The 60,948-nt window shown below is 29.4% G+C and overlaps 6 protein-coding genes across 9 annotated transcripts; 5 read left to right on the top strand and 1 right to left on the bottom strand.

Annotated features, from left to right (window-relative positions):
• Window positions 1-591: 591 nt before the first annotated feature.
• LOC114406814 (gibberellin receptor GID1B-like) lies at window positions 592-3,201 on the bottom strand. The gene is made up of 2 exons (XM_028369647.1): window positions 2,749-3,201; window positions 592-2,298 (listed from the first exon to the last, which is right to left on the bottom strand). Exons 1-2 carry the CDS (start codon window positions 2,785-2,787, stop codon window positions 1,297-1,299), a joined length of 1,041 nt encoding a protein of 346 aa, XP_028225448.1. The 5' UTR covers window positions 2,788-3,201; the 3' UTR covers window positions 592-1,296.
• Window positions 3,202-23,635: 20,434 nt separating this feature from the next.
• LOC114406812 (coiled-coil domain-containing protein 115-like) lies at window positions 23,636-27,049 on the top strand. 4 transcript variants are annotated; one of them, XM_028369646.1, is made up of 8 exons: window positions 23,636-23,795; window positions 24,376-24,634; window positions 24,801-24,918; window positions 25,106-25,216; window positions 25,452-25,462; window positions 25,590-25,677; window positions 25,801-25,912; window positions 26,608-27,049. In XM_028369646.1, the coding sequence occupies exons 2-7, from the start codon at window positions 24,446-24,448 to the stop codon at window positions 25,890-25,892; spliced, it is 609 nt and encodes a 202-aa protein (XP_028225447.1). In that variant the 5' UTR covers window positions 23,636-23,795; window positions 24,376-24,445; the 3' UTR covers window positions 25,893-25,912; window positions 26,608-27,049. The 4 variants fall into 4 exon arrangements, with proteins under 4 accessions (XP_028225447.1, XP_028225446.1, XP_028225444.1 ...); XM_028369645.1 differs by having other exon boundaries at window positions 23,640-23,795; window positions 24,429-24,634; window positions 25,443-25,462; XM_028369643.1 differs by having other exon boundaries at window positions 23,642-23,795; window positions 25,443-25,462.
• Window positions 27,050-28,653: 1,604 nt separating this feature from the next.
• On the top strand, window positions 28,654-29,521 carry LOC114406811 (histone H2AX-like). The gene is made up of 2 exons (XM_028369642.1): window positions 28,654-28,954; window positions 29,031-29,521. The coding sequence occupies exons 1-2, from the start codon at window positions 28,745-28,747 to the stop codon at window positions 29,253-29,255; spliced, it is 435 nt and encodes a 144-aa protein (XP_028225443.1). The 5' UTR covers window positions 28,654-28,744; the 3' UTR covers window positions 29,256-29,521.
• A 644-nt stretch (window positions 29,522-30,165) lies between these two features.
• On the top strand, window positions 30,166-33,311 carry LOC114406810 (pentatricopeptide repeat-containing protein At2g22410, mitochondrial-like). The gene is made up of 2 exons (XM_028369641.1): window positions 30,166-32,869; window positions 33,076-33,311. The coding sequence occupies exon 1, from the start codon at window positions 30,305-30,307 to the stop codon at window positions 32,312-32,314; it is 2,010 nt and encodes a 669-aa protein (XP_028225442.1). The 5' UTR covers window positions 30,166-30,304; the 3' UTR covers window positions 32,315-32,869; window positions 33,076-33,311.
• Window positions 33,312-43,438: 10,127 nt separating this feature from the next.
• On the top strand, window positions 43,439-44,637 carry LOC114406809 (dirigent protein 22-like). The gene has a single exon (XM_028369640.1). The coding sequence runs from the start codon at window positions 43,505-43,507 to the stop codon at window positions 44,150-44,152; it is 648 nt and encodes a 215-aa protein (XP_028225441.1). The 5' UTR covers window positions 43,439-43,504; the 3' UTR covers window positions 44,153-44,637.
• Window positions 44,638-59,047: 14,410 nt separating this feature from the next.
• Window positions 59,048-59,822, top strand: LOC114406808 (dirigent protein 22-like). The gene has a single exon (XM_028369639.1). The coding sequence runs from the start codon at window positions 59,081-59,083 to the stop codon at window positions 59,687-59,689; it is 609 nt and encodes a 202-aa protein (XP_028225440.1). The 5' UTR covers window positions 59,048-59,080; the 3' UTR covers window positions 59,690-59,822.
• The last annotated feature ends 1,126 nt before the right edge of the window (window positions 59,823-60,948 follow it).

The following is a 60,948-nucleotide window of genomic DNA, read 5'->3' as shown; positions in this document are numbered from 1 at the left end:
AAATAAAGGAACAATAAAATGATACGTGATTAGTATTTTTAAACTCTATTTTAATTTAAAATTTTCATCCTAATTTAATTTTTTTTTCACAACATCGAAAGGACCCAAAAGAACAAAACAACATTCCTGAGATCTCACTCACCTCACTCCTCCCCTCCAGTTCAATTACATTCTTCTTGTCACAGGCACATGATTGATTGAGCAAACTCAAAACTCTCTTTTCCACCCTGACGTTTTAACTAGAATGCACTGCCTTTTACTTCTATTATACTGTTGCTTATGATTCAGAGATGCTAAAGATGATCAAATCACTTTTATATTTTGGAAGGTCCGAACGGCAAGAATTAAAACAGTGGCCTTTTTATAACAGACAAAACTTAAAAGGCTTAACTTTACTTTCCTAGTCAAATGGACACGACATCCTCGAATTAATTTGTGTCGCATTAGCATAGGCTTATTCCCCTTCTTTTTCCATTCATTCATTCCATTTTCCTCCTCTCGATTCTTTTTTCTTTTAATAGTTTGCCTTCAATTAAGAAAAGGAAAACCAACCCCCTCACCACACAGAAGTTTTTGCACATGCATCTAATGAAACATCTTCAACAACTCAATAAATTGAAACTGCTTAATTGGAACCATAGCAGGATTCACGAGAGACAGACAAGCACAACATATTGGAGGAGGAGAATCCAACTAAAAAGCAAAACCAAACATCCAAGACATTTATACAACATAGGTATACATATAACATACAGATTCATATAACAACAGGTTGGGATATTCTCCGGTTCACATTCAGTAATTAGTGCTACAAGAGGAAACCATTCACTTAATCAAACAAAGTGATGAACCAATCCTCATCTTCTATCTCCCCTCCTGCCATTGACCTCAAAACGTTAAAAGGGGGGCTGAAGCGTTGTATACGGTGGTTCGACCAAACCCCCCAAATGAACCGAGTTCTGGTACTGCCAAAGCCGGTGATAGGTGCTACCTTCCAAAAGACACAAACAGAGAGGAACAGGAAGCAGTAGTCCCCAGGTCACAGAACTCTCAAATTGACCACCATAGATGTTATGACAATAACAAGTAATGCTACACAATCTTATAACTACACACCTTACTACAAACTAGAAAAAGAGAAAAGACGGGATACAAAAGTGGGGGAGAGAAAGAAAAAAAAAAGAGAACCCAAGTAAAATGTCAAGCTTTAGTTATGTATGCCTCCTGTAGGTAAGGTAAGGTTAAGTAGTAGCAGTAGTAGTAGTAGTCGTCTGTCGTCTTAGTACTAATAGTATATTAACAGTCAGAATCAGAATTGACAAAGTTGTTGATTTCTTTCATGAGGCAATAGAAATGGTCATTGTTTGGCAAGAAGTAGAAGCCAATAGTGGCTTCCTTGAGAAAAAGAAGCTTGACCTGTTGTCCACAATCCTCAAGACCTTTAGCATATGCCAATTGCCAATCTTGCAGAAGATCCAAACCAGCCACACAAACAAGACTTTTAGGGAATTTGAGTCCTTCAATGCTTCTCCCCCTTGGTCCAAAAGGGTTGCAAGCAGGGTGGTCTCTATTCTCTCCTTCAGGTAGAAAAGCTCTCCAATACCAATCACGATCCTTAAGCCTCACAAAGTATTTCCCATCCAATCTCAATTCTGATTCCGTTCTCTTCTCCCCACCAAACAAAGGGTGGAGAAGAATATTCCCCAGGACCTCAATTTCCTCCTCTGCAGCCCTCACTGCCACATGATGAACAATGTTCCCTCCAGAACTGTCCCCTGCCAAGTAGACATGAACCTTGGCCTCCCTCCCACTTTGCAGCCATGCTCTCGACTTCACCCACCGCAATGCCGCCCAGCCGTCGTCGTATGCACAAGGATACCGATGCTCCGGTGACCGCCGGTAGTTCACAGACACCACAGCAGCCTTGCAAATCCTCACAAGGCGGCGGCAGAAGGTGTCGTAGATGTGACTGTTGGCCGAGGAATGCGAGAAGCTTCCCCCGTGAAAGAATACGATTACAGGAACAATTTCTGTAGTACTTAACGGCTTCTCAAGGTCTCTGATACCCCATTGAGCCTCGTTTCCTGAGGTTGGTAAGTACACACGGTAGAATAAACCCGCGTTTCTATCAACGTGATCGATTGAAAACACACCTTCAACGGGAATTGCGTTTGCGGGGACCTTCCTATCGAGATACTCCGCCAACTCACGATTGAACGTTCCATCGTCACGTCTGAGAAGCTTGTAAGACAACTTGAAATTGGAGATAAGCACCCATGTATTTAAAGGAACAACACTCTACAAAAACCAAAAACAACCAAAGACTGAATAAGCTAGAATCGTTCACACAAGAGGGGAAAAAGCATAAGCAGAGAATCAGAATGAAAGTAAATGGGCAAAGTATACTAATCCAACTAAAGTTTTCAAGTTACCAGAACAAGAAAAACAAGGCTTACATGAAAGAAATAGAAAAAAAGTACAAAAATGAAAAAAAGAACTAAACAAAAACAAACCCGAAAATTTAGATGATCCATGAGAGGTGTCTTTAAGTCTGTTCACTATTAACCAAAACCAAAACCAAGACCCCCTTTTTGTTGGCAACCCAACATGAGCAATAAAGCAAGAAGCAAAACCGAAGTTCCAGAAAAAAAAAAAAAAAAAAAAAGTGGATAATAATTTGGGAACTGAAGGGAAGTAAGGGAAGGTACGAATAGCAGAAGTAGAAGAGAGAAAGGAAGAGGGGGTTACCCTAGATTCATTGAGATTGACTTGGTTGCTGCCAGCCATGTCTGGTTGTCTCTCTAAAGTGCAGAATATCGAAAGAGGGGGAACCCACAGAAGAAAAGAAAAGGCTTAAGAAGCAGAAGCAGTAGCAACAGTGATCCCCACGATAACACCCATCTTGTGCGCCCTCATGATCAGAACAGAGTGCAAAACGGTGTGTTGGTGTGTTGTGTACTACCGCGTACGTACCCTTCCTACGTACGCACGCACGTATGTATCTATCTATGTTGGTGCCTCTTGCACTAGCAACACAACACTCTGGCTCGATGGATTCCTAGTTGAAGGTTTTCGTGAGAACGAGGTACAGTGGTATGTGTATGTATGAGACAGAGAGAGATGACTGATATGATATGAAAGAGAGAGAGAGAGAGAGAGAGAGTCAAACACAAAAGAACGACGGGAATGGACGGAGACGAGAGAGACGACAAAGCGAGCGGCCGAATTAAATTGTTAATATGGGACCCACCATTTTCGTATTTTACTTTCCCATTTCTTTTTCAACATCGTTTTTTTATTATTGCGGATTTTCTTTTTCCTATTTTGTCTTTTTCTTCCCCTTTCTGTATTCGCCACTATTGACAACTCTGTTTCGGCCTCGTTTACAATATGGGCCTTATAAAATCTAATTTCAACAACTTTTGGGGTGGGAAAACCAAAATCATAGAACTGCGGACTGTGGTAACTTTTATTATTATTTGTGAAAAAGTTATTATATTTCCCAAATTGATTAATGTTTAGACTTTAAATGGTGTCAGAACAAAAAAAAAAAATCACATATTTTAAACTCATGGTCTACGTTTTCTCCTTCCTTCTCAACTGCTTTGCATTATTTTTTGTTTAATAACACCATCTTTTTTTTTCGTCCATTTTAAAAATAATACGTAAAATATCACATATACTAATATTATTATTATCATTTAAATTACTTTTAAAATTTCAATATGACTTTTTTATTTTCACATATTAAATGGTTAAATTAATTTTGTAGTTCTCTAATTAATTTTTTAGATTTAATTTGTTTCTTTAGTTTTTTTCAATTTCAATTTAGTTTTTTAATTTTGTTCTTTAGTTTAAATTAATATTTTGTTGGATTCAAAATTTTCACATAAGTGAAAATTCACCACACAATATATATTTTATAAAACAAAAAAACTAAATTAAATCAATTTTAAAAATTAGAAAACTAAATTAAATCTAAATAATTAATTAGAGGAAAAAATTAATTTAACCTATTTACATTTTGAATTATAATTAGGTGGAACTTAAGTTAATTTACAGTACATGTTATGATTAATTTTTTCATTCAGAAATAGGTCGTCAATTTATGTAAAAAAACTATAATCAGTCTTTTGTATTACTTGGAATAATAATCCAAATACTACATGATTGTATGTTTATTATTCGTCGCTTAATTCTTTACGACTAAATTTTATAAATGCTCATACATCTAATAAGGTGGCTAGTGGCTTGGACCATTTTCACTTTCAATGAAAATTTAATTCGGAATCACAAAATACAAAACCTTGTTAACAAATAACAATAACATACAGCTCAAAATTTTCATTGGATCGTATCTGATAATAAGTTGCACGCTTGATTATTTTCTCATAAAAACAGACAAACTAAAAGAAATTAAAGTGATTATTGACCTTAACTCAACCTTAGTCGCAATTATCCAATAAAAACATTAGCAATACATTTTTCATATCTTTAAATATTTTGTTTCATAAATCATTTAGTTCCTATATTTTGTCAGTCTATCATTAAAAACTTTATGGTTTAATATTCATTTAAAAACTTTATTTTATGTCTTTTAATTAGTTTTTTAAAAGACATTTATTAATATTTTGGAAAAATAGACTATGCTCTTACAACATAAAACAATTTTTACTGATATCTAATCAATATATATAAAATGTTTCGAGAAAAAAAATATACATTAACACAATAAAAAAATTTACATCATTCAATTACACTTCATCATATATTAACTTTAAAGATAAATATTTAAAAAATCTTATTAACAATGGACTGAAGTTGAATTATCACATAAATTTATTTTATACTAGAAATACATCATCATTAAACTCATAAGTTTTTTCAAGTATAATTTTTTATTAACTGATAATATACAAATTTTAAAGAGATTGATAAAGAGTCTGTATGATTTAAGGCAAATTTTAAAGAGGGATAATAATTTTGTTGTAACGAATTAAAGAGATTGGCCTCCACTTTTGCTACGCCAAAAAGTACATTTTCCATAGAGACAGTAGATCGGGAAGAGACTGGAAATAGTCAAAAACAGGGTCTGGCAATAGCTGTACCTAATGAAAAATATCGGTAGCAAAGAGAAGCCACACACAACACAACCCCAACCCAGACGTGAAACGGAACAAGGAGACAAAACAGTTTCCCTGCCAAACACACCCTTCCAACCAAATTCCCCATTCTACCCTCCCCGTTCCCTCTTAACCCCCCACTCTGCCATTGACCATGACACGTCTTTTGTCCAGTAGTAGGTCGCGCATGACGCCATGTTTTTTGTCAGACTCTCAAAGGGACCTTCATTTTCGTCCTTTCCACGTTTCTTTTTTCCAAACACTCTCTCAAATTAAACCAAAAATTATAAAATAATACACTCAATTTCATCTTCTAAAAATACATAACAGTATTAAGCTGGTCTTTAAAAAAATTTATGTATTTTTTAAAATTTACTCTCTCTAATCTCAAATATAAAAAAAAATTAAATATAAATAAATTTTAACTTATCTTTATTTATGTATTTTTTAAAATTTACTCTCTCTAATATCTTATTTAATATTCTTATCTTTAAAATATTTTTATTTTATTGAGATTAGTTTTAATGATTTTTTTTCTTAACTTTGATATCTAATTTTAATTAAGGATAAATTGGGAAAGATATTTAAATATGATTAATTAATTTTTTTTAGTTAATATGTTACGTATTTTTTCTTATATTTGAGATAAAGAGAAATATTTAATTAATTTAAAATATAAAATGAAAGTAATAACATTTGTTTATTGAAAGAAATAGTATAAAGTTAGGAGGGTTTTGGATTTTTGTCGTATTGAGTGAAACCGAGGCGGTTCCGTTCGTTTCTATCTCTCATCGTGCACTACGAACAAGTGGCGTACTGACGTTGCTCTTGGTTGCGGGGTGGGACCCGCTGGCGAAGTCTTTATTCTCAATACGAGTTTGATACGATGATCAAATTGCCCTTTCGATGTGGGACACGCTTCGAGGAGACGTTCTGAATTCTGATCCGATGGAGCAACTTTCCTTGCTTCACACGTGTCCAACATCTTGCTTTCTAGTTCTTCCGATTCAATCAGATTGACCCTACGGTGGATCACTGCCGTTTGTTTTCTTCTATTCGATCATGATAGAATCACTCTATATGTTTGATTGAAGTTTAAAATATTATATATTTAAATGTAAGTTTAATAGATAAAAAATAAAATAAAAGTATTCTTACCAAATTCTATAATACTCTTTAAGTCGATCTTTATCTTTATTTCTCCTGCTTGTTATATCGAATTCTTTCAAAAATTATACTTAAATTAATAAGTAAATAATCAAAATTAATGTTTAAGTGGAAGATGTATTTACCTACCGTGTGCTCATCTATTTATTTATAGTTGAAAACGGTTACTAAGTTGAGTTGAATAGTTGGTCAGTAAAAAAAGTAAGGATCTTAATTATTATTTTTCTCTCAAAAAATATTTTTCACCTAAAAATTCAAAGACGCACTTATTTATTAAAGTTTGAAAGCATAAAGAATGAGTATTGGCATGGAGGGTGTGTGAGGTGAGAATGGGATTCAATTCAAGTTTGAGAAATCACATTGGGTACCTATAATGTAGAGAGGCGTGGAGTGTGGACTTAGGACCATTAGGTAATTGAAGGTCATGGTGGTGGTGGAAGAGGGGGTTGATTTTTTCTCTTTTAAAGATTTTCTTATTTGTTTTTGCTATTGTTCATTAAATCATGGCTTGCTTAAATTTGGAAGCCCCACTTCTTTTTCCGACTCGGTCACTAAAATTAAGGGAGTTGTCCTTTTTTTATTATTTTTTTTCGTCTTTTGCAATTTTTTCATTGTTTGGTTCTATTGTTTCTCGTTCTTTATTTTAGGCAACGTTTTTTTGTTCTTATACTATACATAACATTTATTTTGATTCAATTTTATATAACAAAATTAATTTAGTTTTTACACATGATTATTTTCAGGAACGGATCTAGAAAACTTACTTAGTGGGAAAAAAATAATTTGTAATATTTTTATAAAATAAAAATATCATAACTTTTTACAATAAAATTACTTAAACTTTTAAAAAAAATATGATTTCTCATTCTAAATATTATAAAAATTAAGATAAAGTGATAAAATTAAAAAACTCAATTTAATTTCTCTTTTATCTCTTATAATTTTTTACATTAATTCATTTAAAAAAGTTGTCTTATGGGGATAATATTTTTAAAATTATTAAATATATTAAGTATAAAAATTTATCTAGTGAAAGCAATTGTCCCCACAATCTTATAAGTGGATTCTTCCTTAATTATCATTTTTTTTATCATTATACTCCTGTGAAACATAAAAATTAATATTAAAATGAGCACAATTTTAAAATTTTATTATATAATATTTCAAAATTTTATTATATTTTAACTATAACTCTTTTATAATTAAAACAAATTTAAAATAAGTATCCTACTGTAAATATATAAAAATATATATTTTAATCATATTTATCATGGTGACCTACTGCATCCGCCAGAGCCTAGAAGGCTTATCATTTTCCACGTTGCTTTATTCTTTCCCCAGTGGAGAAAATAAACCACCACTCCAGAATCTATGGCGGCAGCACCTTTTGCATTTACTTTTCACGATTTATCTCATTATATTTCTGTTTTTATAAAATTGTGCCATAAAACATAATGCTCATAAATAGTTCAATCATGCATATTTTAGAAAATCTACACTTTTTAAGGATTCGTTAATAATATAAGATGTATAAAAATAAACTGTATAACACGTTGAGGGTGTGCATAATATTATTATCAGAGGTAACCAAGAATAAAATTAAATTAATATTTTAATCTATTTGTGATTTATTGTATATGTATATAATATTACACTTTAATTATTTATTAATAATTAAATTAATTATTTTATTATGAAAATTAGATTCAAAATTTTATTACTTCAAGCGATGAACATAATCGCAAATAATTCAAATTTTGTTATTTGGATATTAAAACATACAACTTTTAATTAAAAAAAAAAACTTATATAGTTAATAGTTATATATGATAGCTAGCCCACAGAAAGAAAAAGGAAAAATTTAAACCATTTACTCCTAAAAAAAGAAGATATTTCTGGATAAACGACTTTAAAAGGAATGATGTTTTTACACGGTTATTCGTATTGAATAGTAGTATCATATAAAATCTATTTTGCTGACGTCACCAAGCATTTACGATATTGCAAAGTAGTGAATCTGATCTTCAACAAGCATACCCACAACATACATGAACCCTAACCAGTTTGGTCGACTGTAACAAGATAAAGCTTTGTATCTGATTGATAGAAGGTTTGAATTTCCTTTTGGTAGTGTTCCTTTTGACATTAAAAACTTTCAACTAGAAACATCATTCCTTTTTTTAAAAATTTTACAAACTATCAATTTACAATATATTTGAAAATAAAAGAAGAAACTATAATTTAAACTTCCCCTTGATAAACAGAGTGTAATTTACTAATTTTACTCGCATATTACCCTCCTACACTACCTACTTCTTCCTCGAGCACAATATTGCTTCACTGGATATCTTTAAGCTTCATATATAATTAAGGAGGTTACTATTAGGATTGAAAGTGAGTCAGACACCTTTATAAATTTGTTCACATGTAAATTTATTAACAACTTAATTAGCTAAAAAATTTATGTTAGTACTTATAAAAACATCGACTTTGTATATTTCACGTGTTCGACTTATTAATTTATGAACTTGCTCAATATACAAATATTTTTCAACAGCAATAATAATTTTTTCAATCGATATATACTAACATCCAATTTTATAAAATTGTATAAATTCCATTAATTGAGACTACTAAAACCTTTACTTAGTTTAAAGTTTAATATTGTATGATTTAAAGTACTAACTAGTAAATTTAAATTAAATTGAGCTTAAATTAAAAATGCAGCCAATATTTTATTGAGTAAGGTTAAAAATTCTAGTACGACTCTCTCATTCATTTTTAACCATAGTTGGTGTCGTGGCTTATCTATGTATCTCTCTATAGTCCAATAATTGTTGTTCAACTCCAAAACTTTGGGTGATCACCGACCTTACAAGCATCCATGTCTGAGTACAACTCCAAAACTTGTTTGATACTTCTGATAGCAAATTGTCGAGCATTTATTAAGACCCTTCGAGAATTTAAGACAATACTCAGCTTGGAACTATTATCACCTTTAGTGTAACAACAACAAACTCTCTTCAACACCCACACACCATATAATATAGCTTATTATCGAGTGCCTGAATGATTTAATGTAGGATTATTTTAGATTATAAATTAATAATCTTAAATTTAAATCTTAGATATATAATTCTGTTAAATGTTTAAAAAGTATGAGTTAATTTCATTCGATTTGAGCAAAATTATCTCTTTGCAGTTACTCGTGATTTAGAAGAAAAAAATAATGTGGCGTTTAACATGCCGGAGATAGATAGACAATGCTTCATGAGGCATGCATGCATAAGCCAGACTTAAGAATCTCACCCTTTTAGGGGCTAAAGTTTTCATACACTGCACCAAAATGAAAGCGTCCTAAACGTTCTGTGATTGGTCAAGTGCATTAGGCGACAGGTGAATATGTTCGCGAAGAATCTAAACTACCATAAATTATTGTAGAGTTTAAAATTATGTGATTTCAACTAATTTTCACATAACATATATAATTTTTTTTAATTTATAAAAAATATTAATAGGGTGTTACATAAAAAAATTATCCAAATTACATAAGCTTATATCATATAATAATTTCTCTTAAATTACTTGCCATGCCATCATCATAACCTACACGTACTGGGGACAAATGGAGCTGAAATTATCTTAGCTTCCACTTGATCACCAATACAAGATGGTTTAAGTCATAGTATCTTGATTTTCTTTTAAATAAAATTTAAGTTAGAATCCGGAATTAAAAAAAAAAACATTTTAAGAATTATATTTTAAATGTCTTATTTAACTTCTCCCAAATAAATTAAAACATGATATAATTTTTAAATATGGACCGATTGAAGAAAAGAAAGAAAAAAAAATACTTGATGAAGATAAGAATAAATTAAAGGTTGTTCGGTAACCACTAAGAATTTTCCGCTCCAGATCTTGAATTTTCAGTCTAGTATATATCTGAGATATGGCTATAATGACCAATCTTCCAACCATGAAACGTACAAGAAAGAGAATTCAGCATTTCCAAGCCTTATTTTGAATATTTTAACTTTTCAATTTTACGAAATATATATTTGTAATCTTTTAACTTAAAATATTCTCCCTTATATCCAAGCATTTCCTATTTTCTTTATGCATAATAGTATTAGTAATATGTGCATTTTTTATTTAAACTAAAAAATGATGTGATTTGATTAAAAAAAATGTGATATGGTCCTTCCTAATTAATATGTCAGCTGTAAATATCACTGTAAGTTTTCGTCCAGTTTAATGACATTCTAATGCATTAGTCCTTAATTAATATTTCCTTCATTTCAAATTATCTATCATTTAAGATATTGTAGTTATGAGAAAATTATTAATTGTACTAATAATTATAATAAATTAAAATTTAAGTAAGATATCAATAAATAATATGATTTTTCAAGAATATTTTTTAAAATAATGAATATTCCAAAATAAAGTAAAACTGTTAGTTAGATGTAATTTAAAATAGAATGTCAGAGCATGCGATGCATGCCATCTCCAAACTTTTATCAAGATTTATGATATTTCCTAGTTATAGAATTCAATGTCTTTTCTTCCCCTAAACTACTATCAAAATTCAGAAGAAGAAAACTTTTCATGCCATTTCTTGCAGATGGCCGCTCGGAAACTTCTGAGTTTTTTGAACCTTTTTCCACAGCACCTGTCAGCTGTTCAACAGCACTAAGTTCACTTCATTTTATATAATTTTCAGATAAAGACGAAACAAATGGGAATTTGCCTCCTTAGTGCATGGTTAAGCAGTTATGTTCATAATAATTGTGTCACTTATCTTTAGAGGGAAAAATAGTAAGCAAAAAAATAGTATTAAATATCAAAACTATAATAGACAAGGATGCTAGTGAGGGAAGGAAAAAGTACTTTTGTTCCACCTAAACAAGAAAAGTAAGCATTTTTCTTATTTTACCGCAGAGAAATTCATTCTATTTTAGTAACCGATTTTATTTCCTTTACGGGGAAGAGTCTCTAGCATGTATCCCTAAAGAGGTAAAAATAAAATCATATTATAATATTTATTTATTTATTCATATTTTGTGTTTTTGTTTGTGTTGACGGGTTTGGTTGAATTCAATGGTAGGAAGATAAGACCAAATAAAGAACAGCGCAGTCAAATAAAATAAAATAAAATAATGTTGTGTAGCTAGCGTGCATTTAAGTATTTGGCTGTATCTGCTATGCTAACATAGAAGCGGTGGATAAGCATGTGCCCCACACACACACATTATTCCAAACATATTTGTCGTGTTGTTTACTACTTCCTTGTTTCTTCCTCAGCTTCCTTTTCCTTTTCCTTTTTCCTCTCTTTCTCACTCTGGATTCAATAGGGCCATTTGCTCATTTGTTTCTTTTTTTGATCTCTCTCTCCATCTCTTTTGTTTTTGTCTTCTTTTTTTAATTTTAATATAAAAAAAATAAAAGTAGTTTTTTTCTGCATCGATAACGTGCGGGCCACCTTCAAGTTTGGCCTTTTGTGCGTTAGGTCAACAACTAGAAAAAGCTTTCGGCCTCTTGTGCCAATTGGCTCAATCCCACAAAATGGAAAAAGAAAAGAACTCGTTTGTGTGCCCCTGTTCGATCGTCATATCAACTACAAGACAGACACAGATTGGAACTGTAATTGTAATTAGTACAATGCTTAACACAAGATCAAGTGACCAATCAGCATTAGGATTTGGATTATCTTCCAAATGGGTTAATCAATCGATGATGCTTCTTGAATTGCATTTGTTATACATGCGCTGCGTCCATCTTATCCCTCCCACCTGTCGCACTATTTTGTCCATTCATCAATCTATTTCCGTTTAATTATCCCTAACTTTGTGTCTCTGTTCATATCATGTTTTGTGCATTTTTATTTATTTTTCTATTACAACAACGACAACAATTTTTTTCCCACTTACATAATGTTATTCCATAGGGTTAAAAACTAAAGTTTCAAAAAATTATTAAATTAAAGATTTTTCTTGATGATGTTATCTAACGTTTTTCGGTTTTCTTATTCTCCTTTTTATTTGGTTAAAAAGCATATAATCTATTCTTTTAATTAATGTCTCTTATGCATTCTTTGACATGCCCAAATCACATTAACCTATTTCCTATCATCTTTTCTTTATTATGGATTATACATCAATTTTCTGATCTTCTCTCATATACCTTTATTTTATATTCTACTTTTTTTTATGATCATACATTCATATTATTCATATTAACATTTTAGTTTGACTTTTATTATATGTTATCCCTTTAAAATGTGGCATTCATTATCATATAATATATCTGGATATATAATTGTATGATAAAACTTAAATTTGGGTTTGGTAAGTACTTTATAATCACAAATAATTCTCATATTTTTTTCCATTTAAGTCATTTTGTTTTATGTTATATTTTCATTAAACTTTATCATCATCTTGTATGATTAATTTTAGATATTTAAATTTAAAATTTTGTTATTAATTTATTTCTCTATTAGTCTTAGATATTTTGAGAATTTTTTTACGTAACGATTGTTATGATTATTATGAGACGGAAGGAGTAATTGTTAAGAAAAATCTAGGTACTACTTTCTTAGTATATTGTCTTTTGAAAAATCTAAACCCACTCTTGTAAGCAAATGATGAGGGTCCCCTTGAGATAGCCACTTTGTTGTGAGTAGTATACATTTTCCTGTAATTTAAGATTAGATAATGTTAAGAATAGGACACGGCCATTTAGATATTATACTTAAGAATCCTACACCATTGGTTTTTGTTTAATTTGTTGAAATACCCTTTTCGTGATAACTGCTATTCAACATTTAGCATCTCTTTCAATTTATCTTTTTAATCTTTAGTTTTTTATTTTGTTTTAACATTTTAAAATTAAATATTGATGATTAAAAATAAACTTGTATAGCAATATAAAATATTTATCATAAATCTAAATATAATTTTTATGTTTGAAAATATTTATTTATTATAAGTTTTAGTTATATAAAATAAGCATCTATTTTATGATATTGTTTTATGTTAACCAATAATGTTTTCTTAAAATATAAAAAAATATCAATTCTAAAATTATATATTTATAAATCTCTAATTTATCAAAAAAAATTATATACGATTACTAACATAATACCAAATGATTTAACAATTAGATTTATTAAATTTATATTCAGCATGAAATTAATAAAATGTGTAAGTATCAATATTTATTGATGAGTAAATAGATATGTGCCGCTTGTTTAAATTAAAAAAAAGTCGTAATCATACAGTCATTTGTTTACTAAGGTAAGAAATAGTTTTTTTATTCGTAAAACAAAATTAAAAAACATGATTATGAATATTTCATAAACACGCTTTTCAATTAAAAATTATTCATTTAAAAAAAAAGTAAAACATACAAGCGATAGCTAGAGATAGTCAGGGACGAATTTGTAGCCTATTAACAATAATCTCCTCGGCCTTTTTAACTCCATATATATTCTCTTTTTTCTTTTTCTTTTTCTTTTTGTGTATACTCCTTCATATTCTTAACAATGTCTTCATGAATGATTAAGGGATATTTTAACAAGTATTATAATGAATCCTTCCCTTTTTCATGGATAATATTGGAAGGAACAGGGATGAATATACAAAGAAACAGCGTGGGTTTCCACTCTTCCATTCTCATTTTTTTAAAATAATATATTGACACTCTAAATTTATATGAAAATTATAATTTTATAATTTATTTATTATAAAATTAATTATGAATGTAAAATTTTATTCACCTTTATTCCTCACCCTAAACTTTTCTAAATCCGTCACTAGAAGTAAGCTAGCGTAAGTAGTGTCCTTCTATGTGTTAACATATTAATTACTTCTATTAAGTAAGATCAGCATGAAAGAATGGGATTAAATAAATTTATACGAGGTTCTAAATTTAAATCTCATCATCATTAATATTATAATTTGTAAAAAAATAACGCTATGTTGTAATTCAGTTAACTAGTTAAGAGTTAGTTAATGATTCATTTTAAAGTTAGTTTGACAACTATTAAATTTATTATAACTACATGTGCACTGTATATAAAAATAATAGTGATCATCAATGAAAAGTACGAGAGTGTAAAAAATTTTATCAGAATTTTAAGTCCTCTCTATTTTCTCTCAATCATCTTCTTTCTTCATCTTCTCTTATTCTCTAACATAAAGTGACAGTAGGTGCATAGTGTGAATGCGTGTGAGAACTTTATTGTTCCAACACTGTGGATAATTTAACATACTCAAATACTTAATACTTAATTAATCTACATAAATGATCATTGTCAATACTTTTTTTACTACAACACATATAGTGAGTGGGGATTCAGTGCTATAACTATCAGAAATGAGAATATTTTGCAGATGAATGCAAAAATAAAAGAATTCCAAGAAATACAGATGAAGCTCAATTGGCACAAGATGAAGATTCTGACTCTGATAAAGTGTTACTAATGGCAACTACAAACTCAAAAGAAGACAGTGTTAATTTGTGGTATCTTGACACAGGCTATTCCAATCACATGACTAGACATAGAGAGTGGTTTGTAAACATTGATGATAAGGTGAAGAGCAAGATCAAGTTTGCAGATAACAATTTTGTAACTGCAGAAGGCATTGGAAAGGTGATGATTTAGAGGAAGGATGGACAACACTCATTTATCAATGATGTGCTATATGTTCCCAATATGAAGAATAATTTATTGAGTTTGGGACAGTTGCTAGAAAAGGGTTATTCAATGCAGATGGTTGATTCTAAAGGCTCCTTTGTCAAGAAACAGAACATTCAAGATTAGAATTCAGATTACAGAATTTTAATGCTTGGCTGCTTCTATAAGTGATGAAAGTTGGATGTCGCATCAACGATTTGATCATCTAAATTTCAGGAGTTTAAGTGAATTGAAAAGTAAGAAAATGATTTGTGGTCTCCCTCAAATTGAGATACCAAAACAGTTATGTGTTGAGCGTTGTGTGTCAAAGCAACCAAAGAATTCTTTCAAGTAAAAAATTCCAATCAGATCCAAAAGAAAGCTTGAAGTGATCTATTCTGATGTGTGTGATCCTTTTGAAGTGAAATCCCTAGAAGGTAACAGTTACTTTATGTCATTCATTGATGAATTTACTAGAAAAATGTGGATCTATCTCATTAAGCAGAAAAGTGAAGTGTTTAACATCTTTAAGAAGTTTAAGCTATTGAGTGAAAAACAGAGTGATAAGGTAATCAAAGTGCTTAGAACAGATGGAGGTGGTGAGTATAACTCACATGAATTTCAAGTATTTTGTAATGAAAACGAAATAATTCATGAAATGACATCTCTCTATATACCTCAGCATAATGGTGTTGCTGAGAGAAAAAATAGAACCATTATGAACATGGTCAGGAGCATGATGAAAGGGAAGGGAATGCCTCATTACTTATAGGGAGAGACAACTTCTACTGCTGTGTATATTCTGAACAGATGTCCCACTAAGTGATTGTAGGGATACACACCTGAAGAAGCATGGTCAGAATAAAAGCCTAGTTTGAGTCATTTCAGAATATTTGGTTCACTGTGTTTTAAGCATGTGTCTGAGCAGATCAGAAAGAAATTTGATGACAAGGCTAAACCAATGATACTCATTGGATATCATCCAATCGGTGCCTACAAGTTGTATGATCCTAGAAGGAGGAAGGATGTGATTAACAGAGATGTCTTGATAGATGAAACCAAGGGCTGGAATTGGGAAATAAATGTTGCTGAAAATGGTGAAAGAAAGGTGATTGTGAACCTTGAAGACAAACAAAGTGAAGATGATGTACCATCAGGTGGAGAGCAACTCACAAGGTCACAAAGAGGGAGACAAGTACCACAAACACTCAGAGAGTATGAATTGTATTCTGATACAACAATCATTGCAAAAAGGGATTTTGTGCACTTTGCTCTACTTGCTGAATCAGAACCAATGAGTCATGATGAAGCCTCACAAAGTTCACATTGGAGAACAACTATGGAAGAAGAATTGAGATCAATTGAGAAGAACCAAATTTGGGAGTTAGTCAACTTACCTCAATTAAAAAGACCAATTGATGTGAAGTGGGTCTATAAGACTAAAGTAAAGCCTAATGGAGATGTATCCAAGTATAAGACAAGATTAGTAGTAAGAGATTTTTGCAGAAACATGGCTTGGACTACAATGAAGTTTTCGCTCCAGTTGCAAGACTTGAAACTGTTAGGCTCATTGTGGCAGCTGTTAGCAACAAAAACTGATCTCTATATCAACTTGATGTGAAGTTAACATTTTTGAATCGGCCACTTGAAGAAAAAGTCTACATAACACAACCACCTGGTTATGTAGTGGCAAGTCAAGAGGATAAACTTTACAAGTTGAATAAGGCATTATATGGCCTCAAGCAGGCTCCTAGAGCGTGGAATATGAGAATTGATAGCTTCCTAGTCCAGCAGAATTTCACCAAGTGCACTACTGAGCATGGAGTTTATGTCAGAAACATAGATTCTAGTGAGTTTTTGATATATGTCTTTATCTAGATGATTTGCTAGTGACTGACAGTAGTAAAGAAGATATGAGAGTGTTCAAAGGAAGAATAATGGAAGAATTTGAGATGTCTGATCTTGGTGAACTATCATACTTCCTGGGTATTGAATTTGTTTCTACTAGTAAGGGATTTTCACATATCAAAAGAAGTATACAGAAGATATTCTGAAGAGGTTCAATATGATGGAGTGCAATTATGTGATCACACCAACTGAAACTGGAATTAAGCTGCAAATAGATGGGGATGAGAAACAAGTTGATCCTACTTTGAACAAACAAATTGTAGCCTCATTGATGTACCTATGTAACACCAGATCTGACATTGCCTATTGTGTTGGGTTGATAAGCAAGTTTATGGAGAAACCAAAGACACCTAATTTCCTGGCAGCAAAGAGTATTTTGAGGTATGTGAAAGGAACATTGGATCTTGACATTTTATATCCTTATGGTCAAAATAATATAGAAGGAGAAGTGTTTGGTTATAGTGATTCAGATTGGTGTGGTGATAAGGATGATAGGAAAAGCACTGTTGGTATGTTTTCAAATTTAGAACAACACCAATCTCTTAGTGCTCAAAGAAGCAGAGTGTAGTTGCTTTGTCAACATGTGAAGCAGAATATATTGTTGCTGCTATGGCAACTTGTCAAGCTCTATGGCTGAAAGCTTTAATGGAAGAACTGAACATGAGAGATTGCAGCCCTATGAGGTTGTTGATTGATAACAAATCAGCAATTGATTTAGCCAAGCATCCTATGGCACAAGAGTAAACATATTGAAACCAGGTTTCATTTCTTGCGTGATAAAGTGAGTAAGGAAAAGCTTGAATTGGAGTTTTGTAATTCTGAAGATCAAGTTGTAGACATACTAACTAAGCCATTAAGTTTATCAAGTTCAAGGAATTGAGAGACAAGTTAGGAGTGACATCCTTGACAAATTTGAATTAAGGTGGAATGTTAATGTATGTTGTAATTCAGTTAATTAGTTATGAGTTAGTTAGTGATTCATTTTGAAGTTAGTTTGACAACTATGAAGTTTGTTATAGCTATATGTGCAGTGTATATAAAAATAATAGTGATCATCAATCAAAAGTATGAAAGTACAAAAGTTTTTTTCAGAATTCTAAGTCTTATTTATTTTCTTTCAATCATCTTCTTTTATCATGTTCTCTTATCCTCTCACATAGAGTGATAGTGGACATGAGAACTTTATTATTTCAACAAACTGGATAGAGTATTTAACATACTCAAATACTTAATACTTAATTAATGTACATAAATGATCATCGTCAATACTTTTTTTACTACATCATATATGTGCGGAGAAGCAGTTTAATAATGTCACAATATGATTGTACAAAGCGTTGCCTTTAGTTGGGGATCACTTTAAGTCCACTAGGGTTACTTTTTCTTCGTCGAGACGAAGGATGTGTTACATGCAATGAATGCATGGTTTTCGGCGAATTAATTGCCTCCTGGAATCTTTTATTATATATGGAAATTGCTAGGTAATATTCTTAATTTATATATAAAAAAACTAATCTTAAGATACTTGTTAAAAAATTAAAAGATATTTTAAAAAATGTTATTTACGTATATTTATTATTTAGCGTAAATTATAGTATATACTTTTGTCAATATTTTGAAGACACTCGTTAACAATAATCTTAGTTATAAAACAAAGACCCACCGAATTTGGTGCAATGCATTTGTGTCAATATTCGCCTATTAATTTCAAAGATTCTTCCTTGACCAAAAGTAAAATTAATCTTCTTTACCCAGAAAAGTTCGGGGAATGAACCAATGTTATTCATTTAAAAAATACAACATGTGTCTAATAGGAGTTTGTACATGCATAGAAATAAAAAGAGTTTTAACATTATTTATCAATAGAGAAACATCACCAAATTTTGAACCAATTTTTTTTATTAATGATGTTTAATTATACTATTTGGGTAAAAATTCCTTTAAAAAGTAGTTTTGCTGTTAAGATTTAAGACAGATTTTGGTCTATGCAAATTTAAAAAGTAGTTTTACTGTTAAGATTTATGACAGATTTTATTGATGATGTTTAATAATACTATTTGGGTAAATATTAATTTAAAAAGTAGTTTTACTCTTAATATTTTGGTCTTTTTTAATCTATAGAAATCGAGACAATACCAAAAAATTTATGGGTACTGAGGTTTTATAACACTAATGTATTATGCTCATATTCAACCAACTGAAGATCAGATATTTTGGTACACGGATTTTGGTCTATGCAATTTTCAGTCATATTTCTTTATCTTTACCGTTTTAGTTATAATTTTTTTGTCCCTAATATTCTAATTAGTTAGTAGTGTTTGAAAAAACTTCGAGTTTTCCTTGATAGGCGGAAAACAACTTCGAGTTCAAGATGTTCTGGAATAAGCTGGGCCGAATGACGATGACATTATGGACTCGTTTGTGTCAAATCGAAGAAAATAAGGCTCCTGCTAAATACACCCTTATTTGCTAAGCCCCCTTTCTTTTAATTAAAATTGTTATTACCCATTATATCCTTTTTTTCCTCCCCCACGATTTTTTTATGAAATACACCCCCACAATTGTGTTATTCTTTAAACCTCTTTTACACCCTATATTTATATTATATTTAAACCCTAATTTTCACTCATCTTTATTATTCTTTAAACCTTCATAATGTAACACTATGTTTCACATCAAATAAAAATCATATTTGACTAAAACTCGAATCTAATAGAACAATTGGTAATGGTGGTGGTTCGGTTTGACAGATTCTAGTGAGAGTTATGGCTTCTGCAATGTTATATCGAAGGAAAAGAGCGTAGAAGGAAGGCTAAACCCTGAATGGTCTAACAAGGCTCTAGGAATAACACAACAGTTGGCGGTTCCGAAATAGGTTATAATGAGTAATAATGATTTGAATAGAATAAAGGGGGGCTTACCTAGAACAAGAGGTGTATTTAGCAAGAGCCGTAAATAATGGGCTTGAACAGACAACGATTTTGGACTTCATAAAAGCCTCCCCCGCTCCCTGTTTTTTTTTTTAATTTTGTTAAATAGCTAAACTAACTTCTTTTTATTTTCAAGGGTTTATTATTTTTATAGTCTTTAAACTTAATCAGATTTTTACTTTTAGTCCTAATCTAAATTTGAAAAATAAAAGTCTTTGAACTTTTTCTTGGTTATTATTTTTAGTCTCTAAAGTAAACCCTATTTTTAATCTTTTATTTATTTAAAACATTTGATGACGTTGAACTGATTGACTAGAGATTTACAATATAATTTAAAAAAAACTCTTTTTTAAGATCCAATAAAACAGTTCCTTCTAATTGACATGAAATGAAAAAAAAAGAATAAATTTTCTCCAAAACATGTCTTAAATCTTTTTGAGGTGGAACAAGAAAGTCTCATGAAGAATGAAGTCAAATTCTCAAGGAGATTATATCCATAACCTACTTACATAAAATGTTTAAAATCTCATAGAAAATTGCTAAATCTATTCCATTCTACCTTCACAGTACAATTTTGGCAATGTAGATAATTGGTCCTTTTAGCTTCTGATCAAACAAATGATAAAAAAAATTGAAACAACAAAAATATATTATTAATGATCAAAAATAGGTCAACCCAACACAAGTAGTGAAATATTTGGTTTCAAGTAGCGTTTGAATGAAAGATATGGGTGTAATAAGTGTATTACCAAATAAGCTAACAAACAATCTATCCTCCACCAAAGCATATGATCAATTAGAGATCTTGTCTAAGTGTTCAACCTCGTACAAGGTGACATCTACGGTGGGAAAGTAAGATAAGTTTCACACCATGCATAAGCAACTTTGACCTTTTGAATCTAGGTGTTTTTGATATATACCATAAACAGACATAGAATGGAATATTTTTTTATTAACATTTTATTTTCAATGCAATAACCTTCTTCATGACCATCACTATCGGCCTTCATTTGCTGTCGTTGGAGACGACCTCCATCTGCCGTAGCCAGAGATATTTTCGACGACATCTTTTTTTTTCTACTTTTCTTTTTTTCATCTCCTCTTTTTTCTACCATTCTCTTTCTTTAACCACTACCTCTAGATCTGAAGTGAAATCTAAAATGGGAAGCAAGTCTCAAATAATCATCCAAAGTAACGAAGATTCAAACCAAAAGCTAAATCGTACCAAAAATACTTTCATCCACGAACCCCCCCCCCCCCCCCTCCCTCCCTTGATCTAAAGTGAAAACTAAAACTCTTTCATCAACAAGCCAACCACAGATCTGCGCAACCATCAAGAAACGTACAATTGTTGGTTCTTACTCATTTTTCTTCACGCTATAAATTGAGTACTTATTCCCATAAGCTTCCATGAATGATAACACCTTCACAAAAGTTCCAAGTAGCGTATTAGAGTATGATATCGGTGGTGGTGCTGGTGGCATTGTTGACGATGAATTGATGAGGTCCTCAAATGAGGTTTGAGATTAAAGGAAAATCATTCTAGTGTGTGTGAGCCTACAGTAATCCCACACATATATCGAGATATATATAGATCTAACGGATAGTAGTTCTTTACATGGTGGAATACCTATTTAGATCTCCCACCTTAGACGTTTGTTGATGGATTGACAAGTGTACCAATTTGTCTCAAGTAATAAAGTTCAAATGGAAGTCCGAGTGTTCAATCCAGAGGGACTTTGTTTGTACTTAGGCAGATAAATATTTTATTAATAAAAGAGGTTAAAGAAAATTGATTTGAAAAAGTTATGAGAAAACAATAATTTAAATTGGTAGAAAATTAAATCAAACAAAAGGAGAAATTAAACAAGAATTTAAATTAATTAATTAAAAACATAAAGGAAAAGAAAAGGCAATTATTATAGAAGTTAAATTCAGAAGAAGAGAATGTTGGAAACTTAGTCTACCTCTGATGTAATGTTAATGATTTTTCTCTATTTATAGTTATTTCAATTTACGCCTGCATCTACTAATATATTATAACTTTGGTCCCCCACATGAAAGAGCATAATTTATCTATTTTTTCTTTCAAAATCCTTTGTAGAACTAAAATAGTAATTTGCACTAAGAATAAAAATGTATAACAGACTAAACAAATATTAACTTATCCTTAGTGATGACTTTATTTCGATATCATTTCTTAGTTTTGTTAGTAAATAACGTTTCCCAACGCTACCTCTAAAACTTATCATGCAAATGAGTGATCAAGCCACAAACAATAATATTAATCATAAGAAAAAATTATGCAAATGTAATATTCATAAATAGATAGGAAGATAAATTACATTAAGAATAATTGGTTGCCAAGTTTCCAACAAAGAGGGTTTAACCTCTCATTGTCATAAAGGTTTTATAATTACTAGAGGGAAATATTTAGTAAAGAGAAAGAAGATAAGAAAGGGGATGAAAGAAAGAAATGAATCTTAATGCTTGCTTCTATTTCTTCTACCATTTGTCTTCCACCTTTACTTTATGTTTTTCTTAATTAGCCGTGCTTTCCTTACTTAGTTTATTTTCTTGAATTATCCTGCCTTTTTTGTTTTATTTTACTTACTAAATATCATAAATTTATCATTTTTAATGTTCTTTGCATAAAAACTTAAATGATATTAATTTAACAATTATTTATTCAAAAGGGAAGAACATAGGAGAGAAAAATTACAAATTTCTATATAATTTAATTCTATAATATACTCATAATTAGTTGTTATCAACGTCACTCCTTGTACAATTATGAACAATTAATAATTTTTTTAATTCACTATTTGAGTCTCCTTATATTTAAAAATTCACTATCTTTGTCCCCATAGTTGATTTTAACCATTGGCTATACTAGAAAGTTGAAAAATATTTTCTTAAAAAATAAGAACTTAAAAAATTACTCAAGAAATGAATGACACACTCCTTTATTACTACACCCACCTAACCATTTGAATTTTTAGTGTAAAATATAATATTAATATAAGTTTTATGTGAAAATAGTTTAAAATTTAAGCTTTATTTTTTAAAATTTTATTACATTTTTATAATCTTATATATTATTTTAAAATATAATATGTAATATTAAATTCTATTTTCAAATAAATTAAAATATATACTTATATAAGCTTTATTTTTATTTTATATATTATATTTTTACAATTTTATGCATTTTTATCACATTATTCAAAAATTATTTTATAATGCAATGATATAATATAAATTTTATTTTTATTGTATATTTCTTTTATATTTATCATAATTTCATAAAATAATAACATTTTATATCTTTTAAAATATTTATATATGTGATTTAATGACATTATTCTTTTACCCATGCTAAGATATTTGTATTATTTATTATAATATTAATTTCTTATTTATATTTAAATTTATTTAATTAAGTATGTAATTTTTTTAAAAATTAAATTATATAATAAAGATATGTAATTAAATAAAATAATAGTATTTTTTATTTTTTTAAATATTTATGTATGCGATTTATTGACATTATTTTTTTTGATCTATATTACAATAAATATCAAGCATTATGTCAAAAGATAAATATAATATATAAAATAAAAATAAAAATTATATAAATATACATATTAATGTGAAAATAGGATTTAATTTTATATATTATATATTAAAAAATAATATATAAGATCATAAAAATATAATAAATTTAATAAGAATAAAATTTAAAATTTAAAATTATTTTTTTGTTAAAATTTATATTAATATTATATTTTTACGGTGTTTTAATGTGGTGGCAAAATTTCACTGGCCGTGTGTAGCCAAGTCTTTCTCTATTTTCTTTTCCTTCTCCTTCTCCTTCCCGAATCGTTTCATTTCTCCCACGAGACTCACTCAGATCATCCTCATCCTTCGTCTCAGTCTCACAGGACCCAATATAAATAAGAAGCTTCTAAATCTCTTCACTATCTGGTAACTCTCTGTTTTATTTTTCTTTTCTCGCGCGTTCTTTATATGCTCGGCGGTTAAAATTAAAAAAGTGTTTGATACTTGTTTCATTTTCCACGATGTTATTTAAATTGATGAGGTAACCGGTCTTGGTGAAAATGTCGCGAGAGATGATATTTCATGGTTAGCTCTGTGAAATTACGTTGCTTACAACGTGTTTGACGAAATGTCTTCCTTCCCTTACTGGTTTAGTCTGAACTCTTAATTCTAATTTCACTCTCACCAATGCTTGTGCTCTTAATAATTGTTCTTAATCATTGATCAAAAAGCAAAATGGGGTGATAAGTTTATTTAACAATAATTGGATGCAAGCATGACCTGGAACTTAAGCTAGCTTTTTATTGCGACTAGACTAGAGCCACTAGCTAATTGTTAGAAATTAGCTGCTGTCAATATAAGATCAGATGTAAACCTAACGGAGTTTTCTGATGCAGAAAAAAAGATTAAGAAACACTCTACATGATTAGAAAGGACAATATAATTAACTTACAATAGAAAAATAGATAATTGTGAATTTATAAGTTCAGATGTGATATTTATGAAGGGTTAGTGGAAGAATTCTGTGGTGAAGTAAAGTGACTAATTGCCTTAAATCAGAAACGACATCAAGTTCCATGGAAGAAGAGCATCAATGTTCTAGAAGTGGTGAAGAACCACAGACACAGGAACTGGATGGAGAAGATCAACAGCTGCAGCATCAATGCCAACAACCTGGAGCCGAAGAGAAACTTGTATTGCAATTTATGGATTCAATGGATAACTACCTATCCCTCTTTGATGTAGTGTCCTCCACCCTTCGACAGGTAAATGCAAAACCCTTTTGATACAAGAAATTTACTTTTCTTCTCTATCCATTTCTGATACTGTTCTTCTTCGTCCATTCTGTAGTTGACCCTCTACCTTGGCAACCAAAAACCTTGATACGACCTTGATATGTCTTTTTGGTAACCATTTTTAATTTATTAACAGGGATGGTTTGACTTAGCTAGTGCTCGACATTCCATGGGTGCTTCTCGCATTAATAGTTCTTTATTGGACCTGAAATTGCATTCAGCCGCTACAACATTGAAGATAACCAACTATGATGGTAAAATTTGAGCTTTATACTAAAGGGCATGGTTGCAACTGGTTATTTCTATTTGTGTCCTGTTCTCAACCCCGGTGTGCTAGCATGCTTTAACTTTTATTTTTATTAAGCCTTTCTGTAACGGGTTCTTGTATCAATTTAGATGAAACCTCTTTTAAAATATGAACTATTGCACTTCACTCAATAGGTACACAGCCACGCTTCATGTTGCATAAATGGGTATCCTCTGAACATGAAAGTACTCAGTTAGAAGATGAGAATGTGCAGTCACAAGATAGTAGTAGTGTGAAATCTTCTGGTATGGTTTTCTTATCCCTATGCATCAAATTATGGTTTGTAATTTAAACTGGATATTAGGGTAAATCCCAAAATTAAACATGCACATTAGAGCCAACTTTGAGTTCATTTTTTATTTGATTCTGTTGCTATATGCTTTAAGTAGCAATGCATGTTAGCTATTTCTCATTTTATTATATGTTTGGTTGTACGAACTGCTGAGGTGACCATGGCTAAGAACTCATCAGGACTTGCAGATAATGCTGAAGTAAGTATTCCACAAATGTTATCACTTCCTCTCATTAACATATATTAAGCATTACAAATAGAATTGGATTGGATCTGATATATGGTGAATAAATTATATTTATAAATTTTGTTAGTGCTTTTTATAGGTTCAAAATGAGCGATCCAAGTCCTTGTCAGTTTTTGGAGTTTTAATTTCCCCAAAGCTTCGAGCCTCCCAGCTGTCATTTGAGAAAGGTGGGTAACAGAACTCAAGATCTTAATTACCTTTGCTTCCTTTGTACATGTGGTTTTAGTCATCTTTTATATTTTATACTCATAGAAGATATATCACATTCTATCAATTGAAATTCTTTGCAGCACTAGAGACACTCATAGAAATAGCTAATTTGCAAAAGTCATTATTATATTCTTTTCACCAACTTCAAAAGGTGGAAGATACCAAAGAATAAAAAAGTACCAGCTCCTTCAGGTATAGTTATATAACCTTATTTGCTCTCTCTCTCTTATACTCCATTTTTTTGGTTGCACAAAAATACAATGGTTTTGGGGATCCATTTATTTCAATTGCATATCAAGACTAGGGTGTTTTATTTGTATAGACATGTCAGATATTATTTGCGTGACATATATCATGAACAAAGATGAAAACAAATGTGACACACTGAAGCATGCATGGATGAATTATACTTTAATTCCCTGTGATACAAGGTGTTTTAGTTTTAATTTTTACTCCCTTTTTTTATTTGACATTGAGACCACTTTGTTTAAAATTAAACAAAATTGGTCTTTTCTATATGAACTAGGTATGCCATTATATAACACCAGGTGTCTATATTTTAAATGTAAAAAAAATTATACCTCAATATCAAAATGTATTATAAATGTATTCTCCACTAAATGTTAATATCTTCTGTTTCAAACACCTTGCGGGTGTTAGTGTCAAATAATAAATTACTGCGGTTGACAAGCTGACAATCACAAGGGATATCATTATTTTCCTAAAAAAAACTCTCTCATCTTTCCCTCCACCTAAAGGAGTAAAGGTGAGAGGACAGAGGCAAAGAAAAGTAAAAGCAAACGCTTTGGAATATGCTATTGATTTTATGAGGAACTAATGAAGGTGAGTGTTTTTTTTTCCCACTTGGTGATTAATTTCTAATACAGGCTGCTCGAAATGCGTCGCATGTGGACAATCTGATTGGAGTATTGAGGATCCAGCATTCAATGATTTTGGTGTTCTATTCTATTTATTGATGCATCATCAGAAGACAGTGAACATCTTCCTCATTATGCTTATTTCATTTTTATATTGGTTACAAAATACAAATACATGAACATTGGTTATAGTGAGGGGGAAGGGTTTTACTTTTACCCAACGCAGGCGTTTAGTTTTGCGCATGCCGAAGGGGCGTAACCTTTCTCTGCCACATATATGGCCGGAAGCCAATACAAAGGATTCATTTTGGTTGACTGAATTAATTTACTAATGAAAATATTATCATTCTAAAAAGAACCCCTATTTGAGTGTTTAGGACTATAATGAGTTTAGTTTTGTCAGGGGATAAGTTTTTATTTTATTTTATTTTTTATATCCTAAAATTATGTTTGTCAGGAATAGTTAAAATACTTTGATTAGTCATTGTATGTATCGTAAAAATTAAAGGGAGCGTTTGGTTTGAGTAAATATTTTCTATCTGTTTTTATTTTTCAGAAGTTTTTATTTGAAAAACTAGAAAATATGCATGGTTTATTTTTCATTTTCTCATTTTTAGAAGTTGTTTTCTACACTAACCTAAATTAATTACAAGATTTAAATAAATTATAAGTGAAAAAAAAACATTTGCAAAAGAAAATTGTCCAAAACTAGTTTCAAAATGATTTTTTAACAATTACAAAATAATGCAAAACATAAAATAATGAGCCGAACTTAGATAATAAAGTAGTTGAATCATGTGAACGACTGCAACAACAATGGAGATTAATTTTTTTGGATAAGATAAACCTAGTTTAACGATAATTTGTGTTTGAAAAAAAGAGGTAATATTATCTTTTTATGTAATTAAAACTTAGTTAATGATTTCTCGGAAGGCTGTTGTTATAATGGCAAATAGGGATTATGTTTGCCTTGATTTATTTGTATAAAATCTAGTCTATTATAGGATAAGGGGGTGATGCTGAGATTAAAGCAGTGCAGGGTTTTGTAATGCCTTGTTATTGAAGGGTACCACTGGTACCAGTTAATGAAATATCCTTTTTGCCGTCCCCCCCAAAAAAAAGGATTCTCGACCCCTATGGCAATATTTTTGCTGGAAAGTTGGAAAAAATCATTCCTAGAAACATAATTTTCTAGCAACATTTTTTCTTAAAATACATATAAAATATAAAAAAACTAAATTTTCCAAATCATGATTTATGGGCAAGTAAAAACTTTTCTCCTACCGAACATTCCCTCAATGTAAAAGATGATCTTAAATATATGATATTTAAACTAAGTGGTCATATTATTCGTTATTTTGCAGTTATATCACTTGGAAATAGCACAATCATAATTATTACTTATTAGTTTTGTATTTGATCAATTTTTTTTATCAGTGTAATAAAAAATCCGAATATTTAATTCTAAATTTCATCATTCAAATTCTAAAATGTAAAAATGAAATTATAGTTATCCTAATTCTTAAGTAAATAACAATATTTTCCTTATAAAAAATAATAATAATATTATATTTTTAATGGATTAAGCAAGTTAGGTGGGTCAATCTAACTTGAATCGTTTAACCTGCAGACTAAGTGAATCGAGTTGAATTTTTATTAAGACTGTGAAACTCTTGTTTTAGTTAGTCTGGTCAAATTTAGATTTGTGATTAATCAGATTCGAATTCACTTTATAGGTTTAATTTTTTACTGTCATTTAAATACAAATTACTTTTAGATGACTTTAAGCGTGTTAATGTATAATCTTTTTTTCTCTATAATTATTATTATTATTTATTTACTTATATATAAAAAAGAACCACTCACGAAACGAAAGTAAAGAACACCTGAAACTTAAAAGGTAAAATATCCGAAAATAATTGGTTTCCCGCTCGAACGCGCAAACTCAAAACTCAAACTGCGAGGCTGCCACGCTGGCGATCCGAAACAACCCTGATCACCCAATCACAGCCAATGCTCACGCTCTATATAAACAAAAACAAACCTTACGCTCCTCACAACAATTCCACAACGCGATCTCTCTCTATTCTTTGAAACCAAAGTTCAAACTCTGTCTTCCCTGGGTTCTATTTCGAAATCAACGACGATGAGTTCCACAGAGGCAGCAGCCACAGAGAAGAAAGGTGGAAGAGGGAAACCGAAGACTTCAAAGTCCGTTTCCCGTTCCTCCAAAGCTGGCCTTCAGTTTCCCGTCGGCCGTGTCGCTCGCTACCTCAAGGCCGGTCGCTACGCCCAGCGCGTTGGCTCCGGTTCCCCTGTTTATCTCTCCGCGGTTCTCGAATACCTCGCTGCCGAGGTTCGTCATTTTCTTCCTTTAATTTTCGATTTGTCTTTTTTGTGTATTGTGACCTTAATGTGTTTTGGGGCTTTAGGTTTTGGAGCTTGCGGGGAACGCTGCGAGGGACAACAAGAAGACGAGGATCGTTCCGAGGCACATTCAACTGGCGGTTAGGAACGACGAGGAGTTGAGCAAGCTGATGGGATCTGTGACCATTGCCAACGGTGGTGTTCTGCCTAACATTCACCAGAATTTGTTGCCCAAGAAGGTCGCTGGCAAGGGGAAGACCGAGATTGGATCTGCTAGTCAGGAGTTTTAGATTTAAGACTCTTGTGTTCGTATGTAGTTGGTTGGCTTATATAGTAAGATTAGGATTGACATTGGATGATGTATAGTCCTTTAACATTTGAAAATAATTAGTTGTTTTCTAACATGGTTCCTGCATAGTTTTCATTTATTTGAGTTTCTCGTGAATTGAGATATCTATTCTCTTTTTATTTGTGTGTTTGGGCATAATTTTAGTGTGGTGTTTATGTTGAAGGTGCTGTTGATGGTTGATGATATCATGTGTTGATGGTTTTCGTTTTAAATGGCTCTGCACCAAGTTTATTGACGATAGGTGTTATCATCTCAATGCAAACCCCCAATCTTTAATATCCGTTGCTTTTTGGAACTTAGAAACTCGTCTACTAAGTATGGCTATCTTATAGTTATGACAAGGGCAACTAAAATTATTTGCTTGAATTCAGCGGTTATTGTTGTAGCAGGGTGGATTTTAATGAACACCCCAACTTCTTAGAAAGAGAGTAAAAAAATATATAATAAGTTTTTTTAACAAAAATATATATTGATAGTGTCAAATATTACATTATTATTTGATTATATTTTATTATAAATCATAAATTGTTGATTTTAAATCATAAAATTGTTGATTTTTACTGTAATTATTTTAAAAATTATATTAATGATGATTTGTGATTAAATTGATAGTGTATAATTAGTTTATGATTTTTTTTTAATGTGATAGGAAGCTGAAGAAAAAAATGAATTGAAAATATTAATATTGCATTTAAAACTAAAGTGTTGATGGCTATTACTCTAAAGAAAATCATGGTCATAGAGTCGTATTCTTCATTTTTTTTTTAAGTACAGTTCTACCCTCATACTTAGTTTTTGTTGTTACTATCGTTCCTTATGTTATTTTTATCACCAGAAACTTAAAACTAATAGCATTTGTTGTCAAACTTGACAATTCATTGCCTCCAAATCAGTTTCGAACAATAGTGAACTCCTTCCTTTTCAGAGAAAAACTGTAGCAAATATTCAGCTCAAAATCCAAGCAATTTCGGATATCATTGCTGGCGGCATATGAAAAAATCGTTTCTCGTTCCCCATTCTCTACTTTCTACCCCAAAACCCCAACCGCGGCATCATCTTCGACACCATAAACCACCATCCTCTGCGTCGGTTTCCACAAACCAAACCAAATGGAACTCCAAAACCAACGTGATAATCACACACCCAACCCTTGTGGTAATGGAATCATGTTCCTCCATGCACCAACTGCGTCAGATTCAAGCACGCATGACTCTCACCGGCCTCATCAACGACACCTTCCCCCTCAGCAGAGTCCTCGCTTTCTGCGCCCTCGCCGACGCCGGCGACATCCGCTACGCCCATCGTCTCTTCCGCCGTATACCCGAACCCAACACCTTCATGTGGTACACCATGATCCGAGGCTACAACAAAGCGCGAATTCCCTCCACGGCATTCTCCTTCTTTCTCCACATGCTTCGAGGACGCGTTCCCTTGGACGCAAGAACCTTCGTTTTCGCGCTCAAGGCCTGCGAGCTCTTCTCGGAGCCCTCCCAGGGGGAATCCGTGCATTCCGTTGCTCGGAAAACGGGGTTTGATTCTGAGTTGCTTGTGCGAAATGGGTTGGTGAACTTTTATGCTGATCGTGGTTGGTTGAAGCACGCGCGCTGGGTGTTTGATGAAATGTCTGCTATGGATGTTGTTACTTGGACCACGATGATTGATGGGTATGCGGCGTCTAACTGTTCAGATGCGGCTATGGAGATGTTTAATTTGATGTTGGACGGTGATGTTGAGCCCAATGAGGTCACGTTGATTGCGGTGCTTTCGGCTTGCTCTCAGAAGGGTGACCTTGGTATGGGGAAATACATTCATGAGATTATGGAGAAGAAGAATATGAGGTGGGGTTTGAGTTTACACAATGCCTTGTTGGATATGTATGTGAAATGTGGTAGTTTGATTGCTGCTAGGGAGCTTTTTGACAGAATGGAAACTAGGGATGTAATTTCGTGGACTAGCATGGTTAATGGGTATGCTAAAAGCGGTTACTTGGAGTCTGCAAGGAGGTTTTTCGATCAAACTCCTCGGAAAAATGTGGTCTGCTGGAGTGCGATGATTGCGGGGTATTCTCAGAATGACAAACCTGAGGAATCATTAAAATTGTTTCACGAAATGCTTGGGGCAGGTTTTGTTCCGGTTGAGCACACCTTAGTGAGTGTGCTCTCTGCTTGTGGCCAGCTGAGTTGCTTGAGTTTGGGTTGCTGGATTCATCAATATTTTGTTGATGGAAAAATAATGCCACTTAGTGCTACTTTGGCAAATGCCATTATAGATATGTATGCCAAATGTGGAAACATAGATAAAGCTGCAGAAGTCTTCAGTACAATGTCGGAGAGAAACTTGGTTTCTTGGAATTCTATGATTGCAGGGTATGCTGCCAATGGTCAAGCAAAGCAAGCTGTTGAAGTTTTTGATCAGATGAGGTGTATGGAATTCAACCCGGATGATATTACGTTTGTTAGTTTGTTGACAGCTTGCAGTCATGGTGGTTTGGTTTCAGAAGGTCAAGAATACTTTGATGCCATGGAAAGAAACTATGGAATAAAACCCAAAAAGGAACATTATGCTTGCATGATTGATCTACTAGGTAGAACTGGGCTCCTGGAAGAAGCTTACAAGTTGATAACAAACATGCCAATGCAACCTTGTGAGGCAGCTTGGGGTGCCCTTCTAAGTGCTTGTAGAATGCACGGTAATGTTGAGCTGGCCAGATTGTCTGCTCTTAATCTTCTAAGCTTGGATCCAGAAGACAGTGGCATTTATGTGCAGCTGGCAAATATTTGTGCTAATGAGAGAAAATGGGGTGATGTAAGGAGGGTGCGGAGTTTGATGAGAGACAAGGGTGTGAAGAAGACTCCTGGTCATAGCTTAATAGAGATAGATGGTGAATTTAAAGAGTTTTTGGTGGCAGATGAATCACACACCCAATCTGAGGAGATCTATAAAGTACTGGATGCAATATTTTTGTTGTCAAAATTGGAAGACTGTGACTGTGAGTTGTAGTCTTCAATGGGGGACCCCTATCTCTCTCCATGACATTCCAGGAAAACCTGAAATTGGAAACCTGCAATGGATCTGATGGGAAAATGGACGGGGAATGGTGCAGTCTCCTGCTATGTCCGATAGTTGCTTGAAGTACAAAAGAATTGTACTCGTATTGGTATTGAATGGTGGCTGGCTAGTTACTGCAGATAATGTTATGTATATATTCCTGTTCTCATCTCTGGGAACCTTCGGCAGGCTATTTGGCTTAAACTTCATATTACAGGCATAGAGCTATTAGCTTCTTTCACAGGTTCTACTGGATATGGATTGTTAACATGGGCCAATGGAGTTATATCGGTTCAGACAATTAAGTACAGACTGTGCAGTTAGTGCATCTTTTTGCCACCTGGATTCTCAGACTAGAAACCATCTTTCTTGAGAGTGACTTTTGTAGGAGAATTTGAGAAAGGATTTTCTCGTGGTTGTGGCCATCATTCTTGGTAGGAAGTGTTTACTTGGCAACTGGCTTCGTGCAAGGTGAATTTGCTTCAAAGTGTCTTATTCGTTTAACTGGTACGTAACATATCTTTCATCTTAGAAGATATTCCTACAATCTTTAAGAAACTAATTCTTTCTTTCTCTAGCGAGAATTTTCCTTACTGCAATTATTTTTCAGGTTTAAATCATTCATATTATAGAAGTTGGCTAAATATCGAGTCCACACCACTATGCATCTATTTACTATAAAAGGAATCATAATATTCATTGTCAATTCGCAGGATAAGCCTTTGTTCCAACACCCTCGACGGGACCATACCTTTGTTGCTCACCTATGAGGCACGGACAACTCTTGACATGTGGGACACGTTTTCAACATTGACACACTTAAACACTTACTACACTTCTTAGGTGCTCAATTAAAAAATTATTTTTTGTTGATTTGGACACTTAAGCTTACACATTTACAGAACAAAACTCATTTTGTTTTAAAAAAGATAAATATACTATCAATTTAGTTATTTTGTTATATGTTACTTATATTTTATTTTATTAATGTCTCTCTTTTTGGTTGTAAGTGGTGTTCTTAACTCCTTGTTTCTTATATTTTAGACATTAGACGTGTGGGAACATATGTGTTAGAGCTTGTGCTTCATATTTGCTCACCTCTCCTAATCTGAAAGAGTGCGCACACACAGACACACTTTGTTGTAGTTGTAGGACAACTCATTTTCTGTGATTCTTCGAAAGAGTGAGTTATCGTACGAAACTTGTGCTTTGAAGATCTCGATGGCCGCGAATGTGAGGTAGGAGTAGTGAATAGTGATATACTGATATTCATAGTGCTGGACATAGGAGACAGATAAAAGAAAAAATTTAGAGTGAGAAATTGGATTCAATCTTCGTGGCTAATGGTGTTGAAGGCTTTTTTTTTTTTTTTTTTGAAAATTCTCAGGAAGTAGGTCATCATATAATGTTCAAAAATACTTGTACAGAGCTCGAATATAAGAAAAAACAACTTCATATTCAACTAATTTAATTATATTTAATGAACTATCTCAATATCTTTCAGTTTTATTTTCGATGGTTATTTTTTTTATATTAAGTTTTTAATGAATGATAGTTTAAAAAGTGTTTTTGTAAATAAGATTGACACAATTAAATAATGCTAACTAATTTTTTTAACTAGTGTGAATTTGTTTTTTTATATATTTAAGATTCGAGGAAATATCTCAATAATATGCATACGTAAAATGTAATAGATAAATGATTATTTTGATCACTGAATATAAAACTTGATGATAATTTAATTTTTGAAAGAATGAAATTTTTTTATTTTCAAAATATATAAAAAATATGATAATTATATTTTGTTAAGTTTTATGGGACCATTTTGATCTTCAGTGATCTTGATCTTTTCAGGATGATCTCTATAGCAGTAATTGTGCTTCAACATTTAAACGCAAAGCTAGGGGAATACTTTAGGATAGAACTATACATATCTCAATTTAACGGCCTTATGGTTCTATAACCACACTTAAAACCCAATGCCAATGTAAATCATCACACCAAATAATATCAAGACTAACAAGAAAGCAAAGTGCAGTTAAATGCAATTTATTCTATCATTTGTTTGCCATTGTTTTTTACAAGAGAGAAAAAAGTGAGTTCTAATTGGGAAGAACCATATTTGGTCCAACACTATGGCATAGGATCCCTAATAACTTACAACAACACAAACATAATGCATGTTTAAAAATCTGATGAAAAATTATTTTTAAGACAAAAGTAATTTTGTCAAAGCATTAGGATTTTTTTTTTCATTTTGTATATATTTGTTGGATTTACATTGAAATGTGTGTCACAATAATTTCAAGTATAAACCAAACATGCACATAACCATTGAGTTTGAAGAAACAAATCTTCATTTTGTCACCACACAACATAGATGACAATTTAAAAAACTCAAATAAAAAACTCTAAAAACAAAAGTTAATTCAATTGATTACTATGCTAATCTTTAATTGTGAATCATAATTTAAACCAAATCATAAGATTATGTGATTGTGAAAAATTACTCCAAAATCCAAATACATCATTTAGATGAATATAAAGTTCAATGAAATAATTTTAAACTAGAAAGAGATTAAAAACCTTAACCATAAACCTTATGAAACAAAATTATGAGTTGTATTTGAGCTTGTGAAACCTTTATTTTAGAAAAAATGGAAATGAAACAATGAAATACCCAAATGAAACGCATGCATTGAATGAACGGATGACAAATAAAGCGGTGGAATAATCAAACAGGATATGATCATAAGTTATTTTTCAATTCCTTTTCATTTAACAATTTAACTTAAATGGCTTTTCAATTTTTTTATGAGAATTAGTTGAATGGAGTGATTCATATCAATGTTATGAAATTGCACAGATTCATTCATGTATTATAAGCTACAAATTTATTAAAATTCATCTTATGAAATGAATCTATAGCTAGTTGAATCGTATCGAATCATAGAATTCAAATCATGAATTATAAAATTCCATTAACCATATCTAAAAGCGCCAAATTATTTGCAACCACACATTTTAGGCAATTAGACTAAAAATAAATCACAACTCATAAAGCAACATTAATTATACGGGAAACATATTAGATCCAAGAAACAAATTGAAAAAAGCAATTCCATTGTAATAGGAAAAAAACTAGATGAAAGAAAATATGATGTAAAGTTCTAAAATATGTGTTAAGGTAGAGAACTCTTATAGGTAGTGGTGAACTTATGTTAGGGGTTGCAGTGACAATAGAGGCAAATTTATAAAACGGGTATTTTTAAAAAAAAAATACAAAAATGGATAGACTTTAAAAATACTACAGGTATAGGTAAATCGCGTTTAAAACATAACTTTAGAACTGTAATTTAAAAAAAATACTAAAATTGTGATTCAAAACACAATTTTAAATATATATATAAGTTACATGTTCTAAAATTGAGTTTTAAAAGACGACTTCGACTCCCTCATATCTTATAATATCTTCAAAATCCATCCTGTAATTTTTAAAAAAATTATCCCAATTTTATAAATATGCCGACAATAGATCTTTGTTAACGGAAACACAAAAACAGAGAGAAGATGAAATATCATAATACATATGTACAATGAGAGACTAAGAGAGAGATGTCATGTACCTAATAAAACTAGAGAGAAGAAGAAGAAAGCTTCAATGTCATAACACTTGAGCTTTACGTTAGCTAAACTAATGCTAAACCCAACAAGGTTAGTGTCAACTTAACTAACACTAACTTCAGTAATATAATAAATACTTCTCTTAATAACGTTAAGTCACACTAACATATATCCAGGGACAAATCCAGACATTTACCACAGGTGGGCTGATCTTTATTTGTTTTACTTTGAGATTTTTAAATATTTAACTTCTACAAAAATATTTAACGATTATACACATAAAACTAAAACTGATTTTTTTATTTCTAATGATAAAAAAGTATATATATAATTTTTATCACAAAAATATTCTATTTCAAACAGTAAAGATTCTATAATTCATAGGATACCAATTATTTTAAAAAATAAAGAAAGTGTAATGATTATTTCTTCAAAATGTTGTCAACTAATGTAATAATTGCATAATATAAAAAGACTAGATTGTTGAATAATTTGTGTGAATATTCTATCTACCTGTCGTTTTTTATTCGTTTTCAATCCATTGAGAGATAGGAAATGAAATGAACCCAGTGTGAACGTTTATAAAATTTCATAGAACAAAAATGTACCAAACATTATCATTAGCTACAATATACGGCCTTATTTGTCCCCTTTTGACACTGTCATGAAAAAACTTGATTGCAATAGATTATTGTTAAAGACTTTAATATTACAACTTGTACTAATTTTTTGTTCCAAGTTTTAGATGACTCTTCGGTCTCATCTCACATGCACAATAATCAAACAACAATGGTCTCACCATTAAAAAAATCATTTTTTTTGTTAAAAAAAGTGATTAAATATAATAATGTGCGCTTTTCAATGTTGGTGATATTTATAATGTTAGGGTATTTTTTATATTTAATTTAGTGAAATCTAATTTTAGAAATAATAATATTTAAGTATTTTGTATCTATTTTTATATAATATTTTTTTTATATTTGTTACCTCTTTATGTATAAATATATTTTCTATTGTATGTTTTTTTTATTACAATGAAGCTTAGATGATGAGAAAAAAAAAGAATATTCTTGACATGAATATAAAATAAAATAACATATGCAATTTTCTTATTTTTCTTTACTTCAAATTATATTCAGTATGTTAAAATAATATTTTTTATACTGATTTTTTTTAGATAAAAAATTATTTTGAAAAAAAATATGCTGACAATTTTAGTGTAAATTAAATTTTACATGATTTATGTGATCTACATAAGACAAGTTTTGACAGATTATTGATATAATTAATATTCTAACAGATTTATGAACTTAATAATATATATTTGATAGATGAAATTTTTATTGTTGGCCTGGGCCCTATAATTTTGGGTTGACTCTGTCCTTGTGCATGTGTGTACGTTTATAAATATATATATAATAGTAGTAATTTTGTCACCGTACCGACCTTATACAGACTTTAATATCTCTCAAGTTTTTAATTGATTGGAGTTGTAAATAAAGAATGGTTCTTGCTTGGACTAAAGTAAACAACTGATATTTATTTTTGTCTTTTACTCTTGTTAACAATTATTTCGGTATAATATGCCATGAATCACACGTATACATGTGTCTTTCATTATAATTTGCTAGTAAGCCTTTATATAATCATATAAAGTCCAAACGATAGGAGGGTCAGCCTGGCATACATGTCTGCTGCCTCTCTTTGAATCTATCCCTGCATGCATTATGCATATATTTATAATTTTAAAAAAGCAAAATTATAAATTTGGTCTTCTAGTTTATTTCGAGTTTTGGATTTGATTTTCTAATAATTTAATTCATAAATTAAATTATTAAAAATAATTAAATTTAAAATTAAAGATAAACTGAGAATCTAAAAATATAATTTTAATACATAATTAAAATTAAAAGAGTTCAGTATGGGTAGACCGGCCCTAGTAGCAAATTTCAACTTGTCATTTAATATTACACTATTCCAATCCCCATTCGTATTGAAATCATGTGTCAAAGTCAACTTTCTGTGGTCACCTCAAAATGTCCAATGTTCAACAATACCATTTTTATTAAAACTTAAAAACATAACCTCATTACGATGTTTAAGGTTTTTCGATGATGACTATGAAAAATTAGTATTTAAAGAAAATAATATTTATTAGGATATAATTTTGTTAAAATATTCTTGTTTTTTTTATAATTTTAATAAATGAATTATTAAGTTTTTCAACACGATAACATTTGTTAAGGACTAAAATTGAAATACATGCATGTTTAAATGTCTCACTAAAAAGTAAAAAGTGAAATCATAAGACAATTTTAAATTTTGTTCAAAAGTTAAAACTGACACAATGATGATTATTTTGGGGAAAAAAAATTCTATAATACTATAATAGAAATTAGAGAGGAAAGAGACAATAAAAATACATTTTTAACACTTTTTTTCATTGATTAAGATTTATAAAAATAATAAATTTAAAAAAGAAAATAATTAAATATGATATTAAATTCACAAAATTTTACCATTTTCAATAAATTTTAATAAATTAAAAAAATTGTTTAAATTAAAGAGTGCGTCAAAAGAATGTATTTCTAATCTTGTTGAGTAAAATAAATATATAAGAACTTAAATTTGATCTTTCTTATGGTCAATTTGTCATCATACAAAAAAACCCTTCAAAAAAGACTTAACTACATGAAAAAGAAATAAGAGTGATCAATACCAGATAAACAGTTGTTTGATAAGTAAGATAGTAGTACTTATTTTTTTCCAATTCATTTTAGAGATACTTTCTTAGTTTTTCTTTCAAATAGTTTAAAAAAATAATTACGCTTATTAGAAAAGTAAATATCAATAAGCGTTCCAAAAATATTATTTAAATATTGAGAAAAGAAGTGTTAATTATATATTATATAAAATTATAATAATTATTTATTTTTATTTTAAAAGGAATTAAAAAATTTAATACGATACACACAAATATTATTTTTAAGGAATACACCAAATACTTATTAATTCATATACAGATATACTCTTAGGATAATATTTGTTAATACAATTCATTTTTAAAAAAAAAAAAAACCATCGTAAGCCTACACGAAGTCCTTACATCACAGTAGTACAGATAACACATAAAATCCGAATCATTCGAGAGGTTTTTCACACTTTAACTACAGTTGATATGTTTAATGAAAAATTAAAATTATCTTAAGGATAACATGTTGATCTATTAAAATAATTTCAAAGGTAATAAAATACTTTGGTTTTATTTAATACTTATTTTTTTGTAGCTTTAATACCAATTAATATTTGATAATTTGATCATGAAAAGATGAAGATCCAAGACTGAAATTATTGATGGAAAAGATTGAAAATAAAATTTTTAAGATAGAGATCAAAGATTAAAGTCATGATTAATAAAAATTGAAGACAAAATTATTAGTGACAGAGATTAATGACTTACGATAAATATTTAATGGAAATTTGTAGCAATTAGAAATAATTATAATTTATACTTTATATTTGTATTATGTATTGAGGGTTAAAACTTATAAACACTTTTATTTAGTGAAAATTTGTAACAGATAAGAATAGTTATAAATATTTAATGAAATATTTTTAATCATTTATTTTTTCTTATACTTTTTCAATGACTCTTCTTTTTATATCCTTTTTATCTTCCTATAACACCTTACTCTTTTGATGTCGTCTTCCTCTTCTATCCTCTTCCTATAACATCTTTTTTAATTTAATATATATTCTTAGTTTGTTGGATTATAAATACATGTATTTTAGATTGAATTAAATACTAAAAATTGTAATATATTGATCTATGATAAATGATGACGTATTGAAAGAATCAGGACGGAAAATTATCTATATCCTTTTATGGAAATATATTTGTTCAACAAAACAACCTTCAACAGATATTAGAGAAGTTAATAAAAATATCTGTGAGGAAACTTCAATGGTTCTCTAGTTTTTTTTTTTTATTTAATCTTATTTTCCTCCCTTAGCCATGCTGCGTGAATTCTTCACGACAATTGAACCATTTTTCAGAGAATGACAACGTTTATATATTTGTTTTATACAACTAGCTAGGCTGACCACCAATCGACTAAATTCAATTTTCAAGAATATTTTTCAGAGAAAAACTGAAAAAAATATCTTTAAAGAATTTTTTCGTTGAATTTAGTTGTATCATAATATAACATTTTTTAAGAACTATTCTTTAACGATAATATATATAGGAGTTTTTCTTCGATGATAATATATTTAGAAAATTTTCTTAATTTTTTATCACTTTTAATCTACCATTTTTATTTCTAAATTGATTTTTAATATTTTTTAAAAATAAATTATCAACAATTAAAAGTAATCTTATAATATTTATAAACATATAAATATTTTTAGATTTATGATAAATAATTTATATTATGGTACAAGTTATTTTTAAATATATAGATTATCTTTTAGGTTTATGATAACAAATTTATATTATGATACAAGTTACTTTTAACTATTGATACTTTAAAAAAATATTAAAAACAGTCTATTTTTGCTGTTATGGTTTAGCTTGCATCTATCATCTCTATTCATCCACGACCTGTTTACTAATAATTTTAAGTAAAAAAAAAAAGTTAGTTGTTTATTTAGTTAAAAATATAATATTTTTCTCTTTTTAAAAAGAATTTATAAGCCAATAGAATGACAGTTTTAAGTAAACATATATAATATGCTATTGATGTTTTGTTTTTCTAAATCATGAGTATATATAAGTTTCAGATTATGCACCTACACAAAAATTATATAAGTTTCAGATCATAGATTTTCAAAATGCTATATCATACTTTTTAAAAAAAGACTATCTCAAATAAATGAATTCGACTCAACGTTTGTATCTGTGAGTGAGGCTTAAACTTTATTTTAATAGATCTTTTCTTTTAGTATTCATGACCTTCTTGTCAACATATATGATGCCTCTTTTTTTTTATAAAAAAACTAATACTAAATAATATTTTTTTTATGGACGTAATTGTTTTACATTTGAGTTGACCCTGCAATTTGGAAAACATATTAAATATTTAAGGATATATTCAACTCTATGAAAAATACTAATAACACGTTATCTAACACACTTTATTAAATATATTCTTTATTAATAACCAAAAACTATTAAAAAACACAAAATTTCAAAATTTTATTTCATATTTAATTAGTCTTATCATTTTATGATTTATAACAAAATATTTATTTAATAATGTAGTAAAAGAAATATTTAATACAGGAAGATAGGAGTGAACTGTGATAACATTCATTAAAAAAAGAAATATTCGAAAAAGTATGTTAAAAAAATATATTGCTACTTTGCTAGCATAATTCATTTTGTTTGTTGAGAGGACAATGGTTCAACAAATACGGGAAAGGGACTGATGTCTGATATCTTGTTTATATCATGTCATGGATGTTATACTTCTACATAGCTATTGACTGAAAACTTAGACCAATGTTATATATATATATATATATATATATATATATATATATATATATTAAATAGACCAATTTATTTCTATACTGAAAATTAAAATCAATTTAGAGAGTCAGACTCTCACTCTCTTCAATCTTGCAAGTATTTAGACATTTTTAATACGATAAAACTTAAATGTGATTTTTTAAGTGTTCTTTATATTATTTTTTTAAACTAGAATTAGAGTTTCACCTCTATAGTATACATATTGCTTAGAAAATTATATCTAAATTATTTTTAAAATATTTATTTATTAAATTTTAATTATATGAAGAATACCTAACTCTTTTTTGGTAATAATACCTAACCCATTTAAAAATGCTAATAACAAATAATTCTATTATAAAATTTAAAGATTTTTTTATCACATTTTCTATTATTAATTGAAATTTATTAGAAATTAAAGTTTTATAATTCTATTTCGTATTCAATAAATCTCACTAATAGTTTTATAATTTTTTTAAAAATAACTAATAATAAAAATATATTACTAACCCTCTTCCGTTTTATTTTATGACAGAGCAGACTGAGCAGTTGTTCGATAAGTAGTTTTTTTATCCCTATATATGCTACACTGCTACAGAAAATCATATAAGTTCTTCAGGAAAGGTTCTTAACATTCTTTTTATATTTTTATGAGAAAAATTACTTGAACGTCAAAATCTATCATGTCATGGATTTTATACTTTTATATAACATATAACTATTAACTATTAGCTTATGGTGTGATTCAAAATTTTAACGCAATTTTCTAGATCAGTAACGTGTTTTAACATCATATTATGATTTAGTGTTTGAAATTGTTTTATATTAATGAATTTAGTTTTCAATCAGATATTAAAACATTTATTTTAAATTTGTTTAAATGTACTAATAGTCTAGTACTATATTTGTTCTTTATTCATATTCAGCAAAAAAAAACAATGCTTGTAGTTATTTATAAGACATAGTTAATAAATTTTTTTATCCTTTATTATAAAATTTTATTTTATCTTTCTTGTGCATTAATTATTTTGAATAAAATACTTTGAATTATCTCTTTTTTCCCTAAAAAGATCGAAGAAGATGAGTATTTTCAATAAAGTTGAAGATATATTTCAAAAAGTATTATAAATTTAATACCAATAATTAAATTAATTAATTTTCTTAATTAATAAACATAAATTAATCAATTATATATTATAATTAGGAATAAAAAAATATTTATCTATTTTTCAACCATCATTAATCATTCCGTAATTCCATAATTATAAGTAATGAATTAATAGAGAATAAGAATGTTTTAATAAAATTATTTCAATAAATAATTTATTTATTATTATTTTTAATATGTGTAAAAAATCTTAAATATCAATCATTTTGAAATGGGGAAATGGGGGAGTATATGTTAGATTTGTAATCAATTGTTAAATTACAACTTTCATTTTTGGGTAGGTGAGTCCATTTGAAAATAAAATTATACTTTTAATTATGATTTTATATCCAAATCGAAAATGGAACTCAAACCTTTAAGTAGCCCATAAGCCAAATTAGATGTGTTGACTATTTGGGTTACATTGCCCCTTTTCAAAGACATGTGCTTTAACGTTTGACCTCAAACTGCCCACATGCGTATGCTGCAGTAAATAATATCCAAAAGTTGAATGGTCAATAATTGTGGCTGTTTGGAAAGTGTTATCTGTCAAGAAAAATAATAATAGAGGATCATCTCAGCCATGCAACTGGATTAAGCGAAAGATAATCAGTAAAGCTATATCTTGGACTCACAATTAATTAATTCAATTTTAAATCCAACCTACGTGGACGAACGTCTAGGAATCACTTGTTGCTGTTTTTTAGCACATGCATATACAATAATTAATATGAGGTTGTTTCAAACATCAAAGACTTTCAAATCTCAACTTTCTTATAAATAGTGCTCTATCTTCTCATGGAGTAGCATCACTACCTCAGTATATACTCACTAATTGGACAACCCTTCTCCTACCTCCATGGCTAATTTCATAACTTTCTTCATTCCCCTAGCCCTAACCCTCCTTTTCTCCTCCCTCGTCACTGCCAGTTACCATCAAAGCATCTCTCCAAGCCTTCTACGTTCTCGTGAGAAGCTCACGCACCTTCGCTTCTATTTCCATGAAATTTTTACTAGCGACAAACCCTCTAATCTCGTGATCGACCCCCCCAAGGTGGTAGCCGACTCTCCCCTTCCATTTGGGTCCCAAGTGGTGATCGAGGACCCATTAACAATTGGGCCTGATGTCGAGTCCAAACAGATAGGTAAGGCCCAAGGGTTTTACCTATCCGCAACCCAAAGGCCCGGTTTGGAGTTGGAGATAGTCATGGGGATGGCCTTGACCTTCTTAGAAGGCGAATTTAACGGTAGCAGTTTAAGTGTGTTGGGGAGAAACAAAATCTTCAATGAGGTGAGGGAGTTGCCTATTATTGGTGGCACGGGTGAGTTTCGCTTCGCACGTGGCTATATCCTAGCTAGGAGTGTCAAGGTCGATTACCATAAAGGGGATGCTACCGTGGAATACAACGCTTATGTGTATCATTATTCTTCCACTAGCTCTTCGTCTCACGAGATTTTTAACGATGGAGTTCAGTTCATGACAGACCCTATTCTTAGCAAGATTTAGATTTTTAACTAATTTATGTGTTGGAGGAAGTTTATAAAAAACTTTAGGAAATTTGTATCTAAACTAACTCGATACAATTTTCTAAGTTTTACTCACATAAATAAGTTCGGAAATTAGACTGCGGAAGGTGGGGGAATAAATCCAAATACCAAGTTGCTAATTTACTCCTTTGAAAACTATGCCTCGGTTCAGTACTATAAATAAATTTGTTGTCTTGTCGTACACAAAATGTAAGTCTTTGTTGTAGTGCAAGTTGCGTGAGCTAAATAACGTGCCAGTCTTAAAAATTTAAGTCTTTGTTGTAGTACAAGTTGCGTGAGCTGAATAATGTGCCGCACCTTTTTTTTTGTTGGAGATTTAGACCGTTGATTATTATGTGTATTCTGCAATTGAATAGATATAGAGAAAGAGACCCGGGGGTTGAAAACTTGATATCCATGACAATCATGTAATATATATATATATACACACGAAAAATAATACTACCTCCTCGTTTCTTTATAATTATATTGTTGAACTTTTGATAAATTTTTGTCTCTTTTAGTTTATTGTTGACAAAGGTTTGAGATCACATTAATTAATTAATTTTATCAATTATAAATCATTACTTGTTTCTTAATTTTATATTAATTTACATACGTATTTATCATAAAGTGAAAAGGAAAAGAGATAAAAATAAGAAATTCTATAACTAATTTTATTAAAATAAAAATAATTTATTACAAATCTTAATTTTTACATAACAACGTCAGAATACAGATAAAAAAGAACACAGGGAGAGTATATAAGTTCTCCTATATATCTCTGATTCTCGATGTTCTTGTTCTTAATAGAGTACGTGATTTTGAAATCCAGAGCTTTAGTATATGTTTGAGAAATCGTTCGGAGTACTGGTCGAAATGGCGTTTTTCAACGATCAAGAACTTATCTTCTGTTTTTGTCCATTCCTTTGGCATGGGAGTGCAGGTAAATATATATGATAATGAAACTTGAGGTGGACGTAAAAGACAATCGACAAAAAATATATTATTATAAGGCAACGGTACCAACAGTACACAGCTGCTACTAGAATCACCAATAAATGGGTTATGATATATTTGTATTCTAGATATAGAAATATTAAACAACCCAATATTAGTGAAACCAGAAGCCTGAGAAATGTCAAAACAAACACCATTTCTAGCAACTTTCTGATATCGTAACACCATTACATTATACATGCATGTCCCACCCATAACTCGTGTTGCACCGTCCAAACCAATCGTGATTTTGGCTTTCTGCCCTCATAGTATGAATTGATTAGTGTACACCGACAGCTCATATGCTCGACTTTTGCTGCAAGCTAAACTTCCATGTATGTCTAAAATTTAATAAAATTTTAATTTTAATTTCAATTAAGTTTCATTATCATATTTATTGCTTTAAGTTAAATAGTTAATGTAATAATGCCATTAAATAAAATTGAAATTTATTTATTGTGCTAGAGGTTGTGATGATAAGAAACAAATATTTAATGATTTTATAGTTTTTTTTTATTGTAGAACTATTGATAATTAAACTTTAATAATCTGGGTATATATATATATATATATATATATATATATATATATATATATATATATATAATTATTTTTATTTGGTATAGATTAATTCTCTAAAAAAATTGATATAAATTAATATATATCTTTTATTAAATTATATAGTTAATATTACATTTAAAAGTCAATATATAAAAAATTCATAAGAAGGGACATAATAGTTTTCTTTTACTTGAGGTGATCTTAATAGTTATGAAGTTATTTATTTTATTAGGTTTAGTATAATTTTAGTCCCTAAATTTTTTAGGATTTTTATTTTTAATTCTTAAAAATTTTGTTGAATGATTAAGGTTGAAAAATTTATTTTTCATTCATATTTTTAGTCTTTATGGTTAATGTGACTTGTCATCTATGAGAAAATTGATGTTGTGACATTTACATATCAATCATTAATTAAGGATTTGATATTTTTTTATTTTTTAAACTTTTTAAAATTTTATTCTTAGTCCTTAAACTTTCATTAGTAGGTCAAGATTTCTAATTTTTTTTTCTTTTCATCTATTTCTATCCTTAAATTTATTTTTTTACATTTTAATGAATTAAATTAGACCAAAATAAAAAAAAATAAAACATAAGTAAAATCAAAGATTCAATCAAAATTATGAATATTATAAAATACAAAAACCAAAGTCACGAAAAATAATAACAAAAAAATTAAAATCACAGATCGAAAATTAAAAAAAGACAAAAATTATAATTTAACTTTAAAAATGGCAATATAATTTTTTTTTTACATTATCAATACTTATAAAAAATTTCAACTACACTGAACTACGTACGTTATTGAACCATGACCGATTCACATGATGTTGACTAATTCTTAAAGATACGTATCATTTCAATTTCAGAAAGATGTATTTTTTTTATAAAAAAAACTATGCATTATATTTTAAAGCAGAGTTTTGACTATAATTCTAAACGATAGACTTTAATTATTGTCAGATATTGAATTTAAGCTTAAACAACTTTTTACTTCTAGGTAAATAAGGTGTTTTTGATTTTAGTTTTTAAAAAAATATTTTTTGTAAAATTTAAAATTTCTTATTTTAGATATTATTATCAAGTAATATAATTAATTGATAACGTAATAATGATATAAACAACCCATTAAGTTAACACATGATCAAAAAAAATCTTAACAGGACCATCATATATCTTTTTTATAAATTATATTTTTAAATCTTTTATTAAATAGTGTAACATCATCAAACAATATAATATAGTTCATCTCCTTTAAGTGAATATTTTATTATACTCATCACAAATATCCTTTCTAAGTATCCATAAGGTATGATACAATCATACAATTGTCATCCCTTTCTCTAGGTGTGGTTTCCAACAAATATTTGAGGATTCTTTTAACAATTACAGGATGTGATTCCTTAAGATGAACTTGAAAATGAGTACACACAAACAATAGAGATAATGAAAGGTCTTCTAGCAATAGAATAAAGTAATAAAATTATATCTCAATATTTGATTAACTTTACATACTTATCATTTTTATCTTTGCGTATGTAGCAAGAGGTGATCATAGATTACTTTGATAGAGTCCATTGGACCCTTTTTTTTTTATATAGAAATTCCATACAATAGTTATATTGGTTAATAAATCTTCCTTCCTTTAACCACTTGATTGTTAGTTAGAAGAAAAACTTTAGTCTCTTTATCTTAAAATTCTCTTCTCATATGGATGTATAGAAGTTTTCTTCCACATGAATTAATTGATATATCCAAAGATAGGTGTGATGCCTACCAAATATTTGAGGATTCTTTTAACAATCATAGGGCGTAATTTCTTAGGATTAACTTGAAAATGAGCACACACACAAACAATATAGATAATGTAAGGTCTTCTAACAATAGCATAAGGTAATAAAATCATATATAAATATTTGATTAACTCTACAGATTTATCATTTTTATCTTTGTGTATGTAGCAAAAGGTGATCATAAATTATCTTGATAGAGTCCACTCCGCCCTTTTTTTTAAAAAAAATTCCTTACAATACTTATATTGATTAATAAATCTTCCTTCATTTAACCACTTGATTGGTTGTTAGAGGAAGAAGTTTAGTCTCTTATCTTAAAATTCTATTCTCATATGGATAGAAAATTCCTTTCACATGAATTCATTAGCATATCCAAAGATCAATCATCAACATAAAAATTTTATTATTTGAAAGATTTTTTTAATATAAAAAATATTATATTATTCTCATCCTTTTTCATAAATTTATTTTAAAATGGAAATAAAATGTTGTTTTATAATTATTAATTAAATAAAAATATTTTCTCCAACTAATTAATATATACTTTAATTTTTTTAGTAGAGATGGATATGACCGTGCAATGTTTATATTTTTAATTTTACATGCAGTAAGAAAAATTTACATGCATTTGCCATGCCATATAGCTCATGTACGTGTTTACTAAATCAAATGTTGTCGAATCAAGGCAAATTTGGATATGCAAATGCATGTAAATTGACTGTATGAATGACTCCAATTGATATTATTATAATGCATAACATCATTTCAAAATGGATTTTGAATTTCTGGTACATCTAATATTTTATAAAAAAAATCACGTCAACAAACTACTCCTATTTAGTTACCATTAAATACAATTCTCATAAAAAGATAGATGTATTCAACTAATTTTGTATTTCACAAACATTTACCTTCGATTGGGTGAACAATTGAAACTGGTTCAACGATGTCGGTGACTTCATCGTCTGTATCAGATATTCCATCGTCACTATCATCTTCATCAAAAGACTCTTCAACGTATGAGTTAGATGTCAGATAATCATCATCATCATCTTCATCGTCATGTAAATTGCTTATATTTCTTGGCAGTTCCGACTCATGATGAGGTACATTATGTCCACATGACGTAACAAAATTTGCAGCATGAAACATAGAACCACCAGCAACATCCTTTTCTACGTATAATTCTAGAACTGACATTTGTTGTTGTTGTTGAAAACTTTCGATTATAGTTTCAACATATTCGTCATCACAAATTTGCAACGCAACATATTTTCCTGAAACTAAAAATCTACAACTTATAGTAGAAATAATTTCATTATTTTCTAACTTTACCTTATCTCCAATTTTTTTTTCAAAGCATTGAAACTAATTCCGCGTTTTATCTGAATGACCTTTTTACTGCCTTCAAATATTACACCATCATTGTCTTCAAATACTCTTCCGTTGAAATACAACACTGTAATAATTGAATTCATGATATACCTACATGAAGAAAATTAAAAATAATTAATCATAACAATAGTAGTTTAAAAATAAATAACTGTATTTGCTTGCTTCATCTACTAACTTAAACTTAAACTACAGATTAAAATTTCATTCTAACTTCAAAAAACTAGAAGGGAATTGGATAATTATTTGTAAGGTCTGTCCACCCATGAACAAAGGCTTGTAAATAATTAAACATTATTAAAATAACTTCAAATTAAAAAAGCTAATTACAAAAATTAATAAGCTACAACTTCACGTTAAAAATTTTTTCTAAATAAAACAATTATTACTTCAATTAAATATTTTGAGAATGATAAAAATAAAAAAATCTATTTGCTTCCTCTGTTAAACTTAAACTACACATTGATACGTCATTCTAACAAAAAAATTATTACTCAAATTAAATAATTCAAAAAAAATTCCTTAACTTCAAAAACTTCAAGAGTCACCTCTAAATAGTTTTAACTCACAAATATCATCAACAAAAGTTTATAACCGAAACGGTCACACGTCAAATTTCTAAGCCACAAAAACCATGACCAAAGAGGATTACAAATAATTACTCATAATAATTTTAAAATAAAAATTCTAATTCACAAAATTAATACACTTAAACTTTACCTTCAAATTTTAGTCTAACAAAAAAAATTATTACTTCAATTAAATATTTTGTCAATCATACAAATAAAAATATTTATTTGCTTGCTCTATTAAACTTAAGCTACACATTCATACTTTATTCTAAAAAAATTACTCTAATTAAATAATTTATGAAAAATTTCTCAACTTCTACAAAATTTCAAACACAAAATGGAAGGGTTACACTTAAAAAAATTTCAGACACAAAAACCATAAAAAAATGGCTTACAAATAATTACTACTAATAATTTTTAAATAAAAATTCTAATTCACAAAATTAGTACGCTTAAACTATAAGGGAATCATGTAAATATTTCTAAGGTCTAATTACAATAATTAATACGCTTAAACTTCACGTTCAAATTTTTTTCTAATAGGGTCAATTATTACTTTAATTAAATATTTTGTCAATCATAAAAATAAAAAATGTATTTACTTGCTCTATGAAAAATTGCTCAACTTCAAAAATATTTCAGACACAAAAAATGGAAGGCTTATAAATGGAAGGGTTACACTTAAAAAAATTTCAAACACAAAAATCATAAAAAAAAAGGCTTACAACTAATTATTGCTAATGATTTTTAAATAAAAAATCTAATTCACAAAATTATACGCTTAAACTATAAGACAATCAGTTAAATATTTGTAACACCTAATTACAATAATTAATACGCTTAAATTTCACGTTCAATTTTTTTTCTAAAAAAACAATTATTACTTCAAATAAATATTTTGTCAATCATAAAATTACAAAAATCTATTTGGTTGCTCTATGAAAAATTCCTCAACTTCAACAAATTTTCAAACACAACATGGAAGGCTTATAAATGGAAGAATTACACTTAAAAAATTTCAAACACAAAAACCATTAAAAATATAGGCTTACAAATAATTACTGCAAATTATTTTTAAATAAAAAATCTAATTCACAAAATTACTACACTTCAAACAAAATGAAAGAAGGCTTTAAAAAATTGACTCAATAAAAAAACATTCTTTTAAATAAATACAAAATATTCTTATTTTAAATAAATCACTAACTTTGAATAAAATAGCAAAATTCTGGAAACTGCCCTTTTGTTTCTCTCCTCTTTGGACTGCGTTGTTTCTCTTTGTTTCTCTCTTCAGACTATCTTTGATTGTGTGAAATTTTTTTGTTAGAAATGCTCTTATTTAAAGCCAATTTACACCCATAATCTTCTCTACAATAATTACAGGCGCATGTGAATGAAACTGTACCCATGTGAACCTTACTATGCCATGTCCTAGCCTGCAATGAGAAGAACCCTAACCTGCAAATGAATAGAACCCTAGCCTGGATTTGACCTTACCTGCAAACAACAGTGACCTAAGCTGTGTCAAGCCAGAAGCTATGCAAGACGTGAAGAAGGCGTGCGTGATGGTCTCGCTGGTGCTACTGGCGGAATGCCCAGTCAGCACCTATCTCGCTAGTGCTACTGGCGATACCACCTTCTTGCCCAGTCAACACCTATCTCGCTGGTGCTACTGGCGATACCACCTTCTTGCCCAGTCAGCACCTATCTCGCTGGTGCTACTGGCGATACCGCCTTCATGCCGCTGTTGCCAATGGCGATACATGCTTGCCGCCAGTAGGAATGGCGGAATCAACGTAAATAAAAGACCCCATTGCAATTTGTTTCGAAACAGACCCTGTTTCATAAATTGTTTTTAAAAGAAATCCTATATAATAAATTTGCCTCGTATCAACGAAGTTTAGGAATAAAAAAGTGATGTATGGATTTAATAAGATAGAGGACAAGTTTATGATAAAATTAAGTTACAGAACGAATTTTAAAACTAAAATCAAAAAAAGTATGATTTCATTATTTACAAATAAATCGTAATGTTTTTTTAAGGGAAAATCGTAATGTTCTTATCACATCTTTTATGCAAAAATGTTTTCTTTTTTAATCTTAAACCATTTTCGACTTCAAATGTTAATTAGAAACAAGGCTAGGCCTTTTATTCTATTGGGGGCATATGTTTAAGGCTTGTGCTATTTCTACTCGTCCTTATTACTAACACACTGCTCTTTTTATTTTTTCTTCCTAAAATACCCAAAAATACATTCCCTTTCATTTCTCCATGATATCTCTCCGTGAAAGGACGCTTTTCTACCTTTGTTGCTTTGCTGTCAACAAGTCTTAGAATTTCTGAGAAAATAGAGGTGGGAGAGGAAGTTCTAACTCTGATCTGCAATTGTGAAAAGAAATTTTCCTTGCTTGAAAATGGTTTCCTGGTATGTGGTGGTCCTTGATGTAGTGACAATTGGTATTTGTGTTATGTCTCCTTCCTTATCGTGCTTTAAATTTGGACTATGTTTTGAAATTGTGGAATTATGGGCGAAATTTGCATTTCCATTTTTGACTTCATTGTTACTAAACAAATCTCGCACATTTAATTGATTTTCATTTGCTTCTTAAGGGTCATATATTTTGTGCAAAAAAAAAGGAAATGGGTAAAGTGTTTTAGTTTCTAATTTTAGTGCAAGCCTTAAACATAAGCCCCCAATAAAATAAAAGGCTATGTAAGTGGTAGCTTGTCAGATGAGGGGAAGGTTGGAGGAGATTCTGGTAAATCAGAAAGTTCTTCGGAGAAAGCATAATTGATCACAGTGATGCTTCGGATGTTGATGCTAAGTCAGAAAACCATATTTGAATATATTTCTAGAAGCAAAGGCACCTGATCTGTGGGTTCAATGGTTTTCTTGATTTGAACCCACATCAAAATTAATTAGAACACTTTGAAATTGCAACTCGTGAATACATAAAAAAAACATATATATCGGGATCTTGTTGAATTTAGAGATTCTGGTGGTTGTGCCAAGAAGAGATAATTGTTGTAATTAGGGAACAATACCCAAATGAGGAGGTTGAATGCAAAGGAGGATAATTTTGGAAATATATATATAAAAAAAGCGTAATAGTAATAAAGGAGACTGGAAATAGCAAAATCCTATTTTTAATAAATACAAAACAAAATTTTGTTGGGCATGTACTTGTGTTCGGCTGTTTGGGGAGACCAATACATTTTGGTTTTTGTTATTCGCACACTGTTTTTTGTAATTGGAATCACCTTACTTCTGTTTTTTTTTTGACAAAAATACTCTTCACAAAAATATGTTTTCATTGAGATTATACCTTCCGTTTTGTATAATATTTTTTTAAAATTAAATGGAATTATAAATACAACAAAAAAATAAAGGGGAGTGTATTGGATTAAGATTTCAAAGGATTTTAAAAAACTTTTTTTTATATAAAAAAAGTACTCAATCAAGATTTTTAAATGGTATAAATCAGTTTTGTGATAATCAATTAAGACTTTTTAAGATTTTTAAATGAGGGCAACAAAATCCGGTGACACTCAATTATGATTTTTTATAACTTATAAAAAGTCCTTTGGTATTAAAAAATATATAAATTTTGATGGTTTATTTTTCAAGAAGAATTTCGATGGATTTCATTGGACTTTTTAGTATAAAACATTTATCAAACAATCTCATCCAAAACCTTGAGATTTTGCTAGATTCTTTTCTTTCTTTTTTCTATTGGTTATGAGGCTTTCTTTTTTCTTGCCACACATGCACTCTTATCTCTTTAATATTCTTCAAGATGTGTATGCCATATGAGTTTCTTCTATTCTTTTGGAATATAAAAATATCAAATATGCTTCTTCCCTTTGCACTTTTCTATTTGTTTTCTAAATTAATGTTTGTCTTATGTGTTAGACTAATCATGATTTCCTTATATTAATTATGCTCATCACTTGCTTGACACAATCTTTTTGTAAATATCACCTTTAATTTCATAATTCACATAACTTATTAATCCTTCTACAAATTTTTCACCCTCACCACTCCCTTTTACCCCATTAAAACATATCATTGTATTTATTATGAAATAATTGTAATAATTAAAAAAAAATCAGAAAATCAACGTATAATTTTAAATTTATTGTTCAAATCCAAAAGTGGAAATGAGAAAATGTTATTGTAAGAATGGTTAGTATAGGGGGATATAAAGCTAAAATCAATTTAGTTATTAAAAGATTAAAAAAACTATATTGATTTTACTTTTTTTTTTAATCCAAACTCATAATTTCTTATTATTTTTTTCCACTCACTCTTGTAATGTTAAATGTGTTTTTAAAAGTTCACAAAATCCTTTTAAATTCTTATAATATAAATTCATTAAAATCTAAATTATCATAAAAGTCTTATAAAAAAATATAATAAGTCATAATATTTTCACACATTCTTAAAAATTCACAACACTTTTTTTTTATGTTAAAATAATTTTTTAAAACTTTAATCTAATACAGTCGTTAAACCTAACTTGCATAAAATAAGACAATATAAAACACATGCATACAGTGAAACAAACTAGTAACAAACACAAAAAGGTGTGCTTAATTTTTGTCATGATTTAGTCAAAATCCAACAGTCTCCTCACTGGAGGAGCTGACTGATGACTCTGGTTGACGCACACTTATTGATGGATCTTGGTTGATGCAAAGAAGCCATAAATCAACCTTTGGAATTGCTTGATGACTCCAGCTGATGCAAGCGGGCTAAGATCTTGTCATTGGATCTCACCAGTGTAGCATATAACTAAATAGGCCCAAGGGTGGCACATTGAGCGAAACAAATAACATATATGTTACATCTTATGCCTTGAAATTCTAGGGATTCATATTCAACACTATCATCCCCTTGTGTATACGAGATGTCAATAAATAATACTAGGCACTCATTTGCTCCCTCCAACTCTAACCTTTTAATGATTTTTTTTCCTTCAGGACCGTGTACAGATATTTTGGAGCCTAAAGCGAGAATATTAAAGAGTTTTTTTTTTACATGAATTTTAAAGAGACTTACTATATTATATAAAATATCAATTTTTATATTAATTTTTTAACTTTTTTAACTGCAAAATCATTTACAAGGATCATTTGTAAGATCCAAAAATCGAGGAGGAAAAAGATAGGATGCAAAATAGATATATTTATAGAGAGGAAGGAGGTAGAATGCAAAATAGATATAAAATAATTTGCTTAATTTTTTTAAATAAATAAGAAAAATATACTTAAATTATTTATAATAGTACTTACATCTATATTTAATATTTGTGGTCTTATTAATAAAAATAATACCAAATAATATATCATACTATAACTTAATTTATCATTTAATAATTAAAATTAATAACAAATATTTCTTTGAAAAATGCATAAAAATATTGAGGTCCTAAAAAATTGGAGGCCTAAAGTCGTTGACTCAGTTACACGACCCTGCCTTCAAGGCACCAAATGTTATGCCTTGATTTATCCTTAACAATTTTTGGGCATCACATTCAGGGCACTGGTGTGACGATCGATGGTCAATGGGGTGCGACATTCTGAAGAGAGGAAGAGAAAGAGTAAGAGCGGGGGAGGGGTAGGGTTGTACATAAAATACTATTTTTTTTTTATAAATAAAACATAGTGGGTGCTAACAGCAAAAAGAGAGTGTGGGAATAACAAAAAACCATATGCTTCGTCTTTAAGTCTTGTCTAGAGAAGGAACGCATATTGAATTGATGCAATATAGTTAGGTCGGCCCAGCATATTGTGTCTGGTTGTAGCTAGTTGCTATGCATGACAATGATGCCTTGCAAGAAGTCATTTTCACTTTAGTAACATTTATGTTTTAAAAGAAATTAATTTTAGAGAGTTAGTTGAAAGATATAATTAATGTATATAAAAAGTGGCTCACCTTTTTATCTTGAAATATTCCAGAAAATTTATTGAAAGAACGTTTTTCTTAAAAAAATAAAAAAATAAAAAAGAAAGAATATTTTCTTCAAAAAAGAAAAAGAAAAAGAAAAAGAAAAGGATATTTTCCTTCCTTGAAGAAATTTGGGGTCTGTGTGTAAATCCTTATAATATTTTGTTTATTTTGAGCTAATTCCTATGATAAAATTGATAGGTACTAAAAGTAAAATATTCACATATTACAAGGACAAAACAAAAACGTATATTATGACTATTAAAACAAAATAACAAGGATTAAAAAAATAAATTTTAAATTGACTCTTAATTTTTTGTATAAAAGACTAAAACCAGTAAAGCAATTTATTAGAGGAAAAAAATATATTTAACCCACATACAACCTTTCTTTGGTACTAAAAAAAATAATTTCTCTTGAATCTTGTTTTTTAAATTCATTTGTGTGCAATGTCTAGGTGATTTACAAAATTAATTTTAAATAAAGGTAAGTATGTTGTAATGTGATTTTTGTTTGAATAATAAATATTAAAAAATTGTTTTTGTCACGTCAGGTTTTTTATTTTTATAAAAAAAACTTGCATTCAAAATTGATTGAGAGTATATTTACCAAAATGGGCTTGACTATCCATAACCCTGTTGCATATCACTTATGTTAGCATCTCAATATCAAGGGTATACTTTAAATATATTTTGTGATTCAAGTTCAAGTTGATGTAGCATGAAGCTACTTTAAAAAAATTGCTCCAATGAAGTCCAAAATTCAAAATCATGTTTTCAACATTGATCCAAACATCTTGGTCAAATAAAATAATTATATTCGATCCATCCAGGAAGCTCCAAACCCATACAAGCACATCTACATGATTGTGAGGTAATTGATGTACTATCATGCATACGAATTAAACTAGCACATATATGGTTCATGTGTACCATCCATTGTTTAATGTAGTCCACTGTTGAAGCGGTGAGTTAGAACCGTTGATTATAATCGTGAAAAAATGAACCATATTAACGGTATAGAAAAAGGGTATTTAAGTCAATGTAAGTTTAGTTAAAATATTATATAAAATTTTAAATAATATTATCATATTAGAATTAATATTAATAACTAAAGAGACTATTTTAACCCTTGAGTTAGAGGCCGTAAAAGACCTTATCACCGAACCACCATACCGTATAAATATCTCCATTCGATTTCAGATGAGAGATTGATTTGGTGAATAAAAGCACAAACACGGAAGAACAATCCACTCCGACACTATCAAAACCCTTACCTTCTTCATCATCCATTTTTTTATCAACTGTTTCTTTTTTCGACTTTTTCTGTTTATTATTACAATTTATTTATTACTTTTTTATGTTAATCATATCTGGGTTTTTATTGGGATGCACGTTGAGAGGATCTTCTTAGAACTATGGTTTTTTTGTTCGCCATTTACTTGGACTTTTTATTGGGTGGTAAGAATAGTTTATGCAGGTGTGTTTTGGGATGCTGATGTGTGGCTTATTTGGCTTAATGTGTGGCAGCTCTATCTTTTTGATTTTTTTTCTTTAATTATAAGATTTTTTTTATTTAAAATTTACTTGTTTTTAATAAGATTATTTTATAATTTTTAAATGTATTAATTATTTTTTTCTTTATATATTTTTATTTAATTATTTTTTCATCAAACATTAACAATAAATAAATAAGTAGATAAAAATAAAAAAATGAATAATTTTAAAATTAATATAAATAATTAATAAATTTAATAAAATAATTATTTTTTAAGGTTAAATTATTCATCTAGTCCTTATAATTTGAAAATGATTTTTTTTAATCTTTATAGTTTGAAAATAATTTTTTAATTCTTATAATTTATATTTTAATTCTTAGTTCCTATAGTTTGAAATGATTTTTTTAGTTTCTATAATTTATATTTTAATTATTTTTTAATTTTTATTATAACAAATATACAAAAATAATTAATTATAAATTATAAATTATTATTTTATAATAAATTAGTTATAAATTAATTGTTAATATTTTGGTACTTAATTATAATTTATATTCTAAACTCATGTAAATTCATATTTACTGTTATTTATCTTATGTAGGTTACTTTCTATCTTTTTTCTTTGACTAAAGCATCTTGTCTTTTTCTTTGACTGAGAAAAGCTAGTAAACATTGGACTAATCAAATGAAGTGTGAGACCGAATTACTTGTTGGCTGACTCCAATTCTTCAAGACACGTGCTTGACCTCAAAATGTCCTTTTTGTCCCCAAGAAAAATCCAAAACGTGGAATAGCCAATTAAATTAAAAAGCACCAGCAGTCCCTTGTAATCTTTGATAACATCATCGCGGTCCAAATGTCAATAGAAGTATCATCCGGGAACTAACAAGCAAAATAATAAGAGTTTAATACCTGCACTCACCGTGCATTATATTTTATAATATTATTTAAATATAAATAATTATTTAAATTATTTAAAAATAACTATTTTAAAATTTAATAATTTATCATATTACACTTTTAGTATATAACTCTTTTCTCTAAATATAAATAGAAAAAAATTATATATTAATAATGTAAATTTTTTTCACAATCATTCGATTAAACTCATAAAAATATATGTACCGATATGAGGAATTATCTGTATATTTTAATGGTGATAAATGTAATTAGGGACAGAGATAGATGTAATTATAAAACTGTATTGTATTTTGTTCTTTGGATATTTTAAATCTCTAATAAGTTAAATAAGGTAATTTTACTAACGTAATAAATCATTTTCATATTTAACTAAAAAATTCGTTAAACATAAGTACACTTCTACAATCAATTTCTTTCAATAATATTTAGTTTAACACTAAAAATTTATATAATGCTAAAATCAGAAGGTTATATTAGTAACTGAAATAAGATATTATTGATGTAGTAATTTTTTACATTTTTGTTAAAAAAGGTTTATTTTATAAGATATTACAATATTCATGTAATAAATTAAAAACTTAAAAGGTTATTTTAATTACAATATTGAAATACAAAATAATTTCTCAACTTATTATTAAAAAAGGTATTTTAATTTTAATTTTTTTTATTGAAATAAAAACTGTTACATCAATAAGAATATCTTATTTTAACAATTAAAGTATTAAAATAAAAAACAACACAATAATATATTAAAATATTTAATACAAGATTAATTTATATTTTTTTATGGTAGATTAAGTTATAATTAAGATATGTAGCATTAAATAAAAAGTATATGTTGTTATTTTGGTTTTACAATATTATTTTATTTATTTACTAGTAGTATATATATGTGCGTTTTTTTGTTTCCCACCTATAATAATTTTTTAAGCATATAACAATTAGATTAAGTGCCCTTGGCTCAATTCCTTCATCAATTTAATTTTGAATTCAATATTTTTATCCTTGGACCACATCTACCATTTCCAAGTTCCAACAATCACAAACCACTAGGATCGAGTTGTTTCTTTAGCGGATGTGAGGTCAGTCCAAAATTCCCAGACTTTGGTAGCTCCATTTTGTTATAAGTTATATTCTCGTGGAGGTGAGGTCAGTATCAATGCACTAGTCACACTACTAGGCTTGCTATAATAATCTTCCTTACTTGAGTTACTTCCTACACCCATGGCTAATTCAAAAACTCTCTCGTCCACTTTCTTCACCTTCCTAACCCTTACCTTTCTTTTCTCCTTCCTAGTCACTGCCAATTACTACCAAAATATCCCTCCAACATACCTAGGTTTCCATGAGGAGAAGCTCACCCATTTTCACTTCTATTTTCATGAAGTTGTTACGAGCCAAAAGCCTTCCCTTGTCATAGCCACCGAGCCCCTAAAGGGTAAGTCCAATTGTCCCCTTCCATTTGGGTCCATAGTGGTGATGGAGGACCCATTAACAATTGGGCCCGAACTTGACTCCAAACTGGTGGGAAAGGCCCAAGGATTTTACATATCTTCTGCCCAAACGGAGGGTTTGGAGTTGGAGTTGGTCATGGGGATGACCTTGGCGTTCATAGAAGGGGAATACAATGGCAGCACACTAAGTGTGTTAGGGAGAAACGCCATCTTCTCTCAAGTTAGGGAAATGCCAATTATTGGTGGAACGGGTGCTTTTCGCTTTGCACGTGGCTTTGTTCAAGCTAGGAGTGTCAAGGTTGATTACCAAAAAGGAGATGCTACCGTGGAATACAACGTATACGTGCTCCATTATTCATCTCACGAGGACTTTAACTAGGCCTATACTATTTCCACCCGTAGTTTCATTGCTATAAGAGTTTTATTCACGTGTGTGAGTTAGCACTATAATTTATAGAATTTGTATCATAGTTTATTTTATAAATCTGATAAAATTTTTGTGAGTTTATAAACTACCTCGTGCACATAAATAAGTTCATAAATTAGAATACAAGGGGAGAATAGTTCCAAATTCACTCCTTTTACAACTTCGAATCGTAAATAAACAAACCCGTTGTGGTATACATGAAAAACTAAATAAAAGTCTGTCAAATAATGTACGTACCGCGCAAATAATTTCCCTGAGACGTGGGACTTGATAATATGTAATAGAAAAGAGAGAAAAATTAAAGAAGAGGAAATCTTTGGTGCGAAAGTAATATATAAATCCATCAATATTAATTAGGTCAGTGGTTAGTTAGGTACTGCTATTTGCTCACTGTCTGAGCTGTGGGTTCTCTTGCTTTGTGGAGATCCCTTTTGAGTCTTCTTAATTGATACATGCTGAAAGGTTGTGACATAGCACAGGTTGTACGCGCAATAATGCATGTACCTCGCAAACGTTTATTGACTTTTGTGTTCTCCGTGAATATGTATTGAATAATGAATAGTACAAATCACTACAAGGATATAGGGATTTATTATTTAAAAATAAAAAGAAATTAAAATGAAACTTAGATGATGGTTTTAGCCGAAATTGACTAGAGTCCTTGGACTCCTCTCGGACAAACAGACTACACATGTGTATTAATCCATTTAAAACTTATTAAATTGATGATAAAATTGATTTTATTTAAAATTTATTAAATTGATGATAAAATTGATTTTGAAGTGATGCGATTTATATTTAAATGTTTTTATTATAAAATTAAGTTAGGAATAAAATTCAGTATAAATTTATATATTTGAAGCAGAAGTTACTCCAAGTTATTTTAACTTGGAATCAATTTTGAATTTAGAATTAATTCTGAACTTTTCATTAACATAAAACTAATTATGAACTTAGAATCAAATTTTCAATGTAAAATCAAACATGTACTAAATAAGTAGCTATAGTTATCGATGTGTGAACACTTATTTGAATGTTGTAGGCTTGAAGTTGAGAGACACCTTGGAGACTTGAAATTGAGAGGCTAAAATTGGATATTCAAAATTGTTGATGGACAAAACATTGTTGTCAGAAGTTTTGTTTTGTAGTTAAGGTATGTTTCCTTATTAGTTTCTCTTGTTTTAACTTTGTAAACAAAGTTAATTTGATTT

The sequence above is a fragment of the Glycine soja genome, chromosome 3 (assembly GCF_004193775.1).
Source record: "Glycine soja cultivar W05 chromosome 3, ASM419377v2, whole genome shotgun sequence".
In the NCBI taxonomy this organism is placed as follows: Eukaryota; Viridiplantae; Streptophyta; class Magnoliopsida; order Fabales; family Fabaceae; genus Glycine; species Glycine soja.
Note: the sequence above shows the minus strand (reverse complement) of the source record. Positions and strands in the feature narration are given on the sequence as shown.

Bases quoted from the DNA above. Each gene is read 5' to 3' on its own strand.
- LOC114406814 (XM_028369647.1), bottom strand. From the start codon at position 2,787: ATGGCTGGCAGCAACCAAGTCAATCTCAATGAATCTAGG. The intron at 2,299-2,748 runs GTAACCCCCTCT...TGGTTTTTGTAG, and splicing joins TCAATCTCAATGAATCTAGG to AGTGTTGTTCCTTTAAATAC.
- LOC114406810 (XM_028369641.1), top strand. From the start codon at position 30,305: ATGAAAAAATCGTTTCTCGTTCCCCATTCTCTACTTTCTACCCCAAAA.
- LOC114406808 (XM_028369639.1), top strand. From the start codon at position 59,081: ATGGCTAATTCAAAAACTCTCTCGTCCACTTTCTTCACCTTCCTAACC.
- LOC114406811 (XM_028369642.1), top strand. From the start codon at position 28,745: ATGAGTTCCACAGAGGCAGCAGCCACAGAGAAGAAAGGTGGAAGAGGG. The intron at 28,955-29,030 runs GTTCGTCATTTT...TTGGGGCTTTAG, and splicing joins TCGAATACCTCGCTGCCGAG to GTTTTGGAGCTTGCGGGGAA.
- LOC114406812 (XM_028369645.1), top strand. From the start codon at position 24,446: ATGGAAGAAGAGCATCAATGTTCTAGAAGTGGTGAAGAACCACAGACA. The intron at 24,635-24,800 runs GTAAATGCAAAA...ATTTATTAACAG, and splicing joins TGTCCTCCACCCTTCGACAG to GGATGGTTTGACTTAGCTAG. The intron at 25,217-25,442 runs GTATGGTTTTCT...AGAACTCATCAG, and splicing joins TAGTAGTGTGAAATCTTCTG to GACTTGCAGATAATGCTGAA.
- LOC114406809 (XM_028369640.1), top strand. From the start codon at position 43,505: ATGGCTAATTTCATAACTTTCTTCATTCCCCTAGCCCTAACCCTCCTT.